Source organism: Hakea prostrata, chromosome 7 (assembly GCF_041222555.1).
Source record: "Hakea prostrata isolate BN-2017 chromosome 7, UWA_Hpros_2, whole genome shotgun sequence".
In the NCBI taxonomy this organism is placed as follows: domain Eukaryota; kingdom Viridiplantae; phylum Streptophyta; class Magnoliopsida; order Proteales; family Proteaceae; genus Hakea; species Hakea prostrata.
Window position 1 is genome coordinate 63,797,796 of NC_142606.1, and position 65,159 is coordinate 63,862,954.

General features: G+C 38.1%; 1 protein-coding gene and 1 pseudogene across 2 annotated transcripts in view; one reads left to right on the forward strand and one right to left on the reverse strand.

Annotated features, from left to right (window-relative positions):
- The window catches only part of LOC149011670 (putative mitochondrial-processing peptidase subunit beta, mitochondrial), a 15,020-nt pseudogene extending 412 nt beyond the window's left edge, over window positions 1–14,608 (reverse strand). The window contains exons 1-11 of the transcript XR_016174420.1: window positions 13,841–14,608; window positions 13,591–13,755; window positions 13,354–13,491; window positions 13,063–13,214; window positions 12,862–12,970; window positions 4,905–5,003; window positions 4,608–4,673; window positions 4,384–4,492; window positions 2,267–2,391; window positions 728–827; window positions 1–527 (exon numbers count right to left, since the gene is read on the reverse strand). The exon at window positions 1–527 is cut by the window's left edge and continues 412 nt beyond it. The product of XR_016174420.1 is annotated as a putative mitochondrial-processing peptidase subunit beta, mitochondrial (transcript). The remainder of the gene's footprint in view (window positions 528–727; window positions 828–2,266; window positions 2,392–4,383; window positions 4,493–4,607; window positions 4,674–4,904; window positions 5,004–12,861; window positions 12,971–13,062; window positions 13,215–13,353; window positions 13,492–13,590; window positions 13,756–13,840) is intronic.
- Window positions 14,609–30,409: 15,801 nt separating this feature from the next.
- HSP60-3A (heat shock protein 60-3A) lies at window positions 30,410–51,139 on the forward strand. Its single transcript, XM_089162258.1, has 18 exons — window positions 30,410–30,584; window positions 30,707–30,728; window positions 31,158–31,286; window positions 32,502–32,661; window positions 35,355–35,530; window positions 45,076–45,171; window positions 45,275–45,379; window positions 45,955–46,041; window positions 46,184–46,273; window positions 46,530–46,610; window positions 46,684–46,752; window positions 46,833–46,910; window positions 49,167–49,262; window positions 49,347–49,446; window positions 49,512–49,615; window positions 49,723–49,828; window positions 50,516–50,594; window positions 50,675–51,139. Exons 1-18 carry the CDS (start codon window positions 30,547–30,549, stop codon window positions 50,778–50,780), a joined length of 1,722 nt encoding a protein of 573 aa, XP_089018384.1. The 5' UTR covers window positions 30,410–30,546; the 3' UTR covers window positions 50,781–51,139.
- The last annotated feature ends 14,020 nt before the right edge of the window (window positions 51,140–65,159 follow it).

Below are 65,159 nucleotides of genomic sequence, written 5' to 3' on the forward strand. Positions count from 1 at the left end.
GAGCCCTAACAATGGGTATCCGAGCCTTCAGCTTGACCAGCCCCACAACACCCTCTTTCAAGTGGCCACAAAGGCACGAGGAGTTGAACTTAAGGACCTGACCCTTCCTGGGGCAATGGTCCCTTGCGAACTCGACTACTCCTTTGGGGTTAAGATTAAATTGTGAAACTAATGCATAAAAAAGGGTAGCACTCTTTAATTCCATCAAGATGATTCCATTTTGGCAAATAACGCAGAGATGAACTCTAACCTCTTGTGAAACCTGAAACAGAGAGGTAGAGAAATGTATACGCCAACTCGAATTTGGTACGAATTGAAGTATCTTATTCATTAAGAGGAAATTTCATCTTGAATACTTCTGAAAATTCACAGCTTAGGCACTGATATACCAAGTGAAAATGACAAATCTGGTGGTTGTCGAGTATAGAAGAACATGGATCATGAAGTTAAAAAGGACTGCCTCCACCTGGATTACTAGCCATCCAGCATCCAAGTATCCAACCCAATGTGTCAAGCTTGATCTAGGCCTGCTCACAAACAGAAAATCCAAGCCATATACAAGATTGAGCAGCTATAACAAGAAACTACTTTAATATAGGCAAAATGAAAAGCCAGGCAAGTATGATGCAACTCATCCATGCAAAAGATACAAAGGATAGTTTTTAAATTTAAAAAAGAATGCAAGATACAGTTGTACAAGAAGTTGATTTTTTGGGATGATTCTTACCTGGCTCAAAAGTCAAAGTCTGGCTCCCATACATTCAGGTTGCTGTGAGTTAGGTCTGGTCAAGTGCTTTAAAATCAATGCAGCCTGTGGACAGTCACACCTGTTGATGACACTATAGAGTCAATGAGCCAAGAAAGATCGAAGGATATTCCTCTTTGTAAGTTGAAATAGAACCATCAGTAAAGAAATCCCCAAATGATAGGGGCTAGGAACAGGGTTGTTTGATGATGAACATTACCAACTCGACCAAAAAAAAAACATTAACAACACTACAGACACGGGATCACCTTCCACAAGAAACAACTAAAAGATAGCATGGGTTAAAGACTGATTGTTCCATGCTTTAATACAAAACTCAATAATATTTTGTCCTAATACCATGATACTCTAGAAATCCTATGTCCTGTTCCATCATCCATTTATATTAAGGGCAACAAATTCTCAGGATTCTTTTCAAAACCCCATGCCAAAATTTTGGCACCAGCTCAGAACTGCAAACAAAACATTACTCTCCAAATATTAAATCAATATTAAGCAATTCCTAAATTTGCTTTGGAAAGCTATCCAACAAATTCAACATTGCTTCAATCTAAATTATATTGAGGGAGTTTTGTATCAGTCAAACCTAATTTGGTGCATGAATACAGTCAAAATCAATCTGAATGAAGAGAAAACTGATTTAGACAGTAAAAGAAATGAGTATTTTACAGCACTATTGATTTTTAACAATGTCTTAATATATTATGATTTATGCAACTTTTGGACTTGATTTTAAAATAAATAAATAAAAATAAAAATAAAAAAAACCCAGCAATAGAAAGTTGAAAATTACATGTACAATTGAATATAAGATTTTTGTTCTTGAACTATGGGGTTGAGACTTTTTACTTTTAAGATTTTTATCTTTTTAACTATTTTTTTATTCGATACAATATGAGGATGAGGGTTAGCTGCTTATTTATGAATATAAGAACATTCATTTAAATGATATTAGGCATGCAAAAAGACATCTGGGTTTTTTACTAGATTGCCAAAGAAGCTTCCACCAGTTTCAACGGATTCTATGAAACTTATACAGGAATCTATGTTGAAACTCGCAAAATGCAATTTAGTGGATGCGTTAGGTCAAAAGACTCAAAACTAAGGACTTTTTTTTCTTTTCTTTTTTTCTTTTTTTAACTTCACCTGTATCTTGTCTTGATTTTCAACAAAACTGAGACAACTGACGTGTCTTGCTAGTTCCATGCCTACAATTCAATCTCGTATGAGAGGTGAGATAGTGTAGCCATAAGAATCTACACTATCAGTGAATAGCTGATCAATTGGTTGGGAAAAACTTAGTTGAATTGAAATGATATCCATGCTGCCTAATCCAAAGGTAAATAGAGGGGATGTAAAAGCATCCAAACAGTCAGTTTGGTATATGCATCTTTATGTAAAAACTACAATTTGAGGTTTGATAATTGTGATAAACCTGGCATCAATTTAAAGCTACACTACATTAGCAAGTGAAATTTAGAAAAAGGTTCTAGCTCTTACAGTAGTTGCTTCACAAACTCATTCTAATGCAAGATTTCAATTCTGGCATTCACTTATATCTGAGAGCAGAACCAGTTATATTTCGGCAACTGACCAATTGGTCCGATTGCAGCAATCACAAAATCCTGAAAAATAAGAAGAAAAAAATTATAAGGAACTACATGGCATAAACTTTCTGACCAAAGATTTCTCAATTTATCACTTCTAGGTTTAAATAAAAAGATTACAATTGAGGCAAGGAATCCCCAACACAGACTGCATAGCCTGCCAACTGGATTGATAACTCTAAAATCAAAGCCACCAGGTTGTGTTCAAATACGTTTTTGTTATAACTATTTCTAATTGTTGTACTTTGCCACTAGATCTGGAAACAGCTCTCTGAAAGCAGGGGTAAGGTTGCTCACATTGTGGTTCTCTCCAGACCCCACCCCACAGTGCCAGGAGCCTCATAAACTAGGTACGCCCTTCTATGTTTTAACACTAATCCAACATTAAACTATTATATTTTTCATATTTAATGGAGGCGAGCTCACCTAGACATAAAAATCAATGGAGCTTGAGAATGCCTGTTAAATGATTCAGTTGGCTTGAACTGCAAACATAGCTCAGAGATGTCGCTATCTTAATTGATGAGGATATCAGGCCAGAATCGACTAGTCAAATTGTATCAGAGACAGATAATGACATAGCAAACAACTCCAGTTGGCTCAATTGGTTGAAGCAAGGGAAATTAAATGATGGTTTGACAGCTGCCAGAATTTTCACATCTGCTTTTAGTTATTAGTATTTTTAAGTTATTTAATTTTAGTATTCAGATACACAGATTTTTATTCTCAGATTTTGAACAATGAATTAGAACTCAAATCTCTCTTTTTTCAATTCAGAGATCTGATTGGATCTAGTTGTTTTGATTTACCTATAAAGGTTGTAGGCTGTGACTAAATTTAGACTTGATAAATTAGGAAAATAAATAAATAAATAACTTATGCAGGGCTGTCTTTCTGTCATAGTATCATGAATCCCCCCCCCCTTAATTGCATGGCCTTTCTCTCTCCTCTTGTGAACTTCTCTTCGTCTTTCTCTCTTGATTTCTTTCTTCAGGTGCCAAGGTGTTTGCAGCTTCTTTCTCTCCCTATTCTTCTTCTGTTTTCTTCAACTACTCTCCCCCTTGCTGCTGTTATTTGTCTCCCAACCACAACCCCATTGGAAAATGGATTCAATTAGTTTCCCCTTCCCCTGTTTCTATCCCTAACTATTAAAACAGTGCTGGAAGATTTATTTCCATTGATTGTTTTGCTTCTTGTTATTGGCCACATGTTTAGGACCTGCAGATCTTCTATTCATTTTTGGGACAATGAAAGAACTTGAATTCCTATGATATTATTCTGCTAATGTTCCCAAACCCTACATTTGCCTATTGAATTTTTGTTTAGCTAGTGCACATTAGCTAGGTTTTTATTGCTTATTGTTTCATTAAAAAATTATGATTCTTAAATTTCCTGGCTTTTGCGTTTATATGCTGCTGCTAGTCACACAAGGCATTGCCTAGCGGTCAAGGTGTTCTAGTATTAATTCTTTCAATATAACTATATTTGGTCCAAATATTATACTAAAAGTTATATAACTTATTCCCACCATCAAGTACGAAACGTTTCTCAATCTTCATTAGAAAAAGCACATCAATAATTGAGTTCATCCTATCATACGATTCATAACACGAACACAATCACTAACATCAAACATTTAAACCACATGGTCCACATCAAACCCAAAAACTATCTTCGTCAGTTCAAAGTTTAAATTTTAAAAACCAAAATATCAAATTTCCCTACTCCTTGACATTAGTATTTTGTACATCAGCCAACAATAACATTACATTTAGAATCTATACATAATACTGATTAAAAAGAAAAGCAAAATGGCAATAAAGTGGTCTCCTAGGCAGGTCAGGCATACAAGGTGACTGCCCGACATAATGGAAAACTACCAGGACACCTAGGCAACTCATTGACAACTATGATGGAGATCAAACACCTCATATGGCACAACAATTTTTTGCAAGCAACACTGGCTTGGCTGATGAGAAAACCAAGAGTAAGGGGAAGTGATTGCCTTGCCTTATTGATTATAAACTCCTTTGCCATCTCTTTTATTGTTGAAGCGTCAACACCATCAATTCGTGCAAATAACTCACAGTAACGGCATAACACGCCCATATGTCAGAATCTGTACTCACAGGACAAAAGCAATCTATCCAATGTAATTATGCACATGCTCACTCCCCAAAAAAGAGTTAATATAAAAGACAGGAAGTGTCTCCATGGTTAAGATTGCAGTTTACCTGACGTCCATTATTTTCAGAAATTTTGCTGGTTCCATCAATATGAAGCAAAAGAGAAGATTTCAACTGCAGTAAAAGTATTAACCATCAAAGCAATCATTTCAAGACAAGCTGTTGAGGAAAATTAAAATGATTAGAAACTCAGTACTTAACATAAATCCTTAGACCTATGCAAATTTAAACATTTATTATTATTTGTCAACACCGAAAGTTGCAATTATTGTATAAGAATTGACATAACCGGTACAAACAGCCAAACTTAACCACTTCCTAATCTGTGATGTCTCTACTGCATACCTTATTTTTAGCTCGTACAACCTCTGCCTCTGAAACATTGCATGCCAGTCTGCCAAATTCTTGCATAATGGCAATTGATAAGTCATGCAAGCATTCTGACTGTTTGCATCATTAAAAGCAAGGACTGTTAGATATTTACATTGCATAGCATATAATATGACAGCAATGACCAACAAATCAACACCAGGAGACAGTGAACTAGATCTACACAGCTAAGCCATCCATTTCCACCAGCATCATAAACATAAATCAAGACAAGTTTAAAAGTATGACCAGGGATTGTAAGTGGTGGGGCCTCAAATAATCCTAGTTTAATAGTTTAAAAGTAACGTATTAGAGCAAGTTATGTATATTCCCCCTGCATTAGCCAAAAATTGCATCTACTACCCCAGAAAAAATTTAATCACAAACCCTAGAAACTAATACCATTGATTTTGAAATTGAAAAGACCAAAATACCATGGTTTGAGATCTGAGTCCTTCACAAAACTGAGATCTCCCAAGATCTCGCAAGATCTTGGTTGAGATCTGGTAAAAATCCTTAGTCAACTCAACCCAACTCGGGGGCCCATCTTGATGGATATCAGGTAATGTTTTAAATTTCGCGAAATCTCAGCAAAATTTTGCTGAGACTTCAATGTTTCAGTCCCCACCAAAACGAAACTAGGGCCGAAATGAAAAAGTTTGAAATTTCGGCAGAACTTCACCTGAATTTCCAGAATTTCATCTCCGCAGTCCTTACCATTATGACACTTTCTTTAAAATGGCTTGGCTGTTTTATGAGGTTGATTACTTACAAAAGGGCAGTGTCGGACTATACAAAGCACCATATGGGTTCAATGACATGGGTTGAGCATGTCCATCGTTCACAGAGGCTGGCCTACAAGGTTGAGACGATGGAGCCACCACGACACAGCAGCTATTATTAGGCTATTCATAGGTGGGATGTGGACTGTCAATTTGTAATTTGTAATTCATTCATATACTGTTAATGTTATACAATTATACTATTTTAACCGTGTACTACTGACTACTGAAAACTACACTTGTACTTTACTACTTGTATATTGAATTTTAGTTGTCTTTTTTGCTGCATTGTAACGAAGATCAAGAACACCACTTTGGGTTAGGTTATAGGCAATAACAACAATCTCAATGTGTTTATTGGCCTCAAATAATTTGTAGACCGGACAGTTAAGACCGAACCGAAGTGGGCCGTTATAGCCTGAAGCCCTGAACCAACCCAAACTAAAACTTAATGGGCTAGCTATGGCTGAGGGGTCACAAATCAAACTTTCTTGGGTTGCTTTGGGCCAACCCCTTTGTGGCTCTTTAGCCCACCGAACCGTACTAAATTCTCTATCTATTATGATTCATATAAACTTATAAAAAAGAGAGATAAACAAAAGCCTTTATTCCTATGTATGCCATAGGGTTTATCAAGCTTGTTATCCATTATCATATTTGCTAACTAAACTAATTAAAAAAATGAACATAATTAAAAGAAGTGGGTAGCAAAACATGATTGCCCAGTTCCATCTTTGCAATTTACATGTGATCCTCGTGTTTTTAGATGGCTACTTAGCAATATAAGGCTGCCTGCAAGTAGAGACAGTCCCTGCACAAGTAACTCAACTTTTAACAGACTGAGAAAAGTTAGTACAGCTTATATATAGCACGGACTAGGGTGTATTACCCACTTTTATTAAAGCTAATTTTTATTCTCATAAGAAAAAGTTTGTGTTTGGACCTTAAGCCCAAAGAGGTAAGATTTGAGACCCATACGAATTTTAATTCGAAATGGGCTATAACGGTTTGACAATGAGTTACTAAGGTCACAAAACCACCCCAACACTAAACCAAATCGTTGGTTCAAACCATTGTCAACCTGAACCCAAACCACACTAAATTGAAATCGTTATTTTGCAATGGACTATAATAGTTTGACAATGGCGTAAGGTCTCAAAATCGCCCCAACCCTAAACCAGACCGTTAGTCAACCCGAACCCAAACCACACTAAACCGAAATCGTTATTTTGCAAATGGACCGAGCGTGGGCTTGGTACCTTTTAGCCCGAACTAAGACTGCCCTAAAACGAACCGCTGACACCCCTGGCCTCAAAATAGGCTGGATGTCAAAAACCAAGCTAGAATGACCCCAAAAACTTTAGGTCAAAGTCTGTAGGGGGAAAATTCCAAAATTTTACACCTTGATATTAGGGCTCAGTTTTAGCTGGAATTTGGTATTTAGCTTATTTTAAGCCTTCTAAACATGCTAGTGCCCTTAGATTTGTGGAAAACAAGTGTATTGACTCATTACAACTTGATCCTAATTTCGAACCCGATGCGCTAAAGAAGCGAACACTTAAAACTTATAAAACATGAAATTCACAATCATTACTTGATACAAATACAAATATACACATAAAGGTTTAAAGTCAAATTAGTAGATCAAACATGTCCAGTTGTTCACATTTTCACATTACAACATCAGTGTACTTATAAGTAACACCACCACCAGAGTACAAGAGTAAATCAATGACTAAGTAACCCCTCCAACTTCTACTCCACAACACCAGCACCAATACCACGTCCACCAGTGTAGACATAGTTGTTAACAAAAATGAAGTTAGGGAAGAACACTCACCTTGCTTCAAGATTGGCTTCAAAATCAGTAGATCTTTGTGATAGATGAGCTAAACAGCTTATTAGTGACACCTTGGTGGAAATCCGTTTAACTTTTTGATGGAAAATTCAGCCAAAACACTAAAACCAGCAAAGGGGGAAGGAGCATCGTGTATGTGGGAGTGAGATATGTCGACTCACTTCGACTAAATGGGGTATTTATAAAGACTGTGTTGAACCGAGATCTCGATTGAGATGTTGCACTTTTTTGGTATCACATTAGATGTAGTCTAAGGGTCTCAAAAGAACAAGATCTCGCGAGACCTCATATTGTGCCCAATACTAGTTGAAATGAACTAACTACCATGCTGACATCCTACCCTCTTGCTTCTTCTTCCTCTTCTTCCACCCCTTGCAACCCCACCGTCCCCATCCCCTGAAACAGCTGGCGAGATGCTCCTCTAGCAACTTTCTTCTTATCCATTTTCTCCTTCATCCCACAACCAGCTGCTGCCTGGGAAGGGAAACAAAATTCATCCAAATCCATTTTGAGAAAGGACAAGAAAAAACTGACCCAAAAACCCTAAATATATTTGTTTCTAGGTTAAAATTAGAAACATAGATGTAACAGCCTAACAGGATCTCTTAGCCATTGAAAAATATTCAAAACAAACTTAAAATCTATCACATTAGATCTCCAACTTTTGAAGGTCCTTCTAAGGGCTTAGCCTGCCTGTGTCGATGTCTCCTAAGGCTCCACCTACCTACACTAATACCTCTCAGGCCCTCTCGAGGTTCTGCTACCTCTGTTGGCTCTCCTATGGCTTTAACGGCCTAGGCTTAACAGAAATGCAGTAGTTGGAGGTTCTCAAAATTCTCAAGAAGGTTATGAAAGCACCAAGACTAGACCTATATATGGTTGTTTAAAGATTCAAAGGACCTGCCACTTGATTCTATGATAACATTTACTGCATAAGAAAGATCATTGTAGAAGAAAATTTTTTGGGGTAAGCATTTCCAAGTACCAACCAAACTTTTTCTCTTCATTCCAAATTTCTTAAGTTCTAACCCAGATTTGAGACTTTTTTCTTCCACTACAACTCTATCAAACAATAGCTATTCCAAGACCTAACAACCCACCTGGTTCTAGTAAGAAATCCCAAACAAAGTGTGCCGAGTTAATTAGACCTAGGTCCTTCTTCCACTCCATTTTCTCTAGCATATCCTTCCTTTTTTCTTAGGTCATGTTGTGTCCAAAACTGACCTAGCTGCCTTGATGCTTTGTCGAACACCTCCTATCAAAGAAGTGAGTGCGGATCGACCTTGGGATGGTGGAGAAACCGCCTTCGACGACCAAGTCAGTCAAGAAAACAACACTACTAAAAGGCTCCAAACTTAGTCATCATAGAACTTGAGACTTAAGAGCACTGAGTTTCACATACTTGAGTCTTGGCGAGTGTTTAGTTTACATAGTGTGACTTGTGTAATGTAGGTCGTCGAATGTCCTATCTCCTTTGCTTTATGATGATTGGATCTAGTACTTTTCTCTAGAGGTTGTAAAGTCATGCCCATCCAAATACGAAAGTAGTTACATAGTTTCCTATCCCTCATTGATCGCAATGCTTCCCGCTAACTGAGAATCTAGTGTCAAATATCTCGCCATAAGCAGATACGACTCTCAATCTATTTTTTTCCATATCAATCCATCTTTTTCTTAACCATATTTTGGCTACCATGCATGTCATGTTGTTAAATTAAATCCCACTTTTCCCATTCTTTCGTCTCCGTAATAGTGAGAAAAGAAGGCCCAGCTCCTAGTTGTTCAGGAATAGTGGCAAGATATTGGGATATGAGTACCAAGACTGGGAATTACTTGTTCGTAATAAGAAGTGATATTATAGAAGTCCTCATTCCACTTGCTTAGACTCTCAAGTGGTTGGGCGGGTGGAATGTCCACAGCTAGCAAGTTTCCCGCTCTTGAAGAGTTACATAATCCAATTCAAAGATATTGCTTCTTTTCTCTCTTGTTCGGGAATTGCTAGGGTTGGGAGAAGTCCAAAAGTTGTCATTAAGAGGGGTGGTTAGGTGCCTATTATAACATCTTTTATTATGACCAGGTAATTCCTGGTCTTGGTACACATCCTAATACAGGCGATTCCTGCCACAAGTGGTCAGAAAATTTGACAACGTGTTATGCACTGGAGCCAAAACATAGTCGGAGAAAAAGATGGACCGTTGTGGAAATAACAAATTGAGAGTCATATCCGCTCATGGCGAGATACTTAGCACCAGATCCACAATTAGGGGAAAGCATTCTGATCAATGAAGGATAGGGGACTATGGAACTACTTTCCCTATTTGAATGAAGCACGACTTTACAACCCCTAAAGGAAAGCCCTAAATCTGACGATCATAAAGGAAAGGAGAGCTACATCAAACCAGACATCGAACAACCTACAATACACAAGTCACACTATATAAACTAAACCTTGCCAAGACTCAAGTATCGAAAACCCAATTATCTCAAGCTCTATGACGACTAAGTTTCTTTTCAGTAGTGTCGTGTTCTTGACTGACTTGATTGTCACAGGCGGCTTCCCGACCATCCCAAGGTCAGCCCACACTCACTTCTTAGTGTCGTAGGTGATTAGCAGAGCAACAAGACAGTCAAATCAGTTTTGGACACAATAGGTTGAAATACGAATTGATTGAAGATTAATGTGTCAAAGTCCCAGCCGTTAAAACAAGAAAAAACCAGGGAGGGAACAACGTCCAATCTGTTGTACATGTTACTGATAGAGCCTTCCTAGCCAGGGAGTCATCTAAACTATTTTCTTCCCTTGGAATATGGCTGAAACTACAAAATATGAATGGCATTCATACCAAGATATTCGGTACCTTAATTCAGATAACCACTGTCAGGTTATCAGACTCTACTCTGGAACCAGCATGTACCCTCTATAAATAGAGAACCATACTGCTTCACAGACCGCCAGTGCTTCCCCAGCTGACACATCTTCCATATGAGTGGGTATCAACTGTGCATTCAATAAGCTTCCAGTTGGCGAATTAATGGCAAACATGAGTAAGCAGGAGGCTACCATCATAGCGTTCAGTCATTGAGATGGCGACAAAAGCAACAGGAGGTAACACTTCTAGCACCCATGTGGTCCTCAACTGAAACTTGTAACCATGCTATACCCGACAATGCAGTATATCTGAAACCTTGGCAAACTCCAGAAATGCTTGATGAGCACAAAGAACCACCTCTTGGGGCTCAACTAGCTGGTGTTTAAATAGGAGGTTGCATCTCGTAAGCCAACTGTGCCACTGAGTAAAGGAAATATCTGAGCAAACTCAGCACACCTCTGACTTGCCTAAATTGGAGAAGCCAAACCATCCTGCTATAAATTGTTGCAACGGCGAAGAGGTACCTGACGATGGGGAATAACCAAGAAGGCTGCCATGCAAAACTGCATGCATGAAAGAACGCCGCAGAAGAACATGTCCAACTGTTTCCTCTTTTCCACACTGCAAAAATGCAGGGTGAACAGGTATATGTCTTTGCTGTAAACATGCCCCAGCAGCGATCACCGATACACTTTTCATGGTAGGACACCATTCTTAGCTGCAGCCCAGATCAAAGAGTCATCTCTAGGGTACATGCAAAGAGGGATTTGTAATATCCTTTCAGCATCTTCCAACTGAACATACTGCAGCAATGATTCCTACTTCCAGATCATAAGGTCACTATCAATAAAATCTGCAACCAAGAGCAAAGGAGGATCAGCCATTATCAATCTTGGCAGCTCTATTCCCATGGGCAATGCCAACCATTTGGAATGCCACATCTGAGGCTGATAACCACCACAAATAGACCAGCCAAGGCTTGCACGCAACTCCTCCAACCCCCACAAAATATTCTGCCAGCCCCAGTTCGGGTGTGATCCTGCCTCCTTAGCATTAGAAAAATTGCAGTTTGGATAGTAAACTGATATCATAACATGCAAAAAGAGGCACTGTAGGTCAGATCAAAGAGGATGGGTTGTTTTACATAATAAGGCCTGATTATGTAAGGAGGAATCATGGAACCCTAATCTACCTTTTGTTTTAGACTTACAAAGGCGTTCCCTGACGGCCAATGCAACTTCAGACAGCCATTTGACTCTCCCAATAGAAACTAGTAGAGGCTCGCTGCTTATGCTCGTGATGTGTCTATGGAAGCTTACAATGCATGCGTCATAGTTGGTAATTGACAAGATGACCAACTAGAGGAGAACTTCTCTCCCAGCAGACCCTATGAAGCAGAACCTTGCATCTCACCTCCTTTTGTCACTCCCTTCTTCAATCTTGCAGAAGCACATTACACATTCCGCATCTTCCTTACCCATTGGGGAAAAAGACACAGGAAGAGAAAATGGGTATCATCCAAAATATCTTACTGGAGGTACTGAGGGGGGGGGGTAAAATGGGTATTTCAGATACGATATTAGTAATGACATCATCGCTAGACCCCTCAACTTAAGCAGTAGGGGTAGGCTTGTAATTAAATTTTTTCAGGGGGTAATAGATATGATTTTTGGCAAGTTCATGATATACAACCCCTAATTTAAACCCTACCTAAATATCTCAATATTATTCCATCAGTCCATTATCAGCTATACCCACCCACAGAATTGTCCTTTTCAGATTAATTTTGAACTGTTCAGCAGATGCTCACAAAATTGTTTCATCTCCTGCATCAGCCTGGATGATGCAAGGTTCACCGTTTCCTCATATTACAGCTGTTCTGCACTTCTAGAAAGGATCTCCTCACCTCATATGGAGGTAACTAGGGTGGATGAGATAGGCTTCAACATTGAAATCGGGTCTATAACATTGATGCCCGTCTACTTTGCTAAATGGGCCAGCAAACATCCTCAATTTAAATATGTGATCTTCAAAATGTATCTTTATGCAGACAGCATAATTTGTAAAGTTGATCATCGATGAAGTTGCAGCTTGCAGTAACAAAAAGAGCAACAACCTGTTGTTGATTTGTTGATAGTGCTTGCAGAAAAAAGGAATGTTTTTGGCGCAGCTTAGTGCCACCATGCAAATAGTAAAAGAAGAAAATCTCACAAGTGGAGGAAAAAGGGTACTATACTACACATAAGATTTTGAGAAATAATTGAAATATTGACACTCTAAAATGGAACAGTAGTCAGATTAATGGCTAAAGGAAATTTGTTAGATGTTCCTTTAGAAGGAAACCTCCATAATTCCTGTTATAATTTATTTTGTAAATAAAAATATTAAAAAAAAATTCCTACCATAAGCATATCGGTCTTTACCTTGGCAGTGGAATAAATACCTAATAATCCTGTGTCATGATAATTGGTATTGAAAGCCATCACACGCTCAGCCAATTCATTTGTGCCAATTTTCCTGATAAACTCTGAACTGATAATTGACAAGAAAACAGAATCTGATTATCTTGACTGTCTTCACATTAATGGGTTATATGCTTATCAAGGACCAAGGAGATATCTTACCCAGAATGATTACCAGCACCAATATTCTTGTGCCAAGAACCCAGCAAGCATTGTAGCACCATCAAAGGCACTGAATTTGGATCAGCCCATCCGGCCCCCTTGAAAGCAATCACAAAGTGTGCAACAGGCATATCATTATTAACCACACGAACCTGCAGACAACCAAATATATCCATAAATTTGAAAAAACAACAAACGACAGAATAAAAACGAGAGAGTCCCCGCCGCCGCCACCACACCTCTCCTCCAAAAATCTACGACCAATGAAGGAAAAACAAATATATCACCAACCTCTGAACCAGTGAATATGGCTGGATTTTTATCAACCAATTGTGGTGCAGTGATTGGATCATAAGGAATTCGCTTGAACAATCTACTGACTTGATCAACAATCTCATCATGTTTAATGGCACCAGCTGCAGATACAACCTAAGTTGTAAAATATTTCAGTTTTTGCTGTAAAAAAGATGTTGCAAATTTCTACTTCAATCGTGTAAATATTGATTTAGAAAACCAAGACAAAGTTACCATTCTACGCCCAGTATAGTGGGTAGAGATGTATTGAAATAAACCATCTCTTGAGATGGTTCGTATATTCTCCGGCGGACCTAAAATTGTATTCCCTAATGGGTTGCTTCTGAAAGCCGCCCAATGCAGATGGTCAAATATTACTTCTTGAGTCAGAGCTTGGACCTATAAACAGATTGAATGACTATTAACTGTAACGAAAAGCAAATCCTTTGAGAAATAACAATTGAAGGAAAACGGACACACATACCTCTTCCATCTCTCTGAGGATAACCCCACGTTCCTCTTTCATAGCATGTTCAGCAAACTCGGAATTCTGAAGCATATCAGCAAGGATATCGATGGCAATGGGTACATCATCACGGACCACATTAGCATAAAAAGTTGTGTGCTCCCGTGACGTATATGCATTTAAGTGTCCACCTATGTTCTCAATTTCCATTTGAATAGCACTTGAGGAGCGCCGTCGAGTTCCCTTGAAGACCATATGTTCAAGGAAGTGAGCAGTACCATTGGTTCCTGGAGCTTCAAATCGACTGCCCGTGTCGATCCAAACTCCCACTGTAGCAGTGTAATCGTTTCCTACATGTCCCTGGGTTACAACACGGATGCCATTGGGGAGTGTGGAGATTTGAATTTCTGGGAAACGGAGGATTGCAGAGTGATCCGAGGGTTTGGGATGGGGGGAATTGTGAAGTAGAAAGCGAGATTCTTCGTTTCCTGATGGGTTCTGTTTGAGAGGTGTCGGAAGAGTTGATAAAGAACGGAAAAGAGGTCCAAGAGAGGAAACTAGGGTTTTATTTCTTCTGGGAACTATAGAGAATGAGGCTGCCATGAAGAAGTGCAAGTGCAAGTGCAAATGCTACAGCCACTGTTCTGAATTCTATCAGTCTGAGGCTTTGAGCTGCAAATGAAATACTTAAAAACAAAGATGGAGCTAACTCACATATATGTACAAGCTCAGCACTACTTCAGCATTCAACCTCGGCTGGGAAATTCAAAGTTTAAAACTTAAATTTTTATTTGAGTTTTTTACATGCCCCTTCATTTTCATGGAAAACAAACCCCACCCCTATAAAATCAAAACCTTGCAAATAACCCTTCCACTGTTAACCCCGTTACTTAGAACTGTTAAATAAATTTAATATGACCATATTACCCTCAAATATGGTAACGGTTTGAAGTTCATTTTCAAGAGCTTTTTACATGAGCCCCCTCCCATTTTCATGGGAAGCAAGGCGCACCCCCTTTAAAATAAAAAATCTTACAAATACCCCCTCTACCGTTAACCCCGTTACTTAGGACTATTAAATAATTTTAATATGATCATATTACCCTCAAATATAGTAACATTTGAACTTCTTATTTTCAAAGCCATACCACCTCACTCCTCACAGTTACTCACGATGCCTTGTAATCTGTCGTCACCACATCCAATCAACGCCCAAGATTATCACCGGAGCAACATTTGAGGAGAAGCAATGCATACCTCATCTTGAGGAGAAGAATAAAAAATGCAAGTGAGGTACACATTGCTTCTCCTCAAATGTCCCTCCGATGGTAATTGTGGGCGTTGATTGGCAGTGGTGATGACAGATTACGAGGAATCGTGAGTAACTGTGAGGAATGAGGTGGTATGGTTTTGAAAATAAGAAGTTCAAACATTACCATATTTGAGGGTAATATGGTCATATTAAAATTAGTTTACAGTCCTAAGTAATGGGGTTAACGGTGGAAGGGGTATTTGCAAGGTTTTTTATTTTAGAGGGGGTGCACTTTGTTTCCCATGAAAATGGAGGGGGCTCATGTAAAAAATTCTTGAAATAAGAAGTTCAATGTTACCATATTTGAGGGTAATATGGTCATATTAAAATTATTTAACAATCCTAAGTAACTGGGTTAAGGGTTGAGGGGGTATTTGCAAGGTTTTGATTTTAGAAGGGGTGCGATTTATTTTCCATGAAAATGGAGAGGGCTCATGTAAAAAACTCTTTTTTTTTGTATGTTGGTCTCTTGGAAACGAGATGAAGGAGAAAGACTCAATTATTTGAAAATTTGCAAGCAACAAATCTGATCAAGCGGGGGAAGATAAGGGGATATTTACCCTTAAAATTATATTAAAGACTTCTGTAATGATGCATGTCAAAACTTTTGTATCAACTTTGAAATTAAAATGATCCTTTAATGAAAAATGAAATATAAATTTTATTATAAATTATATTAATTGTGGAAATCAATTACTTCAAAAAGATCATACCAAAAGATGTAACTTTCAAATGAAGATCTCAGTGTGCGATATTGGCTATACATATTCCCATATTAAACGAAGATCATAGTAATTCATCATTTCATATCAAAATTATCTTATTGTATATATATTTATTTCTTTGTAAACTTTGATATTTTCATATTAGAAAATATACTAGTTCTGTAATGAACAATTCATTAAATGAGTTGAACTCATATTATCTTAATTTTCTTCTTTGCATTTAATATATCTTATCTATTTTCTTAATACGTTATCAGAATGACTCCGCTCAAAGTAATGTGCTTTGAGAAGAAAAACAATAGACTATGTATCATTATTGATGCGACCAAAATCTGCTCAGCCCTTAGATCTCCTATGGATGATGACCTGCAAAAACGAAAGTCAGATGTGGCCTGACCGCTGGGGTCGGGAGTCCACTTCCGAATGCTAAGTCAGTTGATGAACTGATCATTAAAAGGCTCTACTTGAGTACAGAGCAAAGATATGAATATTGAGAATACGACTCAGATTGTATATACCTCCCTCTTTACCTTGTGGGCAGGTGATGTCTTATATAGTGTGTACCTTCGAATCTCTTTCGTTGGATGTATTTGAGCCTTATTCGGATAGCCATCAGATCTTAACGAATAGATCCGTTAATGATAGATCCGTTTATGGTTTGGCTAATAGATAACTCCTTTGATAGTATGATCTTTGTATGGTAGTTATCTATATGATCACGATTAGTATCTTCCGCAAATGTTGTTAACCGTCTCCTTGACGGTTCGTCCCCTCCAATTATCACGGATTCGGACGTTCTTGCTGACTGAGTTAGTTTACTTCCTCAGCAAGCTATCTTTTGAACCCGGACCACTCGGAAGCAAGTCGGTTTCTTTCTTCCCGACCGGGGTCGAGGGTCGAACCAAGGGCTAACTCGGTTCGATTATATTTTCTCCATATCAATTATACTTTTTATTATAATGTGTTAAGAATGATCAACCTCATCGCGTGTTTTTGTAAGCAATGGAGTTTGTCTTGTCCATCTTGTAATGTAAGTGCATCGTGATTAAGGTATGTGATTTATTGAATTTAAAAATCAAACAAATTATAAGATATCAGATTGCATTAACAATTTTGGTTGGTCATTAATCAATCTCAACATAATGGAGTTATTAATTGTCTATAGTGGTTGCTAGTTTTGCACCACAAATATTGTTGGATGAGCTTGAAGTTAGAAGATTTTAAACTGTAAATGAATACAGTTATACATATGCAAATGAAGTTGCAAGATTTGAAACGGTAAATAAGTACAGTTTGCAATTTTTAAAATTTGTTTTCAATTTGAATTATGTTAATTAAATATTATTGCTTCATGAAGTTGCAAGATTTGACCAACGGTTTGGACTAACGATTTAGAATTGGGTTTACTAATTCTTTCCTTTGATATGTGAAATTTATCAAGAGTTAGTGAACACATATAAGCATTAAGTTATCTTCAAGTCTTTTGTGTTGGGAGTTCAAAACCAAAAACTTTTTTACTACAAAGAAATAAAACTTATAGAACTAATATACAAAAGAAAGCTGGCATCTTGATGAATTTTAGTGGGTTGTCTGTCTCTGCTTATTTTCCTCCCCATTCTTGATATTTGTAAAAATGGATCAAAATAAAGCATTAAAAGATTTTCAAATGATAATACACTTGCTATATATTTTCTAAGCCCATCTTCCAAATGGACAAGCTTGTTGTTTGCATATTCCAACGCAAAACAATTACGGAAAAGAATGGTTACTTGGGGGTTTTATTGTCTTTTACATTTAAATTTATTTTATTTTATTTCTTATTGTTTAGGACTTACCTAGAAATTTCGGGCGAAACCTTTGGTTCAACTTTGTCCGATTTTAACGGTTCGGGTTAGGTTTTGACACCCCTATTTTCATGCTTCACATATCGTGAAAAATGTTTTAAAAAAATTTCATAATTAATCTCATTCCTCATTGTTACTGAACAAAATAATAAATTATTAATGAAAAATTATGAAGCTCACTCATTCCCTTGAGTGAATGCGGTAATTCATGATAAACCTAAAATAAGACAAATTTATAATCGTGGTTATGATTATGGGCATGGACGAGGTAAAAGTCGGAATAATTATTGTTATTATGATGAAAATAATTAAGAGAATAATAAGGATTTTCAATAAAACTCTTCAATGAATAAAAATAATATTTGTTATTGAAATGATATGAAAGACATTAGGCATATATCTATCGTAATCCACAATATTTCGTTAAGTTTTGTCAAGCCTTAATTAAAAAAATAAAGATAATGTGGAGATAAACTAAAATTTTTAAAATAATAATACTATAGCAAATTTTGCCTATAAAGATAATGATTTTGATGGCCTCACATAATCACAGATATTACACATCTAAATGTTACAAACTCATTTGAAGATAATAATTGTTTCAATTTTATTATATTAGTGGAATTCAAATAAAAATAAATTTGATTTTATGTTAGTTTGAACTCATATTGTCTTAATTTTATTATTTGTATTTTATATATCTTATTTATTTTATAACAAGTTTGTATTTTTATCAAATTTTACATCATTTTTAAAATTTTTAAGAAAAACTCTCTAGTTCACTCGTTTCACCTTCACCCTGTAAAGTACCAACTTCCATGATTCCATCCCTAGCCCAAAAAATCTCCCTCTTCCCACAACATTCTAAATAAGAGTTGGGAAAGAGCTGTGGAAGGGGTTAATCCAAGCATCCTAACATCTTTTTCTAGTTTTCAAGTTTTGGAAACATTCAACAACTAGTCTTCCTAAGAATGTTCTACACTTTGGAATTAAAACAAACCATTCAGATTTATAGTTTTCAGGTTCGGGAAACATTCAACAACTTTTGTTCCTTCTAAGATCTTTCTACAGTTTGGAATCAAAACAAGCCATTCAAATCTCTGTAGTAGGTCGCTTTCTTTTTTACACAATGTTTTTTTTTTTTTTTTTTTGAGTAGAAAGTAAATTTATTGAGACGGCAAAGCCAAGGAAACAGAGCTACAAAGAGACTACACCCAAGGAGAGGAAATGGGCCAAAGAGTCAGGACCGTCACCGACTTAGCCCTCCGGGCTAGGAGATCAGCGGCCTCGTTGATACGCCTAGAAATATGTTTAAAAAAACTTTTTTTTTTTTTTTTTTACACAAGTCTTGTTTCTTTTCTCGTCAATGGAATTGACAGTTTCAATCAACAGGTAAGACAATAATCAAATAAATAAATCTTAGATCTAGCTTTCCAGTTTCTTTTCAACCTTTCTTCTTCTAGTCATGATCCTTCAATTAGTTACCCCAACTTAGGATACCTTAGTTGTTTGTCACTTCTCTTTTTACTCCAAAGATAAATTTTATTTTATTTTTTTCCGGAGGTCAATGAAGAGAACCTATTAAGTGAATGAGATAGAGCTACACCTTTAGAAATCACATTTTTGAGGAATCAAGCTCGAATAATGAAAGGAAGAGTTTAAACTGAAAATTTTATTTCTCTATAAATTTGCACCATTTTTTGTACATGAGTTTATGAATCCTGATGTTCTCATTGCTTTTAATTTTGAAAAATTCGTTCCTCGTTCTTTCTTTAATGCCCTTTTCCTTGATTTTCCCTCCTCGAAAGAAGCAATTTCTTTAAATAACTAACTAGATTTTGTGTGTTTGTGGATGAACAAGCATGGTTACGCTATAGGAGGGAGGCAATGGCGTCGAGCATGGTGAGGGGAAGTGGAGCAAGGAGCAAAATGGTGAAAGCAGGGGATGAGAGGGCAGTCATGAAATAATCTTTTTTCTAAAACTAATTGTTGGGCACCTGGCTCTATCACTGGGGATTATTGAACAAAGAATTGGGCAGCAAAGATCTCGTTGAGCTTCGAGAGATGCCTTTGAACAAAAATAGGCAACACTAAAGACTTTAATTTCGATTTTTTTTCTTTTTTTCGAATGAATGAAAGAATGACCATGGAGTGCTGGAATCCTTGGATTAACCCCTTCCATGGCTCCTCCCCAATATATTTAGAATGTTGTAGGAGGAGAAAGAATTTTTTGGTAGATAGAGAGAGAGTTTTTTGCAGCCATTGATGATGGTGGGTATTTTTCAATAGGGCCCAATGTGAATCGAGTGAACCAGGGAGTATTATTATAAATTTTAAAAAATATAGTGAAGTTTGGTAAAAATACAAACTTATATTTCCCTTCACTTGTGGACAAAATGATCATTTTAATTTCAAAATCAATAGAAAAGTGATAGTGGGTGACTTGATATTTTGGAAAGAAATCAATTGTGGACAGTTTCAAATATTTTCCACTTAAAGTGAGGAGTCAAGAATTTATGCCCAACTTAAATGGCCACTATGAAAAAACTACTCAAAAAAATCACCCATAGCATGGAGGGGAGTCCAAACCCTTCCACTTGGGGGCCATCCTCTAACCCTCCCATACTTACATGAGCCTTAATCATGGTATATGTATAGGTCATGTGTCATGCCTTATGTAAGTGTAGGAGGATGGAGGGGTGGTCTATTTGAGTGGAGAGGATCTCCACTTCATGGAGGGCACTTTGCAAAAATATTCCCTAATAGAGTGGGTAAAACTTTAGGTACTGTTTGTTTGTTGACTTTGAAGGGGGGTGGGAAAAGTTTGAAAAAATTAAAAAAAAAAAAAAAATTCATAAAATCTCAAAGTATGGCTTCTTTGGTTCAATGAGATGGGAAATTGGGCTGCTTGTTTATTGATGTGGCACGTGGCATGTTACTTTTCTCTGTTTTCTTTTTTTTCTTTTTGGGTAGAAAACTAGATTAAGAAGTAGGAAACACAAGCTCTGGCTGAGGAACAGGCTCCTTTAGCTAGACAGTGGCATTTTCCCAAACTAGCGCTATCTCAAGCACTAGGGCTTCATGGGCCAAGGAATGAGCCACATAGTTGGCTTCTCTTGGAGTAATGGAAACTACACATGACAAGGGAGCCCTAGCCAGGTATCTAATATCAGAGATCACATTTTGTAGCTGAATTGGAACAGGAAAAGCTGGGTTTAAAAGAAGTCGCACCACTAAGAGACAGTCAGTCTCCAGAATTACATGAAGCCAACCTTCTTTAGCTGCTAACTAGAGCCCTTGCCTTATTCCCATCGCCTCACCCACTTTAGCTTCTCCGAACACTGCAGGAATCAACTTTGCCAATAATGGATCTCCATTCCAATCTCTTGCTACAAGTCCTATACCGCTTGTTGTCCTATTAGCCCTTAGTGCAGCATCATAATTGATTTTGATCACTCCTCTTAGAGGTGATTGCCAATGTCACATCCACCTAGCCGGTACCCCATCAGGCATACCCGGGTGAGTATGTGATCCACAGTCCCAAGGATCAAGTATCGAGCAACCATGCCTCCCACGTACACGATAACACAATCATGAACAATAATAATCAAGGTAAAAACATATAATAAAAGAATCATGAATAAGATAAACAGATAATCAGAGTGCGGAATAAAATGATACCAAAATATATATATAGATCCAAAAAGAGAGAAAGTAAGCGGAAGTCACTCCCTCAGTGGCAGCGGAGAGTAGATAATTCAAATTAAGTTACAAATACAAAACTTAAAGAGTATATCGGTGAAAGTTTAAGTTACAGATCCAGGTTCCAGAAGAACAACATAAAGCCTAAGCTAAGGTCTCCTCGGTCTTATACAATGTGTCCTCATAGGTGTACACAAAGGAAACTAAGCAGGGCCTCTCCCACACCAAAGTCGGGCTAATCTTGGTATGGAGGGTAATCACCCTCGGTACCTTCACCGTAACTTTCATAATGGCCAAGACCTTCAGTGTAGTATGCGGGATCTTGGTCCATCTCGAGGTATGAGCCATCAACTTCTTCGATACATGCAGAGAAATCTAACAAAACAATTGCACAGAAAGGAATGAGTTCAAAAGAACTTAGCAAGGTAGCTATTCCATAATACATAAGTCATATGATACAAAACATTACATGAGGCGAAATGATATGAGACAGATGATGCAAATATGATTCTAACTCTATATATGCTAGTCTCTATGGTAGACATGCTTTAAGTCATAGCACCATACTTCTTTGAGTAGGTCTCATCCCTCGGGACAAATTCATGGTTGGGGTTTAAGTCACCGCTCTCTCACACCTCCATTTGGTCTAAGTATTGGCGCATGTCACGATAAAGCCTAGCCCAATGCAAGTCATCTACTCAGTCAATATCATGTCAGATCCAAAAACGTCCATTCCTCGCCCCCGGCGATCCTTTCTGGTATCCTTCACACTAGAGTCAACATAGTCCCGGACAATGGACTCATCAACCCTATTGGTCATTCACAAATAGTAGACGGGAAGCTCTCACGTCCTCTCACGGATTGGTTACCGGTCTTGAGCGCTCGTGAGCCCAAGTCTAGCTATTTGCAACCCTACCAATAAATGGCCCCTTTTAGGTATCCGTAGTATGATTTATGTCCTCTCACGGGTTGGTTACCGGTCTTGAACGCCCATCAAACCACACTACTACCACGGGTCGTTCGGTCTCAATGCCCTTTCGATTCGGGTCTGATACAATGGGGATGTCCTAGCCAACACATCTAGACAAGTCCTATGTATGTTATCCAATAATTCGGGAAAGTGTCAATGGGCACCTTTAGAGAACATCACATACTATTCCCTCCGATGTCCAAGGACAGAAATGTCGGAAGGACATTCCCCAATCCCAAATCATACTTAATCAATCACATGCTCAATTCCATCATATCATACATGATTGACATTTCATCATATAAAAGAGATACAATGTAATATGATTGATCACATATGTCATTATCAAATAAGTAAGCGTGGTAATTCAAAATAATATATAACATGGTACTACTGTTATGAAGTGTATATAACAGTCACAAGATGTCTAAAATATTACAAGGAAATTAAATCTACCACATTTCAAACATAGCGGCAAGATCCACATAATTCATGTAATTATGATAATAACCGTCCTTACCTTAATCAAATTGAAAATAAAATCAAGTATCACTTAGAATAGTCCCCAAATCAGTGCTTGTACCCTAGACAACATATGTGCAACATTAGAGAAAGAAACAATCAAATCGGAGATCAAACGGAGCAATTCAAGCAATTATAGAGTTGATGTTCTCAGCTGGTCGACTGGCTAGGTTGACTGAATCTGTCGACCAAGCAGTCAACCAAGATAAACAATGACGGGTAGAATAGTGAAATTGGCCCGAAACCGATCTTTCGGGGCTCGGATTGATCCGAAACTTGGAGGGATTGATAGTAACAATATAAGAATACTATACAACAAGTATTATCATAATCTAATGGCCCAATTAGGAATACCCAAATTGAAACCCTATGTTTTATATGCTAAACATCAAGAATTGAATTGGAATTTGTTGCAATGGCAATGAATGATGGGGAATTAGCTAAGGAAGTGATAAAAACTAGATTAGAATCATAAACCAATAATAAATTAGACCTAGCATACATCTACACATCATTTTAGATTAATAAGACAAGTTGGGAATGAAAGGAATCATGGAAATGCAATGCTAATAATCAAAATGGTAGTATAGCATAGCAATAATGGAAGGAAACTAATGAAAATGAAAGGGGAAACACATGACTAAGTGTTTGCACGGTTGCAACACTTTGGTCATGGTCTCAATAGCAAGAAAGAGGAGAGGAATGAGTAGAATAGAGGATGAAAGAGAGAAATCATACCTTGAGGAAGCAATGGAGATGAAATGCAATGATTGAGACCAAGAACCTTCACAAACTCCAAGAGATAGGCTTGGGAAGCTCACTCCTCGTTCTCTGGAGTCCAAATGATTGGGGTAGGGTTCTATTCACGAGGTCCCAATAAGTAGGCTTAAAATAATCAAGAAATTTGTGATTTTCGTATTTAATAATCTGCTAGTCGACTGGCTCGGCGCGACGAAGCAGTCGATCAAGCCAAGACAACAACTTCAGATAGGGAATTGGAAGACCAGACTGATCCAAATTGAGTTGGGTTTTCTCCTACAAGTCAATCAACAAGTCTAGATTAGAGAAAAACCTTCAAAACAAGACCAAAAGTGCATCAAGTACTTCAATTAAGCTTCCCCTCTTCTAGGTGCAATTTCTCACTAAACACTGACAGTGTATCCAAGTAAGGGGCAACACTATCAATATCCATAGGCTTTGAATCATACACCAAATCTTCAACTATGAGGGCCCACAAGTCTCTTCTTCCACCACTCCGGGTCTTCGGACCTACAAACATCAAAGGATCCGGATCGGGGTCAGGGTTGGGATAGGGTTGGGTTTCACAGCCAAAGTATAGTTCCATGATTGTTTACTCGTGGCTGTGTATGAGGTATTGAGTCCAAACCTATTCTGTGTCTTACAGCAGTACTCTAAGCTTCAATGTATTCCATGGAAGTGTGTTTAGCCAACTGAATCACCTCCTCTGGAATCCATCTGTCTGCTTTAAATTGGTTGACATTTTGTGCCCTCCAAAGAAACCACAATATGAATCCTATTTGGGCTTCCAACTCCTTATATCTTCCTTTTATCTTCTAGCTGTAGCAACCCCCAATCTTTAATCCATTGATCAATGGAGCATTCTTGCTGTTTAGTGAAATGTAAACCTAGATTTGAACCTAACCAAACCGCTCTAGCGAATGTGCAATGAAAGAAAAGGTGTTCAATGGTTTCAAGTTCCCCACATCTGGAGCATTTATCATCAATCTTCATACCCCTATGAACACAATTGGCGCCAGTAGCTAATGCTTGATTACATGCTCTCCAAATTAACGATCTCACCTTCGGTAGTGTGTTAATTGCCAAACCTTCTTCCAGACCACTTTATCTATCAGTTCCCATGATTGTCGTCGTGAGGAAGAAGCTTTTTATGTTCTCTTTTTGTTCCTTGCATTAATCAATAAATGATATGCTGACTTAACCAAAAAGGTACTTGTTTTTTTTGGAAACCAGAAGAGTTGATCTTCCACAAGGAACAATGGCAGTTGAATTCTCTGAATCGCTAAATTAATGTCAGCTGGAAACAAACTATTCAACCTCTCTTTGTTCCATATACCATCCTCACTAATAAGGTGTGCTACTTGAGTTACTTCCTTTGAGATCTGAACCACATATGGGATTCTCCCATCTTCTAATTCAGGAGTCCATCGGTTTTCCAAATATTAATGGAGTCATCTCTTCCTACCTTCCATGCCAATCCATGCTGAAGCACCTCTTTACCCAATAAAACGCTGCGCCATCCCCAAGAAGGAGAAGCTCCTAGCTGTGCTTCTAAAAAACAACACTTTGGATAATAGAAATTGTTCATTACCTTAGCCCAATGAGAGTTTGGTTATGTTAGTAATTTCCATGCTAACTTGGCCAACATAGCTTTGTTATGCATCGTACCATCTTGAAACCCCAGACCCCCTTTTCCTTTAGATGTACATAGCCGTTCCCATGATATCCAATGAGGTTTACCACTTCCTTCTTGTGTACCCCAGTAGAAATATGTTGTCATTTTAGAATTTTTATGATGGAAGGACTCAGGGAGCTTGAAGTGGCCGGCTGCGTAGTTAGAAATAGAGAGGGCTGAGCTTTTTAACAATATTTCCTTACCGGATGGTGATAGGAGTTTCTAAGTCCATCCTTGTAATATTTTCTCAACTCTATCATTGATCTCATGAAATATCTGCACCTTTGATGTGCCAATTGTTGAGGGTAAACCGAGATACTTAGTAGGACCATCACCATATGGAATCTTGAACATATGAGATATCCATCATTTGAACTTGGAGTGAGAGTTGCTACTAAAATAGAGGCTTGATTTTGAGCAATTTATCTGTTGTCCGCTTGCTCTGCATATGTAGTGAGGATGTCCTTTACTTGATGTAAAGCCTAAAGTTGCAATTCTGAAAAAACTAGGCAGTCATCAACAAAGAGGATGTGTGAGAGTCTCATACCCCTATTTTTAACCTATATTCCTTTCATCAAGCCTTGCTCTTCTCGCTATCGTAATAGAGTTGAAAAACCTTGGGTAAAAAGCACGAAGATTTATGGCGATAAGGGATCACCTTGTCTTGACCAGCATGTAGGCTTGATATCGCATCGGATAGCCCCATTAATGAGCAAAGAATATTCAACCAAAGTGATAACCACCATGATCAGCTTTACAAACTCAGTAGGAAGACCAAATCGTGTTAACATCTACTGAATGTATTCCCATTCCATTCTGTCATAAGCACGACGTATATCCATCTTCATGATTACCATTTTCTTATTTCCTTTTTTTTTTTTTTACATAATTGAAGAGTTCATGGACTACCATTACATTATCGGAGATTGCACGTCCATCGACAAAAGCTGATTGTTCGGGGTCAATTACCTTAGGTAGAAATTGTTTCAATTGATCAGCTAGTATCTTTGTCGCTACTTTCATATAAGTATTAACTAAACTGATAGGCCAAAACTGATCCACTTCCTCAGGGCATAGACGTTTCGGGATGAGGCTGATTAAAGTCGCATTAGCTTTGGATGGAAGGATACCTATTGCAAAGAAAGCTGTTAGAAAAATCATAATTTATGGTTTGATGAGCTCCCAATATTTCTGCAGAAATAGAGGCGGGAAGCCATCATTTCCAGGGGCTTTGAGAGGCTGCATCTTGAATAAGATAGCTTTAACTTCCTCTTCCGATGGTGTGGTGTAAAGATTTTGACTTTGCTGTGTAGCTACACTTGGTTGTAGGGCATTCAGAGATTTCCTAGATAGCTGTTGGATCACAACCTTTATTTGAAAATAATGTCTGGTAATATTCCTTGAAAACTTTATAAATGGTAGTTTCTGATTATGTCCACCCCCTGCTAGAGTTTTCAACTTCATAACTTTGTTATACTGCCTTCTTTGGTTGGTAATTGCATGAAAATAGCCCGTATTACAATCACTTGAAGACAGCCAATCGACTCTTGATTTTTGGGCCCAAAAATCCTCCTCTTGAAGTAATAACTCCTCCATTCTTTTTAGAAGGGAAGATTCCTGCTCATAATCAACCTCCTCGATGGGTTTCCTATGCAATTCTTCCAACTATTGCATGGTGGTTTGGATGTTTTTATGCAAGTTCCCAAATACCTTTTGATTCCAAACTGAAAATTCTGTTCTACATCTACTCAGTTTCTCTTCTATAATGTCCATTGGCTCTCCTTGAATTGACTTCTTCTAAGTTGAATCCACCACATTATTAAAATCTACATGCCTCAGCCAAATCGCTTGAAATCTGAATGGTCTTGGTCCACCTTGAGGTTTACCGTTAGTATTAATCACTAACGGGTTGTGGTCGGATCCTCCGGCAGCCTTAGTGAAGACAAGGGCTTCCGGGAATGTGCTTCGCCATACTATATTTGCCAATGCTCTGTCTAATCTAATGCGTATTCCTTCCTTCCCTTTTCATTTATTGCTCCAAGTATAGGATGGCCCTTGTGACTATACATCCATAAGCTCACACTGATCCACCATGTTCTGAAAGTGTGAGATATCTCCACATCCTTTACTAGACCCACCAGATTTTTCCTGCCACCAAAGGAAGGAGTTGAAATCTCTTGCCATAAGCCATCTTTGATCTCAGATCTCTCCAAATCTATTAATTTTTTCCTAGAGTTCCTTCCTTTCAGCTTTCACTGAACATCCATACACCCCAGTGAAACAAAAACCCACTTAATTTTATGGTTGAATGTATGTATTTATGAAGTTTTGAGAGCTACTCTAGATATCTACTTCAGATTCCTTCTTCTAGAACAAGCACAAACCCCCAGCCAATCCATCAGGATCCACTATCATCATCCCATCCATTTTGAGTTTCCTCTGAAGTTGTTCCATTTTCTTCCTTTGGGTTTTGGTTTCCATAAGAAAATTGATGTTAGCCCCATTCTTCCTCGAGAGATTACAAAGATTGCGAACTGTGAGAGGTCCCCCGATGCCTCTATAGTTCCAGGACAATATCTTCATTGTCTCCCGTGGATATGACTTCCTGCATCTTCCATGGGGGTAATAGATAAAAAATGCTCTCTTGCGTGCATCATACTGCTTCTCAACTTTTCCACACTTTTTAATTTCTTTGCTTTTACTTTCGTCTTTAAACTCGAAGCTGTCTTTGGTTTGATTTGTAGAGGCTCCTCAGTGTTAATAGGTGTATGTGGTTCACCAAGTAACACCTTGCCTTCATCTGGGTTACTGTAATGCATTTTCGGTGATTCTGAATCCAGACCCCTATTTTTTTGGTTGTGAGTGGAAACTAGTGGTTTCAGTTTGTAGGTGTAAATAGTTGTTTGTTAATGGTGGAGAAAAAGGGAGCTTGTCCAAATGTGAACTGGAGGGACTCATAGTTGATTGAAGACATTGAGATATGGATTGATCAGAGTTAAAGTTATCAAGTGAATTTGGTGCGAAGTGGTTGAGGCTCTGTAATTGGGTATGGGATGAGGGTAGAGAAGGTATAACTATGGAGGCGTTGCAGGATTCGGAGGTGGATAGAGTTGGAAATTCTTGGTGCTCATGTGGGGAGAGAGTCTTGGCATTACCTGATGGAACAGAAATGTCTCCCTCAGGTAAGTGTTTTTCAAGGAGAGTGAGATTGGACGAGCCATCCAATTTTGTGGTGGGGTCTCCAAAATTGGGTAAGATAAAGGACGATCCTTGGTTTATGGAAAAGGTGGAGAGGTGGGGGAATGATGGATAATAAAATGTTCGAAAGTTCAGGTTGAGAGGCCAGATGTAAGTGATGGGGGATGGGTGTGGATGAGTTAAGTAAATGGGATGTTAGAGCTGATTTAATTCAGGGGATTGGGTTGCTATTTTTGGTCTATCAGGAGGGTGAGAGGAGGAATTAAGAAGGTGTGGGGAGATAGCACCTAATTGGCAGGATATAGTGGAACCACTCGTTACTGGGTGTTGTGCAGACGATCCTTGTGCTCTGGTAGTGGAGCCTTCACACTCCGTACCCATGCTTTGGTGTAGTCATCACAGGGTACTCTCCAATGGGATGACTGTAAGATCAGTCGAGCACTCTTGATGTCCTGTAATCTCAATTTCATCCGAACGCCAGCTTTGTCGATGGAGTTCCGTCTCAATATTACGGTCTTGATAGGAGAATTTTTTGGCTTTCTCAATCAGCTTGCCTTTGGGAGCAATACCTCGGAGGTCGGCGGATTTCTTTCTAACCAACAGTGACTCCTCTGTTTCCCGATTGTACCCTTAGAGGCTCTCCAATCATACAAAGTTGTACGTCTTGATTCATCATGTCCTAATAGACCACACATATAGCTAAAGAGTGGAATCCGTATTTCACTAAGACCTCTAGTCTCCTTCCGACAATATTCATTGGAACCCTAAGTTTCAAGGGGTGTGCAGTATTGATTCGGACTTTGCATCGGCAATACTTGATTGGTCAACCAAACTGAAGCCCTTCAATGAACATACCCTTTATCGAGCCTTCCCCTTATTTTTCTTGAGGATTTGGAATAAATTCCCTTCCCGGGGCAGATAATCCCCCCCCCCCCCCCGGTCGATCTGCGATTGAAGCCAAACAATCTCGCGATGAATCCGGCGATGATCGCCCGTAGAAAGACCACTTGAGCTCCCATTTTCCATCTTCTCGCCAATGTTCTAGAATCATTAGGGAGCCTAAAACCGACCAAGGTCCTTCGATCAAAGGGGGACGAATTTTTTTCTTAGTGGAGAGTTACACACCTTTGTTGGATGGTGTTTCCAAACTTTCAATTTTTCACAGAAGTGGAACAAGAGGAGAGGAAGAGAGGAAAAAGAAAGACGGAGAATGGAAAACTCCTCCATCGGGGTTTTCCCGGCGGGCGGGGGCCCCGGGGGTTGGTTTTGTAAATTTCAAACAATTTGATTAGATTTTGTAAAATAAAAAAATCTATATTTACACTTACATCTTTACACTTACATCTTTACACTTTTAATCACAACCGTTAGATTCATATATGCGTACGTGGCACGATCGCAGCCGCTAGCTGCTGGCAGCAGCGGCTGCCGCTAATAAAAATCCGCTTCAAATACGGTAGGACTTGTCGTTAAATGAACTTCGGCCTCTTCATCTGAATTACATTCTCCACGCCAATGCTTTGCATTTAGATGACGCTGGGTTTTCTTTTTATTTCCTCACACTTAGGCGCTGTCCCTCCATGTTCCCACCCTCACAATGGGAGAGGATCTAGCTGCTACCCGAGTAGGATTCCACTATTTATGGCTTATGGAATAAAACGAAAAAGAATTAAAAGACAAATTGGGTTTGGTAAGCGAGAAATGGTTGGTACACGTGGCAGACACTGATTCATGGCACTGGAAGGTAATTGAAGTAAATGGGAGGGTATTCTTAGTAAATTGAAGGACGTGGCAGCTGCTGTGAGCTGTCCTGGCCGGCTCAACTGGCCATGTATATAACGTAAAATGCCCTCTCTCAAATGTCTCTGTAAAACCTTTCTGCTCGGCACTGTCTTCAACCCCACAATCGAGGTTGCTAAAACCCTACACTTATCTTTCAGACTAAGCCAAGTTACTTCTCTCCGCTTCTATCAAGTGCCATTGTCTCTGTCTCTGTCTCTATCTCACTTCTCGTACCATGTATCGAGTTGCTGCAACAATTGCTTCTTCAATCAGGTGTGTTTTGTTCGAAATCGTCTTTTTCTAAACTAGTTACTTCACCTTATTTTCCATTCGTTTTGCTCCATTACTCATTATCTTCTATCTAACGCATTGTATTTACTTTTTGAGTTTTGCAGTTCCGCTACGTCAAAGAAGCTGGTATCGGATTTCATGCTCTCTATCTTTTGTTTCATTTATTGATACTAACTACAGAATCTTCCTACTATCGGATTTTGTGTGCCAATCGTCTGCCATTATTATTCAATCTGCAAAACTGAAATTTTGTTGTGTCGATAATCCGAGGATCATTTTCGGATTCCCGAAGTACTATTAATAATCTCCCGCCATTTGGGTTATTCTACTAACGATATATAATTGCTTCGCTATAACTTCTGTTATTTCTTTTCAGTTAGTTTTAGATTGTAGCTTATCTTTCTCTGTTGCCTCTGGGCCAACACTAGTTCTAATCAAATAATGTGTTTTCAAGCCATGGTTGTTTGGTACATGAATGGATTATGTATGATCTTTACTTTACACTTTTCCTCATTAATAAAAAAATGTGATTTTTTTTTTCTTTTTATTGACAAGGCATGCGGGAGGATCCTTAGCCGGAACTATGTTGCAAAGGAAATCAATTTTGGTACTGGAGCTAGGGCAGCAATCCTACAGGGTGTTACTGAGCTGGCTGACGCTGTTAAAGTAACGATGGGACCAAAGGTAGAAGTGTAGAACTTGGGTTGTTGTTCTTGTTAAGTTTTCTTTGTTACTGTACTTTTATATGTAAGCAGAACATGGGCCCTTTTGAAGCCTCTTTATTATAAAATTTGAAAAACAGTATCCTGGTTTGCAGTGGAATAGTTAATTTACTGGGAGATGTAGGACCTGGGCTGAATCGAACTGGTTTCCATTGGATCAATTGAGCCAAGTCAAACTAGTGCAGCTGCGCTAAAAAAAGGGCCCAAAACACTGTTCCTGTAAGGCGTAAGCAATAACATGAACAGTGTTACAGCCTTGTTTGGGCCTTCAAGGAATATTTTGTGGGGCCCAAGAGTAGATTATGTAAAGATCTTTTAGGAAGATTGAAGACCTTTGTGAAAGTTGCTAAATATGTTATTTCCTTGTATTTTTGTTCTCTTTGCTACTAAAATCAGAATTAGGAAGTTTCTATTAAGGTCTATGCTCTACATATATGTAGTTAGCTGTTCTTAGTCATATCAAATTATGAAATTGGTAATTAAAGCTTTGCCTTGAGTTTATTTTCTTGTCTCTTGCTTGAGTGATAAGAAGGGTGAGGTCCTTGAGGACCTTGCTGTTGAAAGCTAAACACCTAGGGCTGAAGGAGCCTAGCTGTCGAGAGCTATATCCATCTATCTTGATTCCCTATTCTCTTGTCTTTTGTTTCTATTTGGTTACTTCTAATTCTCTGATTTGTGGGTTTAATTGGGCCTAAGTCGTCCTTGATATTAGCCTTAAATTGGGCTTGAACTCTGCATGGTTTTTGGCGACAAAACTAGAGCATTGAAATTACATAAGATGCATCGTTTGGAATAGCTAGTTAAGTAAAGTCATTGCTAGATTCTCTAGACACAATTTTGGATGCCTACAACAACAACAACGAGAAGCCTTGCCCCATCTAAATGTGGTCCGCTACGTGGAGTCTTCCAATTAGCTTTGTTTGAGGCCATGCTAGATACAAGGCCTAAGCTATGCATACTCTTTCTCACCACTTCTCTTAAGGTTATCTTAGATGTGCCCCTAGTTCTTCTAATTCCTTCAACTTTTGTTGCATGTTTGACATAATACACCAGGTTTATAATTCAGGAAAGCTTCAAAATTATGCTTCTCTTGTTTCAAAATTTGACTGAAGTTCAGTAAACTCTGTTCTTTCATAAGATGTTGATTTTTTGTTTCATTGACATCGGATCTATGCAGGGCCGTAATGTGATTATTGAGAAAAATCGTGGGGATCCTGTAGTCACAAAAGATGGCGTTACTGTTGCTAAAAGCATCAAATTCAAAAACAAAGCTAAAAATATTGGTGCAGATCTTGTAAAGCAGGTTGCCAAAGCCACCAATTCTGCAGCAGGAGATGGTAATCTCTAATTTTTTTTTTCTTATCCCATTTTCTAGCTTGTTCCTGGTTATCAATTTGAACATAATTTACTGTTTTACTCTGTGATGCACAGAGTAATATCAATTTGTGATATCCTGGTACCTTAAGTTAGGGACAAAATGTTATGTTATGGTGATTCAGGCGCACAGAAATTATCTTGCTTGAGTGACGGATCAAAACAAAACACATTATTTGCGGTTCTTTCATAAGTGTCAACTCGATGGCCTTGTAAACTGTGCTTTGCAATTTCTTATTACAAAAAGGGCGAAACTGGTGCTTTGCAATTTCTTATTCCTCTTCCTTATTCAAACCATATAATTTGTTTTCTTTCCTGAAATAAACAAACTTTAAATAAGTTGTCTACTGGGGTCATTCTTGACAACTGACTGATAACTGAGACTTGCCACATTGAAAGGAAAAAAAATCTGAGTTTTGAGAAACATTGTGGTGTCTGTAATTGCTAAGATCTTGCAGATATGTCATTGTAGTTTTGCAACTGCAATGTTGCTTGTTTGTCACAGTGGCTGTTGTGTCTTTTAAAGATAAAATATAAGAAACTGAAATTGGTTTTAGGATATTCTAAGTCTACTCTTGATGTAGAACTTAGGCTGGACCTAACCCGCTTAAATTGGACCAACTAGACCTGGTCAAATCAGCCGAGCTGAATGTTTTGGCCATTTTTTGGTCCTTCTAAAAGACCAGCTGATCCATTTGAAGCTTGTTTGGTCCAGCCCAAGTTCTACAGTAACTCTAGAACAAGAGTGTATAACAATGCCTATGGACAATGCTTCAAATTCTTTACATGATAGAGGGAACCAGCAGGTAATCAGATTAGGTGGTGTGGTTTCATGATGGTTGTTGTTGTTATTGTTATTATTGTTATTATTATTTATTATTAATATTATTAGTAAATTTATTTTGGTTTTAGTTTTCTTGAGGTTTTACTTTTAACAATGGTAAGATAACCTGTTTTTTGTTGAGCCCAAAAAGAGAGGACATTAATGTGTGTCCTTTGTGGTGTTTATGTGACTTAGAATGATCCCTTAAGATATTGAGCCAGCCAGAGTCACTGTTCTTTTAAGACTGTCCCCAATTCCATAAATATAAGCGATGGGAACATATGTCTTGTGATTTTGAGTGATTGAGAAACTTGGCTTTTGCTTACTTGAGAGCAGTGATGCTGCTTCTTGGACTGTGGTAATGCAGATCCAACCTTATTCTGGAATCTGGAGTAGCAGAGTAGGTTGGGATTTGTGGTGATCCCTACAGAAGGGGTTCAACTAGAAAGCAAGAGGCTAAAGGTATAAATGTTCACAGCTCAAAAGGGCTCAAGACAAGCGCGATATACACGGCTTTGACGCAAGAAATCAGCTTGCTCAGGTTTTGGGAAAAGAGGGGTTGGAGTATTCTGCCCTTTTTAGGAACGAATCCCTTACTGTCCTCGAACGCATGTCTTGATCCAATGCCGGGTGATTGGCAAACGATGATCCACTAGAAGCAAATCAGAATTAGAAAGTTAGCACCAAAATAGAGGCTAATAAGTACTATGTAATCCAATTGGCAGTTGAGTGTCGAACTTGGATCTAATGGAGAAAGGGCTGAGTAGGTCTTGTGGTATATCAGCCTATTCTGATGGCTAACGACATAGTTATCAAGGAATAACCAAAATAGAATGTTGGGTCAGATCTCTTACGCCAATCTAATTTAGTACACTAAACTTGGGATTGAGTTTAGCCCTTGATTGTGTTATTGCAATACTTTGCTGAATATATGAGCCTTGGCTGTATGGATATTAAAGATGATGTTTGTAGGAAAATCTGGCAGAACTACTATCACAAGAGAGCTTTTGGTGTCCGTAGGTTGAAGTAACAGCAACTCGTCATCTCATTTTTGGATCTAACTTGGTGTCTAAGGGAATCTCCAGCAGTTGTTGCAATAACAGACAGTAGCAGTACAAAGTCTCTGACAGTAGCAGTACAAAGAGGAACAGAGGAGGCAGAGGGAGAAGATAGGAGAAGAGAAAATGGGTAAAGGGGATAAGGTGATTCTATTCCCTATAGCCCTTAACTTCACCAAAATTGTTGGGATGTCCTTAGAGGCAGTAGATTAAATAGGCTCAATGGCTGATAGTTGACACCCAAAAACAAATGGCAAATTTCTTATAACAGCTGGGACTTGGTTTACAAGTAATGGAACCCAAATAGAAAGTAACTGGAGTAGATACTTCTAAATTAAAGCTAAGCCTACTTTCAGAATCTTAAATTAGAAACTCCTAGATCCCCCCCATGCATAGACAAAATTGACTCTTCTAATAAAGCTTCCATGTAATCTGGCGTTTGATACCAAAGGATATCCTAGTAGCCAAGGCCGACCATAGGTTGACACTATTCATGTGAACAGTGTTGTGAAAATTCTTTTCACTTCTTCTTCATGTTCTGATTTACATTACTTACAGATCTAATGGTGATTCTAGGTTATTTCTTCGCACATGTGAAAAGAAAATCACCCTTTAATCTCTTCTTTCATATGTAAAAAGAAAGAAGTGTTAGAAAAGCCTGTTTTCAATATTGGTTGTCCCTATATGTGATTCTGTTGCAATTGATATCTTGCTGTCTTTAGTGTCTTTGCTGGTTCAAGATTAATTCTACAGTAAGGGTTTTGTTTGTAAACAGGTACAACTTGTGCTACTGTCCTGACCCAGGCAATACTATCTGAAGGGTGTAAGTCAGTGGCTGCTGGTGCAAATGTAATGGACCTGCGACATGGTATTAATATGGCAGTTGACGCTGTGCTCACTCACTTGAAAAGCAGGGCAGTGATGATAAGCACCCCAGAAGAAATTACACAGGTGATTGAGCATGATACAATGGGTTGGGAGTGGGGGTGAGGGGGACACTTATCTTTTTGTATATGGTGTCTTTGGTGAAGTTTAAATTTTATCCTGTTCTTATCATTAGACATATGTTTGCCTACTTGTTCTCTGTTCTTTTCTGAAGTCAGGTTCTTCAGCATAATCCACCTTGGTTAATTCCATAGTTGCCAAGGTGGCAAGTCAACAAAGACAGTGCTAAGCACTTAGGTGGTGAGGTACCCACCTTGGAGCTCACGTGTATATATACACATACACGTCAAGTCTTTAAATGTCGACATCAGTTCACATCAACTCATTAAAAATCAGTATAGATTTTAAAGGTGCTAGAACAAAAGAAATAGGCTATTGGAAGTTTAAAAAGTCAGACCAAGGTCTGAACACTCTTTTCTTGATTTGCCATCTTGATAAGGTTGAGATTCTTAGCTCTCAGTTGAGTTTGTTTGGCTTGATGCTTTTGTGGGTAAATGAGCATGGTTGATCCTGAAATTTTAAGGCATGCTTGTCCTAATATGAATTGTTGGAATTTATTAATATAATTAATAAATTAAATGCCCAAGGGCAATTTTGGAAACTCACTATTAGGGCGGTTACAAAATAGGGTTATATATTTTGGTAATCACCGCATAAGTGAGAGTGATTTGCATTACGTAAGTTTTCTTTAAACGGCTGCTTTCATCTCTCTCTCTTTTCTCCAAGAAACGTAGGAAGGAGAAACCCATCGGAGGTTTACTTCCTTTGCTTTAGATCACTCTTCCATCCTTTCCACATGGCATTTGGGTTGTGGAAATAACTCCCTTTCCTAGTGATTGTGGATTCACCCCGGTAGAGCTTTGGTGGTGGAACGAGAATGTGGATCCAGATTTTCTTCCGCTGCGAGTACTTTATAAAAGGGAAAGCAAATCTAGGTAAGGATCTTTCCCCATCAATTATAGATTTGAATATATATGGAGTATTACCTACATTGGCATGAGAGCCATTGGTTCCCACGGTTCTTTGTTCCTCCCCATTGTTTAATTTCTTTGTATGGATCTAGTGGGAGGATCAAGGGTTTATGGAAACCCGCAGAGAATCTATGGTTTAATAGGAAACCCATGGGAAATTGATAGGGTTTTTGGAAACCCTTATGTTTTGGGTTCGGATCCGAGTGGGAGGATCCTTGTGAATTTCCCTAATGAAGTTTTGCATGAATTGATAATCTATGATAATTATTTTTGTTTAAAATTTATTGCTGGATTTTTTTCATGTGTTTTTGGATGAATTTTTGAAAGAAAAACGTGTTTTTCCGTTTTTTGAGAAAATTTCGTTCAAGAAAAAATAGAAAAAATATGACACTGTTTGGTCACAGTGGACCAGACGGTTGACTGTTTGACCAGCGGTCGACCGTCTATTGGTCTGACTGGACCATCACAGTAGCTCAGACGGATTTTTCGTCTGGGTATATGGAATTTCGTCTGGTCATAAAAGGCAGATGGACGACCGTTTGGGCAAACGACAGTTCCTCTGGGAGATATTTTTTTTATATATTGGTCCATCCAGTTCAGAATGTGTTTCTAACTTATTGGACACCAATGACCTGACAGTCTGTGTGATGTTTGGGCATTGAGGGCCTAATGGGGCCTAGTGGGAGCTAATGAGGTAGAAGTGTTTTGTGTGAACTACCTCATAGCATTAACATGATTGCATGTTTTATTTTATTAAAATTATTTTTAATTATGGGTCTATCAATCATGTTTCTTGCACAGAATGAAACTAGTATATAAGTCTATATGGGTTTGCATGAGAATTTGATTGAATGTTTGTTAGCATCTCTTTTGGTTTAAATGCTTACCCCATAGGTTAACTATGCTAGTGTGATTTTCTGTTGCTTGTGTTGTGTTTTATACTAGAATGATTGAACCCATCCTTGTATGTAATGTTTCTAGAATAAATGGCTGCTACAAAGATTATAGTTGCTGACCTCACTAAAGGAGATAAGTTGAATGAGAGGAACTATGACCCCTGGCACCAAAAGGTGCAATATCTCCTGGAAGAGCAAGATATGCTGGAAACCATAAACTAGACCATGAACCCACCTGAGGAAGGTACCACTGCACAACATCGCATGGACCTTGAGACATACAATGCTTGAAAGAGGAAAGACCGGGTAGCTAGGATTACAATCCTGAGTTCCATGAGGGATGACTTCATGCTTCGGTTTAAGAAGCATAGGACTGCAAAGTCTTTGTGGGAGGCTGTGAAGTTCCAGTTCGAAAGGACTTCCACCACAAGAGGCCGCCAGCTCGGACTCACCTTTGACGGTTATAAAATGTGCCAGGGTCACACCATGAGGCAACATATAACCATCATGTCTAACATGATTAGTGAGTTGAGCGTATGTGGGCGCCAAAAGACTGATGATGAATAAGTCTCCGCAGTCATCAGGTCATTGCCAAAGACTTGGGAGCATATGAAGATCTTTTTGACTCATGCTGATGATGTTAAATCTTTTGATCAAACTGCCAAGCACCTTGAGCTAGATGAGGATCGGATGTTGGCCGATGCCCCTCAAATTGAATTACTTGCTGCTGAAGCTAGCACTAGTAAGGGTGAAGGCTTCAAGCGCAAGAGAGAGAAAGCTCAACCTCAGCGGTCCAAGCAAAGTAACAAGGGTGGGAATAGAAACAAGAGTGGCCCCAACCGTTCAAGGAGGACTAGTGCTGGCAAGAAGAAATCACCTTTGATTTGCTTCAAGTGCTAAAAGCCTGGTCATTTTTCTCGTGATTGCACTGAGCAGGAGGTATGTACTGTGTGTTATATCTCATCTTGTTATGTAACAAGTTCTACTATGCTTGTTGAACTAAATCCTTTGTGGATTGTTGATTCAGATGCGATAGAACACATAACAAGGGAACGCTCAAGCTTCGTGGAATACCATCGTATTCCAAGAGGAAGCAGGAGAATAACGATGGGGAACAACTCAAGTGTGAAGGTTCATGGCATAAGCACATGTAGATTAGTTTTGCAAGGTGGCCGGACGCTGTTACTCCATGATGTGCTGTATGCTCCAGACATTCGGCGGAATCTTGTTTTTGTTATGTATCTTTTGAGACATGGTTTTTGAGCTGTATTTGAAAACAATTCTTTGGTTTTGTATCTAGGTGATACAGTTTATGGTTATGGTTTTCTTAATAATGGTTTTATTGTATTGGATACAATTGATAATTTATCTAATCCTAGTAATGCTTTTGTTTGCCAAAATACTGTGTGTATTGATTTTAATTTGTGGCATGCTAGACTAGGACATATTGGCTTAGATAGGATGAACAGGTTGGCAAGAGAAGGTCTCTTAGGCCAAGGTTCACTATCTGATTTGCCAACCTGTGAGTCATGTCTAGCAGGAAAAAAAATTAGAAAACCATTTAAAAAGGCTTTGAGAGCCTCTCTTCTTTTAGAACTTATCCATTCAGATGTGTGTGGACCCATGAATGTGCATACTAGAAAAGGATAGGCTTATTTCATCACATTCATAGATGACTATACACGGTATGGTCACATTTATCTAATTTCTCGTAAGTCAGAAGCTCTAGAATGTTTTAAGAAATTCATTTGCTTAGTTGAGAATCAGTTAGATAAAATGATTAAAACTCTTAGAACGGATAGAGGTAGAGAGTATCTCTCCGATATGTTTAAAGGGTTGTGTGATGAAAAGGGGATATCTAGACAACTTACTATTCCAGGGATTCCACAGCAAAATGGGGTTGCTGAGAGGAGGAATATAACCTTGCTAGACATGGTGAGATCCATGATGGCGTAGGAAAATCTACCCATCTTTTATTGGGGAGATGCTTTGCTGACTGCGGCCTATATCCTCAACAGAGTTCCAACCAAATCGGTTCCTTCCACACCATATGAGTTGTAGACCGGAAGGAAGCCAGATTTGAGTTACTTGCGCGTATGAGAATGTGCAGCATATGTTCACTCTACTTCTCACCAATATGGAAAGCTTGGACCCAGAGGAAGAAAGTGTATCTTTGTGAGATATTCAGAACCCTCAAAGGGCCATGCCTTTATTGGACTAGATGAAAGTGAGAGGAGGACGGAACTTGAGTCTAGGGATGCAACATTCTTGGAGAATGATTTTCCATCTCTTTTAGGAGTTAACAAAGAATCATCGGAATTCTTTGAAATACAAGATAGTGGTCTTGTCACTCATGGGATTCAGATTTTGGATAATGAACCTGGGGCTCATCCAGAAGATCCTAATGGGAGTGGGAGTGCAGATGTGATAGCTACCTCAGACGGTGAGCAATCTGACATGCACTTGTGCTATAGTGGGCGCATGCTAGTTCCTCGTCGACGTTTCGACATAGAGGATGAAGCCTACATGGTAATTCCTGAAGAGATCGACTGTGAGATGACTTCAGTCGATGAGCATGAACCGAAGAGCGTGCAAGAAGCTCTTGCGGGGTCAAGCTCAAAGGAATGGTTGAAAGCAATAGAGGAAGAGTTGGAGTTGATGAAAGTTAATTATGTCTGGGACTTGGTTGACTTGCCGCCGGGCCGAAAGGCAATTGGGAACAAGTGGGTTCTCAAGATCAAGAGAAAGGCGGATGGATCTATTGAGAGATTCAAGGCTCGTTTAGTGGCTAAGGGTTACACCCAACAAGAGGGCGTTGATTATGATGAAACTTTTTCCCCTGTGGTTAGGTTTGCCTCAATCCGCCTTATACCAGCCATTGTTGCTCAGTTGGACTTGGAACTTTATCAGATGGATGTAAAAACTGCTTTTCTCAATGTAGAACTTGAGGAAGAGATCTATATGGATCAACCTCAAGGCTTTGAAGCAAATGGACTTGAGCGCAAAGTGTGCAAGCTTAAGAAGTCCATATATGGCTTAAAGCAATCATCTAGACAATGGAATGTGTGCTTCCACCAAGCTATGATGGAAAATGGTTTTTCCATGCTTGAGGAAGACCACTGTGTTTAAACCAAGAGATCTGATAGTAATTATGTCATTCTGATACTGTATGTAGATGACATACTTATGGCTAGCAATAGCAAGGAGCTATTGGAAACCATTAAGAAATGGTTGTCCTCCGTATTTTATATGAAGGACATGGGTGAAGCAAGCTATGTGCTTGGTGTCAAGATTGTCAAAAATAGGAAAAAGAGATTACTGGGTTTATCTCAGGAGACCTATATTGAGAATGTCTTGACGAGATACCAGACGCACAACTGCAAACCAATTGATACTCCAGTGGAGAAGGATTTGCATTTGAGCCTTGATATGGGTTCTAAGACTCCAGAGGAGAAAACCAAGAAGGAAAGAGTTCCATATTCCAAGGTGGGTAGCCTAATGTACGCTATGATGTGTACTAGGCCGGATATTTTTTATGCAGTGGGTTTGGTTAGTCGGTACCAATCAAACCCAGGCATAGAGCACTGGAAAGCAGTCAAGAGGATATTGAGATATCTCAGAGGAATGAGTAACTACATGCTGTGTTGCCAATGATCGAATTTGCGGTTAGTTGGCTATAACGATGCCGACTGGGCTGGAGACATTGATGAGCGCAAATCAACCTTGGATATGCTTTCTTGCTGAATGGCGGGGCCATTTCGTGGTGTAGCAAGAAGTAGATTTGTATATCCCTCTCGACTATGGAAGCAGAGTATGTGGCATGTTCAGCTGCGGTTCAAGAGGCTGTTTGGTTGAGGAGATTCTTTCGACATACTGGAATTATGATGACATCCAAAGAGGTTGCCCTTGTCTACTGTGATAGTATGGCAACTCTTAGCTATGTCAAGGACCCTAAGTATCATGGGAAGACCAAACATATACAGTTGAGATATCACTTTGTTAGAGACATTATATCAAGGAAGAAAGTTGTACTTAAGCACATATCTACTAGTCAGATGGTAGCTGACCCTCTTATCAAACCTATAACTAAGGATGTTTTTATTTCTCATGTAAAATCCTTGGGCTTGCGTAGATTGTGACTTACTTTTGTACTGAAACTTTCTTATTATTGAGTAATATGAGTTCATTCCAGCATTTATTTTATTCACTTTCTGTGTGATTGTGTTCTTCTAGCATAAAACAAGATATGCTAATAGGCAAGAGAATGGCTCACTCACACGAGCATTCGCCTCTGGCGCCTTGAAGGCGAGCATAGATGAGACGGATTGTGAATGACTTTGTGTAGGTCAATTCATAATCATGATGTCGCCTTGATTTGGAATCAAGATGAGTTTCTCTATTGTGAAGAGAATCGACATGAATGTTCCCACTATTCATGTTGTTTATAGGAGCCAGATGCGAGTACTTTATGTGGCGCTAGGGTGGAGACAATAAAAAACTCGGGTTAGGCGCAAAAGGTTGCGACTAGACTAAGACCTGTATGGTGTTGAGATGGACATACGTTCTATTGTATATAGAATGCTCAATTATAGCACATATATCATACTATGTGTGCTTAGCGATCATTGGAAATAAGAGGATGGATCCCTGCTCCTCTCATTGTGTGAGTCCTGGACTTTATGGTCCATTAGTGTTCTTAGTGACTTTCGACGACATTATGAAACGAAGGGTTGATGTGGCTACTTTGGGGTGTTACCTATGGTCATGATAGATTCGACCTAAAGGGGCACTACCGGGAAGGAGTCAATCCTAAGTGTAGTGATGGTTTGGGGCGAAAGGAAATGTTTGATTCAATTGCACCCTAAAAGTGTTTGTTGGCGCCAACTGTATGTGTTACAGTAGTGAACATTTTAAGGACAAGAAGGTGATCTCTCAGAGGGATCGAGATACCTTTAGTCTGGTGAGTTTGAATAAACTTAGGACACTGTGGTATACTACTACTTATTTGATATGTTTCTTTGAGTGATGTGCCATTCTGGCCTTCTGGGAAGGTTTCTAGTTTGGGGCTCACACGTGCAGGTATATCACCGGTCGCACAACTCATTTTGCCAGTATGATTTGTGGATGTTATTGTCTGGGACACAAGAGGTCTATGTATCTGGGATACATAGCAGAGAGATTGAATGTGGATATCTAGGATATACATGTGTCTGGGACACATTGAGAGATTAACACTTGCCCTTGTGCAAGTGGGAGATGTTGGAATTTATTAATATAATTAATAAATTAAATGCCCAAGGGAAATTTTGGAAACTCACTATTAGGGCGGTTACAAAATAGGATTATATATTTTGGTAACCACCACATAAGTGAGAGTGATTTGCATTACGTAAGTTTTCTATAAACGGCCGCTTTCATCTCTCTCGCCTTTTCTCCAAGAAACGTAGGAAGGAGAAACCCATTTGAGGTTTACTTCCTTTGCTTTAGATCACTTTTCCATCCTTTCCACACGGCATTTGAGTTGTGGAAATAATTCCCTTTCCTAGTGATTGTGGATTCACCCCGGTAGAGCTTTGGTGGTAGAACGAGAATGTGGATCCAGATTTTCTTCCGTCGCAAGTACTTTATAAAAGGGAAAGCGAATCCAGGTAAGGATCTTTCCCATATAGATTTGAATATATATGGAGTATTACCTACATGAATAAACATATTTAAGCTTTCAAATTGGAAAGAAAAAGCACACAATTTAGTGATTTGAATTTGTACCCTTGGTTGGCAGTAAAGGCGAATACCTTCATTGTAAATCATAGTTTAAAACATGGTAGAAGATCTCGCTCTCGAGAGAGATCTCGCCACCTTGAAAAAGAGAGATCTCGACCATCTCGGTGAGATCTCGGTTGAGATATACAATTTTTTGGCGTCCACTCGGTAGCCCATCTCGGTGGGTTTTAGGGTCCCAATTGGGTGGAAACTTGATATTTAGCTTTTTTAAGGCCTTTTGAACACGTTGGTGGCCTTGGATTTGTCAGAAACAACCCTATGTATGATTTCTAAGTCTACCCATAGTGTGAAACTGAAATGTAGTAGGATTAGGGAATGCAATGTTATACAACATGTAATATAGAACCTTTAAAGCATATAAATGAAAAGCAAGTATATCAAATGCATCAACTAACTTAAATGTTATCAAAATTCCATCCATATGAGTATCACAATCTCAATTTTCAAGAATAAAATAATTATACAACCATTAGAAGTTCTATATAAGTCATTAAATCATAAATTCATAAGACAAGTAGAAAATGATTGATCTTCCTTGTTGTAGATGTGCTAAGAGTTGTTGCAAGTGAAAATTCAGCCAAAATCTACAAAAAAAAGGCAAAAATTGAGAGTTCCAGCGAGATCCAGGGCGAGATATGGCGAGATATGGCGAGATATGGCGAGATCTCGAGCGAGATATCCCAACTCGTAGATCTCGACCTCCATCTCGTCTCGCCAAGGTGAAAAAACGAGATATCTCGTGAGATCTCCCACCATGGTTTAAAATCTCATTGAGATCAGAAGGTATTTTGCTTGGTAGATGTAATATTGACTTAATTGTTTGACAAGAGTTTGTATCTGTAGTCTGTAGTAGGAATTACCAAGGCTTTGATCTAGTTTTACTTGTCAACTATTGCCCAATTTACTTGTCAATTATGTTTCATTAAACATTTAAAGTTCCAAATGTATATAATATGCAGTAATTCATATTTACAACAAGGTTCAAAAACTTGTCTTTGCTACCATTTTTGGGTCAAGTTTCTTGGCTTTTGTGCATTTTCCTTCCCTTCTGTAAAATGATATTTGGAAGGCAAATGGCCATAGTTCACTTCGTAAACAAAAACACCAAGTATGATGTTTTGATATCCTAAGTAGAAACCTGCAATTGACTATTCTACACCTTATTTGAGTGGTATGAGGTATAACTATGCAATATATGAAGCAGTTGAAGTTTCTATAGCCAACAATAAGATTCAGTGAAATATTCACTTCACACTGCATTCTACTTCACCGAACCCAAGTACAATGAATAATGCACAACTCATAGATGGCTTGCTGGTTGCTACCCTGTATTACCCTAATCCAACAATGCAATAATACGAGCATCTAACTTCCTCCTACGCTGTATTACCCTAATCCAACAATGCAATAATACAAGCATCTAACTTCCTCTGTAGGAGGTCAAAATTCTTGAAATGTTCGAGATTTCACCGAGATTTTCTAAATATTCAGAATTTTGGTTGAGTTATTTGAAACTAAGCATTTTTTGTGTCTCAGATGTCATCTTGTCACTTGATTGTTGGGATTCTCAGGACTTCTGACACGCTCACTTGATTGTTGGGATTCTCAGGATTTCTGACACGTTGTAAAGTTTTTTAAACTATGATTCTAAGTGTGCTTTCTCTCTGAAGAAAAACTTTTAGCTTAAATTAGCAAAACTGTTGTTCTGCTCTTCCTTTTTTTTTTTGAAGCCGAAAATTTTCCCAAATAGCCTTTGGCTAGATGCTCTAAACTGTACAGTTTTTTATTTCTGCATGTAGTATTGTCAACCATAGGAAGTTCCACATGGTCTCTTGTGGTGTTTGATTAATTTAGCCTTGTCCAACACTCTGTTTATTATTGATGTAGTCTTACATTGAAACAGGTAGCAACCATCTCTGCAAATGGTGAACGTGAAATAGGGGAACTGATAGCTAGGGCAATGGAGAAAGTTGGCAAGGAAGGGGTCATTACTGTTGCGGTTAGATGTTTTCCTTATTGTTTCTTCTTGACAAGTAATGTGTTTGCAACTCCAACAGATATAATATTGGTAGACTATTTATCCCAGCCTAAAAACTTTGCAGGATGGAAATACTTTGGATAACGAATTGGAAGTGGTGGAAGGCATGAAACTTACTAGGGGATATATATCCCCCTATTTTATTACAGATTCTAAGACTCAAAAATGTGTGAGTATGAATGTCTTTGTGGTTCCATTTGCACTTCAAGCCTTTAATTCCTCTCAACTGATCTAAATTAGTAACCTACATTCAAGAACATGGGGATTAAATCTGCCATAGTAGTTTTTGTTATGAATTGTGCTAAAGGATATACAGACTCTAATATCGAATATATGCTTTACTTTTTTGCATAGTTTGTCTTATATTTTCCATAAGCCTCTGGGTGTGTGTGGATGAGAACAAGGATCCTGCTAAAAGGATGAAACAAGATACTGTCTTCCCTTATTTGAGGGATATTAAAGAACTTTCAAATTGCTAAATAAGTTCATAATGCTGCTGAATTCATGATTTATGTAAGGTTGAGTTGGAAGATGTTTCACTTTATTTCCTTTCATGTTAACACTATTGACTATTCTTCTCTGTGTGTGTGTGTGTGGCGTTTTTCAATGTACACCTGAACTCCCTTCCTGTTGCTTTGTAAATCCTAAGTCATAACATCATCTGTTTTTAAGAGATTTTTTGGTATCCATTACCTTATTGGAGGATTAACATTTTATAAACATTGTGATTTGCATGTATGACAGGAGTTGGAATATCCCCTGATTTTTATTCATGACAAGAAGATTTCAGATTTGAACTCTCTTGTCAGAATTTTGGAGTTGGCTCTGAAGGTAATAATGCATCTTTCATGGATTCTTCTCTCTGTTGGAAACGTATTCAGTTTTCCATGCTACTGAATGAGCCTCTTTAAGATTTGCATTGCTGACTTCAAAGAGTTCGTTTTTTTTTTTTTTTTTTTAAATTTCTACTTAGAAAAATAGACCCCTGCTAATTGTGGCTGAGGATGTTGAGAGTGATGCACTGGCGATGCTTATACTCAACAAACAACGTGCTGGAGTTAAGGTAATTTTTTTATTTCCACATTTGGCTGCTGTGTGTTTGCTTCTCAGAAGAAGGTTATGCCATTGATGTGGTATATGGTTTTCTGGTTTTTTTTTATTTTTTTAATGGCCACCATATCGAGGTGTACAAACAGATTATAGTTGTTTCACAGTGTTCTATTTGGTGGTTATTCAAGCATATGATTCTGCCTTTGTGTTGGTCATACGTACTTTTACGATGTACATGTTGACTTTGAAGCTTTATGCACTAAATATAGGTCTGTGCCATTAAAGCCCCTGGTTTTGGAGAAAACAGAAGAGCAAACTTGGATGATCTAGCCATTCTTACGGGAGGAGAGGTGAAATTTATTCTGCACCCAAATATTCTTGTATTGAATTGCAAAATTATTACAACTCATCGTTTATAAGCAGGTCATCACTGAAGAACGTGGATTGCATCTTGACAAAGTCCAACTTGAAATGCTTGGTACTGCCAAAAAGGTTTGTTAGCATTTTAATCTATAGAATGTGGACAAGGATTTCATTTGGATTTGAGCTTTCACTTATTCTCTAGATAACAGGTCACTGTCTCGCTTGATGACACTATTGTGCTACATGGTGGTGGTGACAAGAAGCTTATTGAAGAACGATGTGAACAGGTATTTAGGGTTTTCTTATTGAGTTGTTAGGTTTATTTTCAGTTCATACCATTTGTTTAGTTATTGGATGATTCCAAACTTCTGTATTCGGGGGATTGTAGTAATAAAAGCAAGGGGGGGGGGGGGGGCATTACAAAGGATGATGTATCAGAGGTCAAAGGATGGGAGGCAGGATTATGACCATGAAACCATCCATTGTTTGTGCCTGTGCACACAAAGTAGGATTGGATGAAAGTTGTAGGCATCATCTTCAGGGAAACATTGATGATTTCCATCATAGCATTTTGGCCAACACGAATAGATTATGGAGGACCTGTGTGGACATGTTGGGAAAGATTCTATACAGGAAGGATTTCATGGTGGCTATGGGGTTAGGAAAGGGAACAAGGAAAGGAACTCAACCCCAGACTTTGCAGTAGTTTAGGATCTTTCCATTGTAAACAGTTTCTTTGAGAAAAGAGAGGAACATCTGATTACCTATAGAAGGGGCAGTAATACCAGCCAATTAAACTTCTTCCTAACCAAAAGTACAGGCAAAAGGATATGTATGGACTATAATGTTAGACAGCGCCTACCCACCCAACATAAACTGTTGGTCCTGGATATTTACCTCAATGCAGAAACCCATGGGAGGGAACCTCTGTGTCCTAAGATATGGTGGTGGAGATTAAAATCGGAGTCTTTACAGGCATAATTATGTGGCCAAACAAGGGGAGTGGGATTTAGAGGGAGAAACCAATGAGATGTGGTTGCCAAATGCGTACTTGGGGAAATGAAGGGTGTCCATTAGAAAGCATGCAAATCTTGGTCCTGGCCATAGTTTTGACCAGCCGGAAACCGATATATTGTTGACAATGATCGAACTTGTACTTTTTCCTAACCATCTTGAGGTGCTGATTTCCACGTAGAAATGATTTTTTGGGTATTTAGCCCACTTTTACCTTAACCCAATACATATATACATACACACACTCTAGTAAAGTCACACATGCAAATGCACATTTTGCATGTATTCAAGTATAGATGACCCAAATGAATTATTAAATTAATATTTTCAAGTCCACTACTGATATTCTAATTGTGTACATGCGGATACACATCTTGTCATGCACTGAGATATGGACAACCTAAATGAATTAATCAGAATCCCAAGTCATTCTTTTGGTGCAGCTCCCTATGATTGGGATTGTAGTTCCAGTCTAATATACGCTCCCTTCGTGGCTGGAACCCCTCTCTCTCTCTCTCTCTCTCTCTCTCTGATTAAGCTACCTACTTTCTTATGTTGAAGCAAAACACAAGTCACTGAGTGATATCTTTAAGTTTTCAATGCATGATACATTAGACTATGAAATATTACTTAAATTAGATCAATTCAAGGAAGATCATATCGAATTGAAAATGTTTAAATCAAATATGAATGGTTCTGAACTGAATAGAGAAGAGCAATAAGGTAGACACGTGTGTCTGAACTGGAAGGTAATTTACTGTACTAAGTGAACACCCAGAATTTCAAATTAAAAATACTGAAAAACCATTTTTGTGCCTTCATGTATGGTTTACTGAAAAACCCTTCAAATGGCTTCATGTGTTGTTTACTGTCTCCATTAACAGATTTTAGCCAGATTTATGCTACTCAAATGGTTATATTAAGAGCAGTGGGGGCCCAGTGTAGTGATTCGGATGTCTAGACCAAATTTGAAATTATGAATGGTTCTGAAGAAACTCAGTAGAGAACAGAAATAAGTTAGACACACCTGTGGCTTCAACCGGGAGATTTTTAATGGAATTAAGTACATAACAAGAATAATGAACTAGAAATAGTAATGCTAGTTGTTCAAGTTATATTCTAATGGCTGAAAAAAAACCCTTTATGTGACTTTATATTTGGTGTACTGTCTTTCATTTTCTGATTAAGCCGGACAGAGTCACATAAACAGATATTCTCAAGGCTCCAATCAAAGTGATCTAACCCAGGGTTGGGCACTCTGGTTAAAGTTTTCTGATCAAGGAGTTCATAATTATTCCTCTTGACTCATTCAGATGTCAAAATGGACCTCAAGCTGTGGCTTCCAATTTGGGCACTCGTACTAAGTTCACAGATGTTGAATGTTTGGGAACTGTAAATGATTCTCCGTCTCATCACAGATTAAAACACCAGTGGCTGACTTGTTACAAATATTGTGCCTAGTCTTATTGTAAAATTGATGAAACTGCAAAAAGTGAAGGTAGATTAACTGACAGGAATGTGTTTAACAGCTTAGAACAACTATTGAGAAAAGTACTGCCACATTTGACAAGGAAAAAGCACAAGAACAATTATCCAAGCTATCTGGCGGTGTTGCAGTATTTAAGGTTTGGCAAGCTCCCTTCTTGCATTCCATGTTGACTGATGTTCTAATAGACTTATTCTATTGCAATCATCAATATGTGGTACAGGTTGGAGGGGCTAGTGAGGCAGAAGTTGGGGAAAGGAAGGATCGGGTGACAGATGCTTTAAATGCTACACGGGCAGCTGTGGAAGAGGGTATCTTGCCAGGTAAATTTGTGATTGGATGGCTTAATGTCTTTTCCCATAGAACAGAAGGTGATTGTTTCAGACAGGTGGTGGGGTTGCCCTCCTGTATGCTACAAAGGTGCTGGAGAATATTCAAACTGCTAACAGTGACCAGAAAAGAGGAGTTGAAATAATCCAGAATGCTCTCAAGGTCCAAGAAATCCTCTTCCTTTTTCTCCTTTTCGGGTCGGGGGAGGGTTGGGTATTATTTTTTCGTTGTCTCTAGTATGTTATGAGAATAAGGTTGCTTTCTTGCAGGCATCCACATTCACTATTGCTGAAAATGCTGGTGCTAATGGATCAATAGTTCTTGGCAAGCTGTTGGAACAGGATGATCTTAACCACGGCTATGATGCTTCTAAAGGTTTGTTATTTAGGGTGGTAGAGGCCTACTTCGTTTCATTCTTTTGAGAGTATAAAAAGCTTGATTGTCTTGGAATATTTGAGGCTAAAGCCCAATAGTTTGAACTTCTTTGACCAAAAATCTCCCTGCTGTCTCCCACACCCACCCTGTCCCCTCAACTACCCCCCTCCACCCAAAAAAAAAAAAAAACCACCCAAAAAGAGAGTCTTGGGGCTTGGGTTTTGCATTCAACCCATATCAAACTCATCATGGGCGGTTTGACCTATCTGGAACTGGTTTCTCGTGGCTTTGTCTCCTCTCTCTTGTGGATTTTGTGCTATAAGACATTCAAATTGGCTGAACTTGTGCATCCCAATCCTAGTATATTGGTTAAATTTTGAATCTCTTAAAAATTTCCGTTTGAGCAAATTGAGGTCAAGCAATGATTTAAGGAGGGTTTGATCTATCTGGAACCGAATCAACTTGGCATTTACTGTCGCCCTTGTGGGTCTTGTGCTCAAGACATTTGACTTTGCTGAAATCCTGAATCCCAGCCCTAGCTTAATTATTGGATTTGTTTTTTTTTCTTCCTGACATTCATCACTTAGTTCTGCATGTTTCATTTGGAAGTACCCTTGGTCTTGAATCAATTGTTGCTCTGCCTAAAATGTTGATTCATCATTCGGTGTGCTTCTTGTGTTGAGCCAGGTGAGTATGTTGACATGGTGAAAGCTGGAATCATAGATCCTCTCAAAGTTATCAGAACAGCCTTTTTGGATGCTTCCAGGTCAACATTACAACTTCATTCGCTGTTTGTACAATTTCTCAGTCTTGTCAATTTACAAACTTTCGTCTGTTCTGTTGCAGTGTCTCTTTGCTAATGACAACCACAGAGGCAGCTATTATTGACCGCCCAGATTCAAAAAGCACGGTTCCTAGTCGAATGCCAAACATGGATGATATGGAATACTGATGCTCATCATACATCTCCCAGTTTTAGGATCTGAAGCAGAAGCTTCATTGGCTGGAGCTCCATTTGTTTTTCTTGCTCATGATCCATTGTTGTAATTTTGCGAGTAGTTAGGGATGTTAAAACTTCCTGGTTTTAGAATGCTAAGAGAAACTTGCGCTAGGCTTCACATTTTACTTATTGAGGTTTTCAATTGAGAGCGTCCGAAGAGGCATTGTTTTACAAAATGAGGAATACAGGTTTGATATGAACTTTTTTGTCGTGAGTAATTGTTTTTTTATGTTTCAACATTTTTTTTTTCACCCCAATTTTTTCTGGGTCTAAGCTGTGAGCCCAAATATGAACAAGAGTTAAATTTGAACCTGTAATGCATCAAGTTTCATTATAGCTTGCAAATAATTTAGGAGTCTCAAGGGAATTTGATGTTTTCATTTCCAGCTGTTCGCTCCAGTCCATATTTTCTATAGGTGGTTTCAACATTGATATTGGCTAATTATATGGATTGTCAGCTAGAAGGATTTGGGGAAATTACATGATTAGTTATTTATAATTTTTTTTTTATTTTACAAAAGTAACCATTCATTGTTTCAATTAACAAAATTAGTTATAAGTTTAGGTTTACAAAACTAACCAAAATAATGATTTTTCATTCTTTTTGGACCTTTTATATCCCTAAAACTGAAGACACTGAAGGGAGAAATCACTATTTTGTCTACAAGAGAAAAGTCACCATATTTTCATATCCTCTGGACATTTTCACCCTATGTTGGTATGGTCAACTTTAGGGGTAAAAGTCCAAAGAAACAAAAAATCACTATTTTGGTTAGTTTTGTAAATACAAACTGAATTTTAGCTAGTTTTGTTGATTGAAACATTGAGTGACTAGTTTTGTAAAAGAAAACCTAGATTTCATGGACTGACTTAGTGATGGGCACACTTGAATCAGATCTAGAATCAAACTCATCTTGAATCGTTTTGATTCGGTGAGTGGTATTGGAGGCAGACACTTCTGCAGATTTTGCAGGAGTATCAAGAATGATGAGGTTGCTTAAACGGGATTCAATCTCATTAAGCATTTCAGATCTGCTTAATTGTCCAACATTTTTAGGACTTCCACCTTTAAGACCTTCGTTGTTTTTAAAAGGGGTAGCTAAAACATCTATACCCTCAATTTTTAATTTGATTTGGTCCATTGGGGGATGGACAGAGGTTATTGTTTCTTTGGTTTTGTTGACGAGCCATTTCTTGAAAGGGTAAATTGTTTGATTGATGGTCCCATTATTCCATGGATAATCTATCTGAATTGTTAAATAGTCTCGGGCAAAGAGGGGATTTATTGGATGGTATCGAAAGGTGGAGTATTGGTAGTCTTGCATCCTTGTAAGAATTCACGGGTTAGGAAGTCAGGGATGGAATTGGATTCACCTTTGATATGCTCAATGTCAAAATCAAAACTGGACAATAACGCTTGCCAACGAGCAAAAAACTGTTTTGAAGCAATGTTTTGAACATCTTTTTTCAATACTTGTTTTGCAGCACTGCAATCAACACATACTAAAAATTTCTGATTAAGTAAATCCGTTTCAAATTTTTGAATGCATAAAATGATGGATAAAATTTCTTTTTTAATAGTACTGTAATTCTTCTGGGTTGGATTCCAAACTCCAGAGGTGTATTGGACAAGTACCTCCTTCCCTTGATCAATTTGTTTGAGGATACCTCCGTAACCTAGCTAAGAAGCATCGGTTTCAACAACTTTGGGAAGGTCAGGATTAGCAAGGCTAAGACATGGTATAGTCTTGACAAGGTGTTTGATGGTTTGGACAGCCTTGGTGTGGTGCAGTGACCATGGTGTAGGATTTTTCTTGAGCCGAGAATAAAGCGGCTCGCAATGGGATCCAATTTGTGGGATGAAATCCCTGACATAGTTCAGGGCTCCTAAGAACCTCTGCAGTTGGGTTTTATCAAGGATAAGATCAGGGAATTTGTCGGCAAAGGCTAAAGACCTATCAATGGGGACAATGGTTCCCTGGTGAATGTTGTGGCCTAAAAATCGGATCTTTGTTTGGAATAGTTCCATTTTTCTTAGTGAAATGACTAATCCATTATTTTTCATGATTTGATGGAATTTGTTTAAATGTTTGATTATATATATATATATATATATATATATATATATAAAGGAAAAAGAGAAAAGAAAAGATGTATACCTGGCAGAAGATTGTAACGGGCTAACCCACCATCAGTCTTGAACTCATTCACATCAATTCGGTCTCCAGAGGGGAGCAAGTCCTAGGTTTGCTGATCATGTCCATCGAAAGGAGGCCTCTAGTTAAAAGGAGCTATAGACTCAATGGAATGCAAACACCAATGAAAGCGGTAGTTGGGGAAGCAGATAGCACAAGAGAAATACTTTTTCCTCTAGCCTTTGTTATCATGTGGAATAGATGAATTTGCAAGATAGAACTATCGCCCAACTCCTCGGTGCTGATGCTGGTTCTCCTTGAAAAGTGCAGGTAGCCACGCTCGCTTCCAACTTTCAGAGTATAGTAATTCCTAAAAGGATTAACAAAGGGATTGCATCCCATTTTTTGAACGAATGCAAAGAAACAGTAGACAAGTCTCCAACTATTTGGAGTTAGTTGGCATTGACATATTTTGTAATGGTCAAGGAGAGACTTAACCCAAGGAATCAGGGGAATTCTAAACCTATCCTCTGATCTCTTGATATTAACAACGATGACACCAGGAGTAGTCAGATGAGCACAATCATAAGGTTCAGGAGTCCAAGCCTTAACCTCGGGAGGAAAACAATAATCCCGCAAATAGGAAGATAGTTTGGACTTCTTGATCTTGGAAGGATACCATTCAGGGCCAGTAGTTTTTGGGTTTTTCTCCACTTTTTTATCATCTATGGATTCATAAGGGATTGTTACCTCGTAATGGGCAAAGGGAACAAGGTCCCAATTTGAGTTAGGGGCTTGGCAAGAAGAAGGACCAGCAGAGCTCCTTTCTGAGTTAGGTTTTGAAGGAGTTCCAAATTTGGAAGTAGAACTAGGACTAGAAGGCCTAGCGGAATGACTCATGAGAGGAGGAAAAAGAAGGGAAAAAAAAGAAAAAGAAAAAGGAGGTTTGAATACTATTCAACAAAATGAAGTAAGTTATAGATGAGCAAGAAAGGCAAAAGAAAGTTGAGGGGAAGATGGAGAAGAAAAGAGGCAACAAAGATCGAGTAAATATAGGAGGTAGAACGATGTGATTGGAAACTCTTAAAATTTGGAGGGAAAATATGCGATGATTAAAATCAATGGCTGTGACTGATCCGAATCGATATTTGAGAGTAATCACTTAAGTTTTGGAATGATACATTTGAATACGTGGAGAAGATGGGTAAGTCGAGAAAAAGGCGTTGGAAATATGCGCCGGAAGATCAACCACATCTGCAGAAAATCGAAGGCTAGCATTTAAGAGGAGATGGAAAAGGCTGACAAGCTGAGGTCTTCATCAGATATTTGAGATGATTCGGGGGCTGAGCTTTATCTTTGAAATGATTACAGAGATTAAGCATCTTCCCAAGGCAAGAAAAATTAATTTCCGGAGAAGTTCAAGCGACAAATCAAGATTATGGTTTCGAAAATTAATTCAAGTGGTTTTGGAAACTCAAATGTTGACGAATCCAATCTCACCATGTGGAAGGCAAATTTGAGAATCATTATTCAAGGTTGACAATTAACTTCAAAAGCAAAAAATAACTAACGATGGCATTGATCGAATCCAGTATTTATTGATGAACTCTCCAGCTCAGAGAAGGATTTGACGATACCCGATGAACTCCCTTGATCAAATGATGAGCTTAGGATCCTGATAAGCTCTATGATCCAATAGATTGAACTTAGGATTTTTGATGAACTCAGCTGGTCAAAGGATGAGCTCGAAAGTTTCTGATGAGCTCTATAGGTTGGGACTTGAGATAAAAAATTCTGATGAATTCTTCCAACTAAAGGATGAACTCAACATTTGAATAATTTCTCATGACTGGAGATGAGCTCAAATAATGAAGAATTCTTGTGGCCTAGATTAGATGAAGAGACAAATTGAAGCTGATCAGACAAAGGCAGTTTCAAGGAGGCCAGAGAAAAGAACTTAAACCTCCTGACTAGAGTTTCAATTTGATTTCAACCTGATCAATAGGCTTGGAGCTTCGTGTTATGAATAAATCACCCAAACCCGGTTCATCCGGATGAACCGGTTTTAACTTATGATTTGGACCCAATATAGGTTCAACCCGGAAGCCATACAAAGATCTAATCTTAACCATCGGGTTCTATAACACTCAATCGATGGCTGAGAGAAGGCAGAGTCAGAAAGAGGAATCTATAAATAGGGTTGAGGCGTGCTTAGATGGTAAGACATTCGAATTCACTAAAAAACTGCTTGCATCTTCTCGCCCTAAATACATTCAAACATTCCTTAAGCTCTCAGGAGCTTATCTGCAACGCTAATCCTTAGATACTAACTGACTTGACCGTTAGAGACGAAACGCCGATCCAACTGATCGGCTACGTTTCTAACAATTTTTCTTTAGCTTTGCAGGTAAGAGTGGATTCAGGACTAGAGCAAACCAAATTTGAAGAGTTGGGTGTGGTTCGTGGTTCATAACCCCCGGTGAAATCTGCACCAACAGGAAGAAATGGAGAAGAGAGTAAAAAATAAGATCAGACAATTAGGGCATGAGAGAAAGGTTGAAAGTGAATCTCAATCACATGAATTCTCATTGTTCTACTATTTCTTTGTCTGAAATGGAAAAAAATTGAGAAAATTGAAAGAAGAGATTAGTGAGATTGTGAGAGGGGCACGAACAATGTCAGCATCAAAGGCTCGTTTGGTGCTACTGAAGAACTACAAAGAAGAGAAGAAATCATGGCATTCTAACTTATGCGGTTATGATTTATTGTAGGACATGTGTTGTCCATCGATAGTTGCAACTGGATGGCCATTACTTTGGGTGCCGTAGACCATTTGAAGTTGGGGTCTGACACCCAAGGTGGTCTTGTTATTATACAAGTAGTTATGTAAGCCTAGAATGAGGTGGATTCCATCCAGGGTGCAAATTTAATTGTGATGCCCCTAATCCAATTTGGCTTGTCCTAAGTCCCAATATGTTTTTTGATTTAAAGTTTTGATTTTTGAGGGTGGGTTACAGTTGAAATATCTAGCTAGATTTGATTTAAGTTACTCAACTCTATCATCGTATGGGATTTTTTTTTAATATATAAATATAAGGCAACAAAATGTAAGTGTCACACCCCACCCAGCCAGATCCGGCCATACCCGAATACCCGTGGGGGTGATACACCGCAGGATCTTAGGTTCAGTGACAATTCCATACAACACAAGATATAGCATAATTAAAAGGACAAGAATAAATCAAGTTCAAGTATAAAGTTATTAAACTTGATTGATCAAAAGGTTATAGTCATCCATATATCTAAAGTTAATCAAAATGGACATCAGAGTTTGAATGAAACATAGTTTGTTGCAGCGGAAATTAAACTAAACTGATTCCCTAATGGAATCCAACCTCATAAGAATAGTCTTTGCATAGGCATGAAGCTCCATGCAAGTCTACATCTTCTTCAGTCACTCCTTCAAGAAAGCCTGCCGACGACGAATCCTCCACTTGGAAGGAGTTCTCATAACCTGCAGAATATTCTAATAGAAACAAACATACAAAAAGGAATGGTTCAACAGAACTCAGTGAGGTCAATTCAACATCTTATCATACATTCGTCCGCAAGATTCCACATCATATCGTGCATTCGTACACAAGATCCCACACCACACATATAGTTTGAGTATCGATAATGTAATTAATGATAGTGATATGATGTATGAATGATTATGATATTATGCTCCTAACTCTATCATGAAGTCTCTATGGTAGACACGCATTAAGTTTGTACACCAATCTCCTTTGGGCGGTCTCAGTCACTCTCCCTCAACAAGAGACGTCTATTGGGTTCTCCACGGTTGTTGGGTAAAGTCCTGTCAAGCCATGGTTGGGGTATAGGTCACCACTCTCTCACATCACCGTTTGGTATGAGATTGGCGCGTGTCAAGGATAATCTTAGCCCAGTGCAAAGTCATACGATCTCGTACTAAATATGGTCCGGATATCTCCCCTCATGCCTAGTGCCCTTTTGGTTCAATACCTTTCCACCTATGAATGAAATCCTCAACGGGAGGCATTTGTTGGATCCCATTCCTTAACCCAGTGGTCGTCCATATATAATGGACATGATGCTCTCCATGTCCTCTCACGGATCATTTCACCGGTCTTGAGCGCCCATGAGCCCTTATCTATTATATGCAACCCTACCTCTCTATAATGATAGTGGGCCTGCTTGACGCTCAGGACCCAGCCACTAACATCACGGGTTAACCGGCTTCAATACCCCTGCCGGAAGGGTAGTAGTACTCTTGAGGTTACCTAGCCAAACACTAACACTTAGCATTCATGTACTTAAGTCTAGATGCATACTCATGTAAGTTCACTAGGGTAATGGGCGAACCCACAACCCTAGTTTGAAACATAAAATAAAAATAGTAATTTAATTCAACATCATCCATATATCTTCATATCAATGATTTAGAATTTGAAAGTAAAAGAAACACTCAATCCATTCAATCTCATCCATCCCATACATTCTCATATTGTTTTCAAAGAATATTGAAAATAGAAGCAAATATACTTGCTTACTTTTCATTCGTGCAAAGTCCCACACATAATCACAAGATAATAAATATTAAAACAAGGCAATATTATTAATAGTGAAATTTAATTACATAATTAAACATACAAGATAAGGTTGAGTATATTTTTCACCTTTTTAGTTAGCATAAGCTCTCCAAGGTTCTACAAAGTCACACTTACAAGTTGGTGATTATAATCAAAATAAACCTAATCATGTAAGAGGCTCATTAGACATAAATTAGAAGTCAATTGGGTTTTAATAAAGTTCCAAAAATCACCCAACAAAAGCCTAATCTGCCAACTAGTTTCGAACCCACATTTCTCAACCTAGTTTCGGCAAAAATCAAATTTCACCATCGATTCGAAGTCGAATCAAAATGAAACTTTGGGAATGTCTATTTGGCAGCAATAGGGTCCTAAGTATACCTTCAATTTGATCTAATTCCATCCCAATCAAACAGCCCCAATTTTGGGCTCTCGCGAGTGCTCTCGGCCTGGTCTGAGAGCCACAACGACTTGCACAAATCACTTACAAACCAAAGGGAAACATAAATGAAACTATTTGCAAGCATTCAAAACACCTATCAAGCAACAACTACTCAAATCTATCATTTATTGTGAAGAACTACTCCAAAAACTAAGCTTAAAGAAGAGGGTTTGATGATTCTTACCTTTCCTAACGTTTCTGCAATGATCCGGGTGTTAGCACGCGTCCAAATGGTTAGAAACCTTACTTTCCCTTGGTTTCTCTTCCTCCTTTAGCCTCATCTTCGTACTAGCCTTCTAAAATGCGAGTATGAGAGGTTAGAAACTCAAAATAGGGTTTTAAACATGAAAAACCCGATTCTGCCCCGAAGCTGGAAAATGGCTGGGGGGTTGGGGCGGTCGACCGGCCGTTCAACCGGTCCCAATTTTACCCCTCAAATGGACTCCGATTTTGAAAGGTCTTTCGACGATCTTCGGTTTGATACCTTATTTGCGTCAATCGGATTCTCCATCGCCGATCTACGAACGTTCCAAAATCACCATTTTTACACCATCGAGATTAATCTTTTTCTTCACTTAAACTTTAGGAGAGTTGATGAGTCATCACAAGGGTCATCCACCAACATTGGTTCCATTTCCAACCCTTAAGGCTCCACTTGAATGGCCCACATTTGCCGTCAACTCGAGGCCCGATTTTCTTGATTTTGAAGCCACGGGTTAAAGGGGTAGAAATCCGGGGATTTCACAGTAAGAGCTCAACTTCAGTGCTGCGCAATTAAAGATCAGGATTTAAAAAAACACCACCAACCTAATGATATTGTAGATACATATACACTTGGGAGTCATTCTTCTATGAGAATAGGGATTAGATTCCTCACACATTCCCACCCATCCCTTCTCTTCAGTTTCACACCGGTTTATCTAAATCTCAAAATGTAAACTCTTGAGAAGAGTATCATATGGAAATCTTGAAAGGTAGGCTGTGTACCACTCAAAACACTTACTGAGGAGTTGTTCAAGTTCAAATTTGGAAGCAGCTCAAGAACACATGAGAGCAGCTAGAGCAACCATAACTAAAGCCTCCGAACCGTTGGGTTTGGGTGTCTTGTATTTTGTGGGTCTATGTAATTATGGTTTTAGTTGTATTTGTAATTGAAACAGGGTTTGGGTAAATTACTAGTATTGAGTTAAACTTGTAATTACATTGGGATTAGGGTTTTAAGTTTCCCTATAAATAATCTTCGTGGGATAACCTATAGGCATCAATCCCTGTAGGGATTGAGGAACCCATCCTGAGGATAAGGATTGGGCAAAGGAAGCAAAGGATAATACTTTGTGGGTGTGAGAGTGGTGTGAGGTTTTTCTAAAATAGTGGAACTCATTTTCTCTCTAGTGGACGTAGGCAGGGTTTTGCTGAACCACATTAAATTCCCCTTGTGTGTTTTGCTTGTGTTCTTTTCTGTTCGTGGTTGTGCATCCATTATCCCTAACAAGTGGTATCAGAGCGAGGTTCGGTGGATTGTCGCTGGAGGTGTGCAAAGATCTAGAAAAGAAAAGGATAGGTGCTAGGAGAACAGAAAAGGTTTCGACAGATTGATCGAATATACGATTTTAGATTTAGAATCGTGAAGTTTTTTTCTTTCAATCCTCTCCTTGAGCCAATCCGCTCAAATCATAAGAAATAAAAAGATTAAAAAAACTTCAGAGTTTGGGTATCAGAGCGAGGTACGAGAGAAATAGAAACGATATTTTATGAAAGAGGATTAACACCAAAGCCTTAAAGAGAAGAACAAACATAGTAATCCAATTGATACCTTTTCTTCTCCTATTTTTCCCTTAGCCAGCTAGATGTCCCTTGTTCCTATCATTGTTTGTGTCTGCAACATTTTTTTAAGAACTCAACTTGAACATTAGAATTCATCGTTGGTTGATTCCAAAGGCTGACTTGATCATCTTGCTACAGCTTCAGACGTAGCCATCTCCATCCTCCAACTTAGATACATACCATGTCCTAGTTTGCCCGTGGGACCCTAGTTTCTGATTTAACAGTTGCCATTTCTCCAGATTGAAACTTTAGAATTTGGAGAAACTTTCAGTGTGTGTTCTCCATCATACATGCTACACTCAAATCCTTACTTGGAGACAAGATTCTGTGGGGTTGTTTGGTTCTTATTCTCTAAGTTACTAATATTAAGTTTCCAAAATAACTAGATACATTGAATAAATGTAGAAATCAAATTGCACTTGCTTAGCATAAACTTTTCTAAATTCGCACTTTTAAAATGCGTTTAAGGACCAAAATTTTTTGAACTTGCTCATGAAGTCACATTTTCATGTCACTAATGGCTAAAATAGGATCAAGTAACACTCTACATACAAATGATTCGCAAAAATGTTTGAAGCTTCAAACAATGGAAGACAATTAAGTTGTAGTATTGAAACCAGAAAGCAAGTTTAAGATATTAAGATATGCAAATGTCATAGATGACTAAATCTAGAGATAAGTCTCTCAGACTTGCATATTAAACACCACAAGATTAAAAAAAGAAGAAGAAAAAAACGTGAAATAAATATATCACTTGACCTATGTCCCCACTTTCATTCCGTTGCTTTTGGCTGTCACCTTCCCCTATAATCTGGTTCTCATCACTTCTTTATGGTACTGCAATGAAAACAAACATATGTTAGCAATATTGATTTGTTTGTTGTAGGGACAAAAGATACACATTTAGTGGTGCGAACTTCTCACTATAGTTAAAGCAGTAATTTTAAATACTACAATGTTTTCCCTCCACTGGATGTACATATTAGAATTGCTATTAGAAGTAATCAATAAAGATACTTTGATATAGTGGTAAAAAACATATATTTAGTAGTCATGATATAATATCACAAGCATGGGAAGGAAACAATATTTTAGCACAAATACCTATGCAAATTAGAGCAAAAAGTTACACATTTTTCGTTACACACTTGCAATAATAATTTACGGCCATACTAAACATACATTTATCGAATGCATTAACTAAATTGTTGCAAAATGAAATGATTAAGTGACATCAAAATATAACGTCCTAGCTATTTTGAAACCTTAAAAACTAAAAGTCCATTTCTTGTTTCACTTGTGTCTTCTTCTTTTTCTTCTTTTTCTTTCTTCTATATAACTATATACATAATTTTAGCACCCAAGTCCCTTTCTTGTTTCATTTGTGTCTTTTTTTTTTGAGTTATATAACCATACATAATTTTAGCACCCAGAAATAGTGAAAATGCAAACAAACAAGAAAAATTGTTTCTTACTTAAAACACACAAACATAAAAGGAATATTACCAAATAATCACCTAGTGGCGGGAACTTCCCACTGGAGTTAAACTAATAACTTTAAAGACTGCAATATTTTTCCGCTGCTAGATATACATAATTAGCATTAATATTAGAAGTCGTTGAAAATGATACTTTTGATATAGTGGTAAAGATCAAAAGTGATAAAGAACAAATATTTAGTAGTTGTAACATTATAAGCATTGAAACGAAAAAACATTTCAGTACAATTACGTATGTCATTAGTGGAGCAGAAAACAATACATTTTCCATTAGATAGTTGCAATAACAATTTACCGTTACTAATGAACATGCATATACAGTGATGCGTCCAAAAATTGTTCAGCCCTTGGATCTCTTATGGATGACCTGCGAAATAAAGTTAGACGTGGCCTGACCCTGGGGTCAGGAGGCCACCTCCGAAGGCTAAGTCAGTAATTAGAACACCACAGAACGCCACCTCCGAAGGCTAAGTCATTAATTGGAACACCACAGAGCTCTGGCGAGTTGCAGAGCTTAACTGAGAAATAGAATGCAAGAAGAACGATTGAGTTACCTCTGTTGGGCATAAGGCTTTAGTTTATATAGGATTTACCTCCCTTCCTTGACCGTCAGATTAATTCATGATCCTTCTTGGTGGCCGTCCGATTGTAGGGTTTTTCCCCTTTTCTCGAGGGTGGAAGCGGTTTCCATGATCAACAAGATTGCCCACTCCTCAAGGTAGTTGTAATCGTATATAACTCAATCACGTATCTCGAATTTCTCGGGATTGTGCTTATCCTTGCAACCATAAGGTTCTTTCCTCATCACGCTACCATGATGGCCGAACCCGATCGTGAGGTCAGGCCGTCTTCAATTGGGTCAAAGATTGAACCGAAGATGGATCCGGTTCAGTAATATTTCATCCGCAACATATAGTACGTACATATATTGAATGCATTAAATAAACTGTTGCTAAATGAAAGGAAGTGACAACAAGTTTAAAAATTTCATTCATGTAAGGTTATAATTCATGGTGATAGTTATTCTGGTGCAAAAAATCATTTAGCAATAGTCATTCATTACTATTTTTATATATAGTTACAATATCAGCGACAGTAATAAGATGCCGCAGCTTTTACTGTCCGATTATAATTCATGGTGATAAAAATTACTTTTCCAAAAATTATTCAGCAATAGTACTTAATTAATATGTTTATGTACTGTTATAAAATCAGCGATAGTAATATGATGCCGCCGCCATAAAAATCTCTTTTATTGTTTGCAAAATATGACTGCTGCTATTTCTTATAGTAGCAGCAGTTTAGTTTTATTTTTTTGCGTATGTGTATGATATCATTATTTGTTAAATGACATTATTAAACAATTTCTTGGAAAGAACAAGAAAATTATATCTTACAAACTGGAGTTTGATAACAACATAATGCTTTTAGAAAATCTATTTTAGGGCTTGCGTAATATGAATACTGCTAAAGTTCATATGAAACACTATTTTTAGTGTTTTCCTTTTGAAATATTTATTATTTGTCAAGTGAAAATTGTCAAAATATTTTTCTCGAAGAAAAGGAAAATAATTCAACTTATACGTGCGATAAAATAGAACCGGTACTCCCAGAAAAAAAAAATTCATATAGTCTAGGTTGTTAAAATCGAATAACCCTAAATCATATATCATTGGGTAAACACCTCAAGGTATTTCTTCATGCTTATTGTGATTCAGATTGGGCAAGTTGCTCTATGACTCGACAATCTACTACTGGATATTGTGTATTCCCTTGTTTGAGCATTTTATCTTGGAAATCTAAAAAACAAGCCATTGTGTCCCACTCATCTACTGAGGCTGAATATCGTGCTATGGCCGTCACCACTTGTGAACTCATGTGGTTAGTTACATTGCTTAAAGATCTTGGTGTCATGGTCCCTCAACCAATACCTTTATTTTGTGACAATCAAGTTGCTTTACATATTGCTGTAAACCCAGTCTTTCATGAGCGCACCAAGCACATTGAGATTGATTGTCATGTGGTTCGCGATCAGATTCAATATGATCTCATTCAACCCACCTCCACCACTAATGTTGCCTATGTTGCTGACATTTTCATCAAGGCCCTTGGAAAAAAATTGTTTCTCAGTCCTAGAGGCAAGTTGGGAGTTCTTGACATTCACTCTTCAACTTGAAGGGGGAGTATTAGACATGATAAAGATGACTTTTCATCCTTTCCCTAATTGTCACTAATTTGAGTTCTTTCCATATTATTTGCTCGTCTTATTTGATTTCTTTCCATATTATTTCTTCCTCTCATTTGAATTCTTTCCATTCATCATTCCTTTAATTCGAATTCTTTCCATACCATCACATCCTTCCATTTCATCAATATTCTAATTTGGCTTGATTGATTTCTCTATGAAATCCTTTCCATACATTGTATTTCCATACAAACATTTCCATGTATTATATTTTCATACAAACATCATGTATTGTATTTTCATGTTTTATATCTTTTTTTTATTGTTCATAGTTACCTAAGGGCCTGTTTGGTTACGCGAATCTAGAGATTTGAAATCTCTAAATTCACAAATGGGAGATTTTTACCTGTTTGGTTGTGTGAATCTCAGATTCATGAAATCTAGAGATTCACATTTTACACTAAAACGTGAATCGAGATTTATGGGAGAGGGAACCGATTTCACCCATCTTCAACGAGTTGGAACCATAATTCATAAATATTTTTGGATAAATCTGATTTCATTTCAAAATTCAAACTAACCAAACGTTATTTTATGAACCATGACTCTGGTTTGAGTCGGTTTGTCTCTTTTTGAATCTACATCTCGTAACCACGGCCCTAACTACATGGGATGTTGCTGCCTATAAATTTGAGATTTTGTCATATGAAATTATTCAATCATTTTTTTCTATTGAGGTTGTTTCTTAACAGATATATAGCATGTTTATCAATATTGCAAAGTTTTGCATTTAGAAAAAGCGTTAGTTATTCCATTTCTTTATTGGTGACCATTTTGTTCTGCTGCTTTTCCTCTTTTATTTATTTATTATTATTTTTTCTGAAAAATATTTCCACAAAGGGCATTGATGTGTTTTGTAGAGATCATTGGTTTGATCCTTTTGGTTGCAGAAATTGAGATTAAAAAAAAAAAAAAAAACACTTCCGAGATAAGTTTTATTATGCAGAACAATAACTTGCTGCTGCCAAAGGGCATGAACAGGCACTTGAAGAACAACTTCTGAATGAGGTCAACGAATCTTGGGAACAATTTGAAAAAACAAATAAAATCTCACAGTGAACTCGAGGTATAATTATTTTTAGTTTATAATTAGCATTTTGAACCCATTTCTTCTTAGCTTACGCCCTATACCATGAGAATTTCATGATGTATGGACATAGAAGGCAGGCTGCCATTCTTAATGTAAATATGGTACTCTTAATTCCACATTGCCTTCTTTCTTGCATTTTGCTCCCTTGTTAAAACTCAGTTTGGTAGCTGTCCCATAATTCAGATTTATGAATGCTATTACATAATTCTCATCAGATTACATCACATTCTTACTAGGTCTAGGAGAGAGAGCGAGAGAGGATGTGAAAATGAGAATGCTGTTTCAGATTTCACCTAATAATGATTTATAATTTTTTTTTTAAAAAATACTATTTGCGACGGTAAGAAATTTCCTTAGCAAAAAATAAAGTCCATGGTCCCCCTACTTAGCAAACTATTTGCCACGGTATCTAGAAACCGTAGCGTATACTTAAGTATTTTCCACGGTATCTAGAAACCGTAGCATATACTTAAGTATTTTCCA

What these genes read in the sequence shown, in the direction of transcription:
- HSP60-3A (XM_089162258.1), top strand. Translation starts at nt 30,547, where the DNA reads ATGTATCGAGTTGCTGCAACAATTGCTTCTTCAATCAG. An exon ending in TTGAAGAACGATGTGAACAG is followed by an intron (nt 46,911 to 49,166) that starts GTATTTAGGGTT and finishes TGTGTTTAACAG; the next exon opens with CTTAGAACAACTATTGAGAA. An exon ending in CGGCTATGATGCTTCTAAAG is followed by an intron (nt 49,829 to 50,515) that starts GTTTGTTATTTA and finishes GTGTTGAGCCAG; the next exon opens with GTGAGTATGTTGACATGGTG.